This window comes from Neolamprologus brichardi, chromosome 12 (assembly GCF_056152115.1).
Source record: "Neolamprologus brichardi isolate AB-2024 chromosome 12, ASM5615211v1, whole genome shotgun sequence".
Taxonomy (NCBI): domain Eukaryota; kingdom Metazoa; phylum Chordata; class Actinopteri; order Cichliformes; family Cichlidae; genus Neolamprologus; species Neolamprologus brichardi.
The window spans coordinates 24365472-24426419 of record NC_142115.1 but is presented as its reverse complement, the minus strand read 5'-3'; the positions used below and the strand labels follow the sequence as shown (position 1 = coordinate 24426419).

General features: G+C 40.8%; 4 protein-coding genes across 5 annotated transcripts; 3 read left to right on the top strand and 1 right to left on the bottom strand.

Moving 5' to 3' along the window:
* Positions 1 to 254: 254 nt before the first annotated feature.
* On the top strand, positions 255 to 3658 carry smim15 (small integral membrane protein 15). Its single transcript, XM_006789796.2, has 2 exons — positions 255 to 354; positions 2978 to 3658. The coding sequence occupies exon 2, from the start codon at positions 3005 to 3007 to the stop codon at positions 3227 to 3229; it is 225 nt and encodes a 74-aa protein (XP_006789859.1). The 5' UTR covers positions 255 to 354; positions 2978 to 3004; the 3' UTR covers positions 3230 to 3658.
* A 1853-nt stretch (positions 3659 to 5511) lies between these two features.
* On the bottom strand, positions 5512 to 18533 carry ndufaf2 (NADH:ubiquinone oxidoreductase complex assembly factor 2). The gene is made up of 4 exons (XM_006789794.3): positions 18307 to 18533; positions 9568 to 9657; positions 8501 to 8541; positions 5512 to 6361 (listed from the first exon to the last, which is right to left on the bottom strand). Exons 1-4 carry the CDS (start codon positions 18419 to 18421, stop codon positions 6116 to 6118), a joined length of 492 nt encoding a protein of 163 aa, XP_006789857.1. The 5' UTR covers positions 18422 to 18533; the 3' UTR covers positions 5512 to 6115.
* Positions 18534 to 18561: 28 nt separating this feature from the next.
* On the top strand, positions 18562 to 32208 carry ercc8 (excision repair cross-complementation group 8). Of its 2 annotated transcripts, none has more exons than XM_006789795.3 (12): positions 18562 to 18972; positions 19280 to 19375; positions 21121 to 21222; positions 22478 to 22601; positions 23819 to 23900; positions 24586 to 24654; positions 24725 to 24791; positions 25385 to 25488; positions 26165 to 26289; positions 29030 to 29227; positions 30953 to 31048; positions 31876 to 32208. In XM_006789795.3, the coding sequence occupies exons 1-12, from the start codon at positions 18896 to 18898 to the stop codon at positions 31939 to 31941; spliced, it is 1206 nt and encodes a 401-aa protein (XP_006789858.1). In that variant the 5' UTR covers positions 18562 to 18895; the 3' UTR covers positions 31942 to 32208. The 2 variants fall into 2 exon arrangements, with proteins under 2 accessions (XP_006789858.1, XP_035763239.1); XM_035907346.2 differs by lacking the exon at positions 18562 to 18972 and adding an exon at positions 19458 to 19523 and having other exon boundaries at positions 19287 to 19375.
* Positions 32209 to 32812: 604 nt separating this feature from the next.
* elovl7a (ELOVL fatty acid elongase 7a) lies at positions 32813 to 37129 on the top strand. Its single transcript, XM_087849211.1, has 8 exons — positions 32813 to 32950; positions 34752 to 34841; positions 34934 to 35124; positions 36011 to 36091; positions 36208 to 36264; positions 36356 to 36461; positions 36572 to 36708; positions 36812 to 37129. The coding sequence occupies exons 2-8, from the start codon at positions 34778 to 34780 to the stop codon at positions 37058 to 37060; spliced, it is 885 nt and encodes a 294-aa protein (XP_087705337.1). The 5' UTR covers positions 32813 to 32950; positions 34752 to 34777; the 3' UTR covers positions 37061 to 37129.
* The last annotated feature ends 23819 nt before the right edge of the window (positions 37130 to 60948 follow it).

The following is a 60948-nucleotide window of genomic DNA, read 5'->3' as shown; positions in this document are numbered from 1 at the left end:
ATTAAGCTGGAATTACAATTACGTTCCGAATTATATTTGAACGATTTGGCTTGTTCTACATAAGTTATACCGGTGCATTTTTGGTATTGACGGTCTGCGAATGCAACACAGAAGGGTATTTATCTTATCTATATTTAGATATTTATTTATATTTGGCATCTAATATTAGTGAAATGTTACACATTTAGAATAATTCATGAAGACAAAAAAATAAAAATAAAAATGTTTTTTTCTTGTTTTTACATTTTGCCGATATCACCTGAATGCCTCATTGCCACACCAGTTCCACTTCCCGGAACAAGGAGGAGCTGGGTAGTTTATCGCGGATACAAACACAAATCTCCGTTCATTTTGGTAAGTTGGTGTATTTTATGCCACTCTGAGTTTCATCAGGACTGACTGTTTTGAAAACAAAAATTAGGCGGTTTGTTGCGTTCACTTAGACGGTCGTTCTACTGTTTAACCGAGAGTAAGTGCTCTTGTATCGAAAAGTCAGGCCTTAATGCACGGGTGGGCTAGCTAGCGGCAGTAGAAGTGAAACTAAATGTTTCATCCGCGTCTAAGAAGTGCATATCTGTTCCTATATGCATACACATTAAAATCGCTCGCATAACTTGATGTCTTAAGGTTGTAGCTAGAGACTGTGGTTAGTTGGTTAGCTAGTTAGTTAGTCGTTGGTCATTAGCTGCTTGTGTGCCGCTGGTCGGAGCGCTTCACAAATGACTCCTGTTGAATGGCGCCCTAAATCCTTTTCACTGTCGTAGGGACTATACACGGAAACTGTGGGAACTGAAGTCTTTGGGGATAACTTCAGTTATCTAACAGATCATCTAAGTCCATTTGACGTTTGTAACTGTAATCAAACATTAAAAAAAAGACTTCGCTATACTTCCTTGCTCTGAATGATCATTTGGGGCTAACTACAGCCCAGCTGTTCCGTGTGCAGTGAAAGAAGTGCGCCTCTGTTGTCTTGTTTGACAAAGTCCGTCTGTTGTCCTCTTATTCATGCCATCTTGACAAAGTTAGTGACTGTGTTTGGGTAAAAGGACCGCAGTTTACCTAATAATAATGTTGTCATTGCACATGTACAACGAAATCGGGTGCAGTGCAAAGGTCTGAAAACAAAAGAGGCTTGAAAGTATTCCCATTGTGATTATTTATAAAAAGTCTATAAATACACACAGAAATTTCTAAAAGTAATCATAAAAAAGAAGGTAAAACACACATATCACACATGCAAAACAATTATCTTGCAAGGTTCGACTTCAGCAGTGTTTAGTACTGTTGTAGCTTTTGGGTAAAAGCTTTTTTCTATGTTTGTTCTTGTTTTAAATGTACTTAAACATCTGCACGAGGACAGCAATTCAACAGTGTCCAGATGGATCTTTCAGATGTTTTGGCAATATTATGTTAAACAAATGTGTAAGTGAGGTGTTCTTCCACCAAGATTGGACATGCTTGTGAGGATCAGCACTACATGAGACTGTATGGTTCCAGTTTGCTCTGATATCAAGCTTAGGATCGCTAAAGTAACAGAATTAGACTTTCCTCCTTATCAGTGTGTTAGAAATATTTAATTCTAGAACTTGCATTTGTCTCACCAGCATTGGATCTCTTTATTTCTGTTTAAATGTCTTTACTTAACTCATTAATGTCTTGCTGTCGTATCCGATAAGACTTATCACTCCCTGCAAATATGTGTGGTGTGTACACATCCTCTGGGAGCCTGCAGGTGGATGCTGGGAAGTTGTGTTTGGTATATGACAGGAGAGTGAGACATGTTTTTGTGTTATAATGCAGTTGCTGCTTGAACACCTTCCAGGTTTCTCTCCATTTATTCACTTCTAGATTTTTTTCTTGCTACAATTTTAAAAAGTACCTCACATTGTTAGGTGATATACACTGATCAGACATAACATTATGACCACCTAATATTGTGTTGAGCACCCTTTTGTTGCCAAAACAGTCCTGACCTGTTGAGACCCCTGTGCTGTGGTATCTGGCATTAAGATGTTAACAACAGATCTTTTAGGTCCCATAAATTGCGAGGTGGGGCATGGATTGGACTTGTTTGTCCAGCCCATCCAACAGATGGTCGATTGGACTGAGATCTGGAGAATCCACAGGCCAAGTCAACACCTCAAACTCGTTGGTGTGCTCCTCATTACATTTTTCAAGCAGCATTTTTGCTTTGTGGCACTGCACATTATCCTGCTGAAAGAGGCCACAGCTGTCAGAGAATAACATTACCATGAAATAGTGTGCATGGTCTGCAACAATGCTTAGGTAGGTGCCAAAGTAACATCCACCCAATGTTTCCCAGCAGAACATTCCCAAACACTGGTTCACCACTGTTCCTTCCTTGGACCACTTTTGATAGATACTGACCAATGCAGACCAGGAACACCCCACAAGAGCTGCAGTTTTGGAGATGACCCGGTCGTCTAGCTGTCACAGTTCTGCCCTTGGAAAAAGAACTCGCTCAAATCCTAACACTCGCCCATTTTTCCTGCTACTAACACATCGACCATGAGGAGACAATGTTCATTTATTCCCTAATATATCCCGACCAACAACAGGTGCCATAATGAAGATGTAATCAGTTTTATTCACTTTACCTGCTAGTGGTCATAATGGTATCCCTGATCAGTGTATTTAGTAGTTAATACAACAATTGGTTAATCTTACCTTTCAGAAAAATGAAATGATATCTGTGTTGATTTGAGAGTTGATTGTAATGCTGCCAAGTTGCTTTTTGGGGAACCAACAGTTTACAAACCAAAGATATTTGATGATATAAAAGAGCAACTAAGACTATAACCTATAAACAATTTTATATTTAACTTTCCTTTAAGTGCATTCTGAAAGTTGTCCATAAAGCATACTCCCCCTTTTGTAATATTTGAATATACACATATGTTTTGAGTATGACATATCGCAGATATTCACAGCTTTCTCTCGTGGCCATCTTTCTCAGGTCTGAGCCTCATCGTTCCTGAACAGGATGATCGACGTGCAAGCATGGGCAGAGTATGTGGTGGAGTGGGCTGCCAAAGACCCCTATGGTTTTCTCACAACTATCATACTGGCTCTCACCCCTCTCTTCATTGCCAGCGCTCTGCTGTCCTGGAAGCTGGCCAAGATGATCGAGGCACGTGACCGCGAACAGAAGAAGAAGCAGAAACGTCAGGAAAACATAGCCAAGGCCAAGAGGACCAAGAAAGACTGAGCCGGCAAGGGCTAGGATAGGGGCATTGCAAAGGACGAGCAAACCATCACGCTCGCAGGCCTCCTTTTCTAAACAATGACACGGTGCCCTTCCTTCTCCCAGCCCTACTATCAGCACAGGGCCACTATGCCTCATGTCCAGGGTAGGAGGAGGGACGCTGGCCCCACAGACTTAACAGTGCTGATGGACAGTACTGCCCTGAGGAAGCTTGTCCCAGTGGGACTTTGGTAAGCAACAGCACAGTAGTCATCTGTATAACGTTTTTATACAGTGACCTGCTGTTGCAACACCTTGCATTCCATTGTTGACATCCCCGTTTTGCTGAAATGATGACATAATGAGAATAATGGAACTTTTTAAGCTTGATAACTTGCGAGCTATCCAAATGATTACTTTATGATCAATAAAATTTTCATGGTTGGTAAGAAAGCTTCCTTTTTTTTGGATTTAATATTGTGCTGTGTACTTATTTACCCATAAACACTGAATCAGAGGGTTGTAATAAAATACACTACCACAAATTCAAAAAAGTAGGCTCGCAGTGTTCAGTAAGGTGACAGCAAGTGCATTTAAGGGTAATACTCCTGTATGTGCAAGGTCTTATTGTTGATTATGGAGTTCTAAAATATAAAAGCATCAAACAAATCAGCATGATCTGCGGTACAGGAAGGTGAAAAGTAATATTTAACAAGTGTGCCTTTATTAAATATCAATTTAAAAATAGTAAACCAGGATTACATATTAAACAACTCGTGTTTCATGTACTGTATGCTTTTAATTTGGATGCAGACCTTTGCTCATTTTATTAGACATTTTTTATTTTTGTTTATAAGTAGAAAGTGAACCTTTGCTTTGATTCAGTGTTGTAAAATAAAACATTCAGAAGTCCACAGGGGTTGGTATTTTTATGGGTGGCGACTGGCTTTGAGTACTCGTGAGCCTATAAAGAGGCAGTCAAAGCAGTTTAGTGTAACTCTTTTCTGTTTCTTAGTTTTACTTCCCTGCGTTCAGAGAACTGATGTCTCATGACTGCGTTTAGAATGACAGACATGAGAAGGAAGACTGTTTTAAGCTAACATTAGACCTTACTGCTCTTTTAACTAGTACAGTACAGTGCAAAAATCTCGTCTTCCCCTCTCTTTCTCCCCAATTTCCTGTCCATCTCTACTTCGTATCCAATAAAAAGAGCAAAAATATATCTCTGACCATTTCAGAGGATTTTTAAAAATTTGGTAAGCCACTAACTTTACAATGAATCATCCAAGCATTAAAAGACTCTTATAACTTTAGGGATGAACCACTGTTGTGTCTACACATAACAAAGAAAAAAAAAAAAACAATTTCAAAGTGTACCTCTAGGCACTTTATTACTAGCAGCCTGTCACAAAAATACATCATTACCATTTCTGTAGTAGAATCTTTGAAAACTGCCAAAGACAACACAGTCTGGAGAGGTGTAAAATAGTATTTTTGCAACAACAGGGTGACAAATAGGAATATTTTGGCATGCTGAGCAGTTTGCCCTTAAAGAATCTGAAGAATCTGGACAAAAGAAGAAGTGACAGCCTTAAACAAAACTATCTATCGAAGATGAACGGTATCTGAAAGTTATGTCCTTAAGAAATGGGGGGAAAATGCAGCAAAGATCTGACACAGATGCAAAAGTCTCATCATAAATGGTCTCAGTGGAAGGGTGGCTGTGAGGAATCTATGCTTAAAGAGAAACAGGAAGAAAAGGCTGAGTTATTCTACAAGAACTAGACTGAAAATTCAGTGATGAATGCAAATTTGACATTTTTGGGTTAAATCGTCATGAGCATTGTACAGAGGAGGTCAGGAGAGAGATACAACAGTGAACATCTACAGCCATCTGCAAAACACAGCACAGGCTCTGACATGGTTTGGAGCTGCGTTTCAACCAGTGATGTTGGAGATCTTGATAAAACCGATGGAATTACGAACATCAGATTATGATCCTCCATGCACTACCGTTGTTCAGCATGAAAATCATCCCAAATGCATTTCAAATGCAGTAAAAATATACGTGGATAGAAAACACACAATGGAACACTATCAGTCATGGATTGGTCTCCCCAGAGCCCGAACCTCAATATTACTGAAGCAGGGTGGGATCATCGGGACAGAAAACAGAGCAAAAAGCAGCCAACATCCAAAGAAGAGCTTTAAATGTCCTTCAAGAAGTATTCCTGTAGAAATTACAAGGAAAACCTCCCTAAAAGAGTTCAGGCTGTTCTAAAGAATAAAGGCAGGGATACCAAATATCGACTTTTTTGCCTAGTTTACTGTATTTTTATAGCTTTGCACATTTCAGATAAATTGCTGCATCTATTTCCCAGTTTCCTAGCAAAATAAAGAAATCAAGAGTAGCTCAAGACTGTGTCTGCCCAACATATACTGTCAACATAAGTGAGAGAAGAATGTCTTTAAATCCATAAACTGCAACATTATTATTATTATTATTGAAGATCGCAAATATTGATTTGCGATCTTCAAATCAATATTCTGTAACAAAGAGACAACAGTTCATTTAATGTAACCACATTTAATAATTATACTTATTTCACTTTCCCTGAAAGATGTTTGTAGTTGTACTCAGTGCAATTTATTCATTTTGTTTAGTTTTTTATCATTCAGTCTTTCACCAGCATGAACTTAGTTTAATTCAACTTCAAGATAAGTGATGGATACTTTCATGTGTATATATATAATACAGACACGAGCGGCAAGAAAAGAAGAACCCCTGTTATGCAGTCTGGTAACGCAAACACCCAAAATTTATGGGGACGTTGACGACATAATACTGGAAGGAATTTCCAGTATTAAATCTCAAGTAATTTTATTGTAGGGCCCCTTTTGTTGATTGGATTAGTCTTTCTTGGAAGTGGGCATCCAGGAGCCAGGCTGGAACGTGTTTGCAGTGCTGGTTGGTTCCTCGTTGAATTCTTGCTTGTCGAAGCTGGTGGCAGCTGCGTGGCCCTTGGCCACAGTCCTCGCTGGAGTCGCCACCAGACCCTCCTTGTACTCTTTAGCCAGCAGAGCCCGATCTTTCTCCTCCACCTCCTTAGCTTTTGTTTTTATCTGCTCCCTGCTGGACTCGTTCTTCAGCAGCTCCTATAAAATGCACAAACATACGTGGATACTCAGGGTTTCTGCAGCCATCGTCAAATTCTAAGACATTTTCAATACTGCACACAGTGCAGCTGAACACCATTTTAAATGTCACAGAATAATGGAAATCCCATGAGGATATTTTTGACTAATAATAATAATAATAATTCAAATAATACTTGTATCAGTGGTTTCTAGATATAGACTATAACAATAATAATTAGAAGCAATAATTCCCCTGACCAGGACTCAGATAAATGTCATAAGCTTATTCATTTATTATATAATAATTTACCCTATTATGCTTTTAGAGAGGCTGAGGCTCCAGGTTTTGTATATGGATAAGCAGTCTGAAGTCTGGGGGTCAAGCTCAGAATTCAGACTGCACTTATGTCTCTGTTTCTTACAGTTTTTTTAAATTCTCGGCTCTCTATGATGTCAGCGAGTATGGATGCAGTGAGTTTAGGCAAACAACTCTGTCTTTAAGCCCAGAAGCCCCAAACACTTTTAACGTTTACTTGTTTGCAAGCAGCAACCAATCAGAAGAAAGCTGGCTTTAACAAAGGAAATAGATTAACTTCAGTCAACATTTTCAGGACTAGCTGACTAGCAGTGTTTTCTGCAGGTTTCAGCTCGGTGAAACTCAACAGAGAAAGAGAAGATTAAAAATAGACCACTTCTGCTTTGTGAATGTATAACACTGCACTCTTTGGAACCTCTTAACAATAAGTTACAATGAGCTCCTGAGATCACAAGGGCACGCAACATCTCTGACACTATCCATGTGCATCACCCACCCAGCTGGACATTATCTGATTGTGGTGTTGGAAATCTTGAGCTGGCAGTTTCGTGAAGATAGGAAAATCTGAGTATGTCCTACTTGCTGGAAACTCCAAACTCTCCTGCAAAACTCAAGCGGTGATAATTTCCACTCCTTAATCGACTATCTCTGTTTCGTCTTAGAGCATCAGCTGCTCACCAGTCAAAGTTAAAGGAGAAATTAAGCTGCACTGGGAAGCTTCCAGGAACAAATGTGTGCACGTGTCCAGTATGAAGTAGGGCATTCACCAGAAGAATAACAAACGTGTTCAGTTAACCTGGATTGGTCCAATAAAACCTGGTTAAAAATGTAGTACTTGGAACACATCGGTAAGCTAACATGACAGGAGACATTCGCAATATAAACCACTCCATGGAAACAGTTACAAACTGGTCACAGTCCACTGGTGGAATAGTTACCCACTTGAGCCACTGTTAGTGTCCAGTGATGTTAGCCTCGCCCTAGCTCAAGGAGCCAGAAAGGAAGGGAGGAATGGGCATAATGCTGTTGTGTGCTGGCTGAAATGAAGGACTGGAAAAGAGAGGGGAGAGCTGTGGCCAAAAAGCCCTGCTTTGGGGAGGGAGACAAACATACTGAGCTGCTTTTCCAGCCTGTTAATGACAGGATTTAATCCAATCAATTTATGTCGGCTTGGACCGGGAAAAGAGGGAGCGTGACAAGGGGTAGGGTAATGTGCTGGGAGTGAAGCCTTGGCCACATCAACACTGTCCAGCTGTCGATGGCAGCTATTGGGCAGACGCGAGGCAGAAAATTGGAAGAGAATGTTCTGGCAGTAGAGGCAGGGGATGGCATTGGCTACTGGCAGGCAGAGTGGACAGAGAGATAGAAAGAGTGCCTGGGTATTGGCCTTCCAAGGGATTTCCTATAGACCTACATTTCACAGGCCAAATAATTTCCAGCATTCTCACATTTAAAGAGCAATAAACCCAGTGAGAGGTACACAAGGGGGAAAAACTGCACTCCTTCACCATTCCCATCTCATAGGCTGCCAGAAATAAAACACAAAAAAGGCGAGATGCAGGCTTCTGCTGGAAAAAAAAGGAGAAAGAAAGTAAACTAGGACATGGTGTCAGTGAGCCCCTTGTTCAGAGGCTGATTTTGCTCTCAGCCTCACCATCAATGCACTTCAGCTGCTGTTTATTTTAACACCTGTCCCCCAAAGTTCCCGGATTCAGTTCGAGACTGTAAGATAAAACAAATCAAAGCCTTTCTCCCTCCCATCTTTGCTTCTTTCCCTCCCTTGTAACCAGTCCCCCAGAGTCCAACCATCAGCACAGTGGGGAGGCTGGGTGGAGACGTACCTCGATGGAGGGGGGCTCCTTCCGTCTGCCTCGGATCCAAGCTGGAGGAGAAGCAGGAGGAGGAGAGAGCAGAAATAAGACGAGTGAGAACACCCACACAAACATATGCTGCACAAACACAACCTGCAGTCATATTTAAAAGCTGCAACTATAGCATCACAGAGTTTCAGGGGCACTTCAGTAGCTCAGCGTAACTACTGGGTAACCAAACTAGCTCGGGGACTGTATGCAGGGTTTTTTTTTTGGTTTGTTTTGTTTCATTTTACTTAGCACACTATAGGGAAAACATCCAGAGTTATACACATGGCAAACTCAAAACGCTAATACTGCTTTAGTGTAGGCAGAACAGGGCCATCGGGCTCTGCATCTCAGAGGGGAAAGAGGGGATCTGCTCTGATCTTTGAATTTGAAAGTACACACTCTGTCATTCTTCATCAATACCTCTGTCCTTCTTCTTCCTCCCGAGCAGAACTGTGTCTGTCTGTCCCCCCCACACACTTCTTCTTTTTAAGAAGCTCTATTTTGGCTGAGCTGGCTGCACAGCACAGAAGGGTAAAGGGAGCCAGCAAGAAAGAGCGAGAGAGATTTTGTAACTCTTCCTCCAGCTAGCACAGGGATTCTGGGCCTCTTTTATCCTTTTCTTATTTGCATCCTGATGAAAATGCATGAGGGATGGGGCGAAGCAGGATGAGGGGTTTAAGGTGGATAAAGCCAGTCTGAGACAGAGGGAACAGTTTGTATCCAGTTGTAAGAAATTTGAAACACTATTTTATGGTACGGTTGTATAACACCAGCAGAAGGCATCTTTGATAAACTCATAAATACCCTTTTCACAACCCCGCCCCCAAACTCCATCTTGCAGTTTGGGGGAAAAGAAAAAAACAAATCAGTGGATTAGCTGAGGCCCCAAAAGATGCAACCATGAATATGTCATTCCAGTTTATTTGTGCAGCACTTTTTTTTTCTTTTAAATAAACTCTGCCGGATAACTCTTTTGTAAACACTGCCATTTATCCGTGTTAGTGATAGTTAAAATATGTAACAGTGATGCTACTGCCCAGACTTACCGTCCCACTCCATCGGAATGCTGCCTTCCATATATTCATATTCTTTAGCATTGGCTGCTTCTACTATCCGCCTGGCACGGACAATCCTTCCTGGAAAAAAAAAACAAAAGCAAAGGAAAAAAAAAAGACAGCATGAGGAAACAAGAGTGAGATAGAGACGCCCAACAACGATGCATACAAAACGCGAAACAGGACAAACACAAAGCGCAGACACAATGCTCTCAGTCTCCTGCTCACGCAGACGCACAGATACAGACAGACACACAAATACGCAGAGGGATGACAGCGCCGTGACAGGCCATGGATGATTACCTCGCGGCCCTCGGGCCCTTCTCCTCAGATCTTGCTGAGTGGCTCTAAATCTGGGCTAAGCCTTTATGCAAATCAGCCTTCCTTTAAACCAACCAACCACAGCCCCCCTCACTGACAACCTCTTCCAATCACAGCTCTCCGGCTAACAATGCCCTCCAAAATCAACATCAAGCCGAGCGGGAGACAAAAGAGGTCAGATATGACAGAGAACAGGAGAGGCACGAGCTGCGTGGAATATTAAGTGCTCCTTTCCCTATCTGTATACAGCACAACGCTCGCTAGCAGCAAGGCCACCGCCAATTATTTTGGACAAATCTGCTGATTAGACAAGTTGGGCTGGCACACAATGACACGGAGATGGTGGCAGGAGCAACGGAGAGTGATATAGGCAGAATAAGAGAGAGAGAGACAGAGCAAGAGAATTAAAAAAAAAAAAAAAGACCCAGTTGTGTATGTCTTTGGGTGGTGCTACAGAGCGTCACACAGTGTTCACTAATAACAAGCGCTGTGTTTCCATAGTTTCTCCTCACAGGTAGCCGGGTGTCTATCCTATCGCTTCCATCCCTCTGAGAAATGATGAGGCAAAAGAAAGAGGAGGTGGAGAGAGGGAGAGTGATGATGCATGGCAAACATGGCTAGAAGGAGAGAAATGGATGGGCAAGGAAAAACAACACGCTCCAAAACACAGACAATCTGTCAGGAATCCATCACAGTTTCTCCGCAGCTGACTGGACATGGACAAATGGAGGCAACCACCTCCATGCACACTGCAGACTGATGGCCTTAATGTTTACTTCAGCCATAACAGATAGCTATGGCACTGGGATGGATAAATGATGACATCCTGGAAAAAAAAAAAAGAAGAAGAAGAAGAAGAAGAAGAAGAAGAAGAAGAAGAAAGTGTCGACTGTGTGTTTGCTTCACTTGTGTCACTGAAATGTATTTGTCCCGCTCAAGTTCGTTTTGGGGAAGACAAAAGCATTTTTCATCCATGTTCCCTTCTGTAATTACTTCTTATGAGGATGATTCCTTTCCATACTTTATCCAGCCTATATAGTAATCAGGTCATCTAATTAGGCTACTATTGCGTTGGTTCTGCCTTGGTTCCCACTAGATTGTCACTATAGGGCCCCACAGGCTCCAGTTTTGCAGCTTGATTTTAGTGGCGTCCAGGTCTGACAAAACACTGCATACTTTCAACCCCCCAAAACTGCAAAATAGGCCGGGCAATGTGCAAAAAAACATTGTCACTTATTTACATTCATGCCTTAAAATGTCTTCTGAGAAATACTTTCCTGGAAACCCACCCCCCACACACACACACACGATAGCACAACAAAAACAACTGCCAGCAAGCAAAAATGCTGTGCTCTCCAGGCAATACTAACAAATGCATTTAACAGGTATGCTAATTATGAACAGATCATATCCATATTTGCATGGGGTGTGGGTGGCAGCAGACAAAAATGGTACAATTATATTACAGTCCCCACAAGCAATGTGCTTAGCTGCAGCTAATGCCTGGCTAATAAGCATAAAGAGAGGCACCCACTTTGTCTCTCTCTGTCTCCATCGCTCTTCACTGGGTTGCATCCGCCCCCTTTACTCTCCGTCACACTCCAACATGGCTGTCCTCTTGTCTTGTTGCTTTTTGCAGCATGACTAAACCCCTTCCACCACAGCCTTTATCCCCGCATTTAAATAACAAATACAGTATGTACATATATTTATGAAACACGACCGATCCTCCCATCACATACGCGTTGGGTGGAGGTGTGTCAGTCTGATATGGTGAATCTCCCTCTGTAGGTAATCGCTGTTCTTGTACAGCTATGAAATGAAACGTGCACAAACACAGAGACACGGGCCATAGCCATACTGTCGTACTGCTTCTACAACAGCTGATATAAGAATACGCAGTATTAGAACTACAATTAGTGCATACAGCCTTACTTTTTAATTAATGTATCATAACCAAACTGCCAACAACAATAAAAATGACCATATTTACAAATCATCTCTTCTCATATCATTCATATACGTCTGTGTTTGTACCTAAAATATCTCAGTTATATATCGTTAGTGTGTGCTTTACTGGAGTCTACAGACTTTAGGATTCCTGACACATACAGTCATCAGACCAGGTGTAAGCCATCTTTCTGCTTCGCACTTCAGCCTTGCACACACCTACTCCCCCACCTTTAGAGAGAGCAAGAGAGCGGTGGGAGAGAGAAAGTGAGGTATGAAGGGTGTTGGGAGCTCTCCATCTCGGCGGGCCCCCTTGTGACAGGTCTGCCTTCTCATCACTCACTAGGGGAAACCTACTTACCAGTCAAATGCGCACACCCACGGACGCGCACGCGTACACACAACTGGCTGGAGAGCAGGCAGATTAACCTGAGGGACAGGAGCGAGGACGCTGCCTCTTACCGTGAAGGACAAACGCAGTGCTGCGTTGGAGAAGGGGAGGGGCCACCGGCAACAGGAATGAAATCCCACTGCATAAATATTCATGAGCCATCTCACCTGTCTGAACGCGACTCATCTGTGAGCCTAGCTGTGGAACCTGTGGGGGAGGGATGGGAGAGGAAAAGGAAGGAAGGAAAGAAGGAAGGGAGGTGACAGAGGGGGGTTGCTGTGGCAGCCACACTTCAATCCTTCCCACTCGTTAAAATAAGACATGATGCGCTCCGAGGGCTGCTCTTTGAACCCCGAACACACCCCACTAAACTCCATCACCTGCTTCAACACACACACACACACACACACGCGCGCACACACCCAACTTCACACATCAGCTCCCAGGTGAGTACCGCTGAGGGCGACCTGAGAGGTTTTTCACCTCCACAATGTCATTCCAGGCATCTTGCGCTGTCGCCTCCACTGCACACTTTTCTCCCGCACTCCGTTTTTCATTACAGACGCGGATGTCAAGGGAACGCACTTCGATTAGCAACATCCGGGTAATGAGAGTCCTTTAACGTAGACAGGATGCAGCTGAATGAGCTCTCTGCATCTGACCCCAGCTTTGTGGGTCTGAATTGTAATGCAGACTTTAAAAAAAACTGCAACAACATCTCAGCAGAAAGAGGCTTGTTTTTTTTTTTGTTTTTTTTTTCTCCTTCCAGTCCTTGTGCTTGTGGGAGGCGAACCAGAGATTTTTAGGCCTGGTTCAGTGCAGAAAAAAAAAAGCCACCCTGAAGCAGCGAGCAGTATTTGAGCTTCGTTTATTCCTCTCCGTGCTGCTGGAGAGGAATGGGGGACCAGTACGTGCATCGTAATGGACAGCTTTATGAAGATGGAGTGATCCGATAAGCTTCAGGGATACAAGGGCAAGCAGGTAACAATATGGACAGCCCCCACAACTCCCTCACTCCAATTTCTTTCCCTGGGAAAAAAAAATGGAGGGGATGTGTGAGGCCTGTAACCATGGTTACCCATTAGCCCAGAGCCAAGTGATGCAGGATGCGGTTTAGAGGGAAAAGGCCAGTCGCTGTTTTGCATCAGTTCTGCTGGGAGGAGGAGCTTAGGTCTAAAGTAGGCTTCCTGCCGCTGCTTTCAGTTCCATTCAGCCCTCGTTCTGTTTGTCCCTGTTGCCGTCGATCCCGCTGAGGCTTGGAGCGCCTCACTGCAGGAACAGGGGAGAACAACTCATATCGAAGTAGTAGCGCTTTAAGAGGAATACTTGGATTTCCCCTGTGTTTTTACTTTTAACTAAGAGCTTAAGGCTAGTGGAGATACCGTGGCCCAATCTGCCCAAGACCACCCAAATTCAAGTTTCCTTCCTGCCCAGTGGTTATAAAAAAAGGAATGTAGTGAGCCAGGAAGTCAGCGTCCTTTGTGAGGCTGTGGAGCGGCATGGACCCCCTTGCTACCTCAGCGGCTCCTAAGAGGCCCATCTGTGTGATGTCCATACACTAAGCTGTCCACCCCTTTCCATTCACCCGCATCACTCCCACCCAGCCCTCTTCCTTTTCCCTCCATTGCACCTTGAGTCCCCCCACTGTTTCTCCGCGTTAACCTATCCCCACCTTCCCTCTCTCCCCCTCTATCTGCCCGCCTGTTCCACCCACTCATTTCACCCTCTTTCTGTCAGGATACCCTTCTTTCACTTTTACTCTCTCCATTCTCCCCACACTCTATAATTTCACCCCATATGTCAGCTTTCCCTTTGTTCTTTGTCACTCACTTTCCCGTTACCCACCTTCTTCTCCACCCTCCGCGAGTCTCCCTCGCCCTTATCTTTTCTCCCATACTCCTCGCCTTATTTCTCTCTGCCTGTCTGCTTTATTAAAATATTCTGAATTGAATGAGCAGTGGCAGGCTGCTCGTGCGCTGGCCTGTCTGTCAGCCTTCCTGGTTGAGTTTCTGACCGACAAAGACCCCCGAGGTGTCAAAACACCTCGCTGGCTATCTTACCGCGCAGAGCTGTGACCGTGCTGGATGTGAATCACATCTGGGTCATCTGGCAACATTTCTTTAAATCCGTTTTGCTGTCTTTCTTCTTCTGTTGGCAAGATGTCCGTTTGGAAGATGTGAAAACAATGCAACTGACATTCAGACTTAATGTATTACAGATACAGGCCTACTGCAGATAGGCAGTGGTTAATGGACCTGCGAAATGCCACTTAAACCCCTAATATTGGATCGAGGCCCACTTGAAATGTTCCGCCATAGAAAATAAATGTTCCCATCTCTCATTTTCAGCCTCTATCCTTTCAAATGCCTTTTTAATGAAGTAGTTAAGCCACTCCATGATGTACAACCAGATACACATACAAATACACACTTGGCAGCCATTTTTAGAGACATTAAAATGCCTAGAAGGACTCTGCCAGTATACACCAAGATGAGCTAAAGCCTATAATGATTAAACAACCTTCATTTAAACCGCGAGCATTTCAAAGCTGCTGATCAATTAGCGTGATTTACTGTGGCGTCTCTGGACGTAGCTGCACCGTGGCAAACGCCGACTTGGTGTCCTACTCTAGGGTAGACCTTCCTTCATCACACCCTGGGGATGAGTCGTGGCAGAATAAACAGCCATTTGGACCCTCGTCGCTCTCCGCTGTGACTCCTTTCCGTGGAAATATGCGGCTTGAATCAACGCTCTGATGACACACAGCCATCTGTTGTTGTCTTAAGTGTGTTAGGGCATGAAGTGGAGAGAAAACACACAATGGCAGATCTTCTTCATCTTCCTTTTTTTTTTTTCAAATACAAAGCTGATAGTACACAAAGTGTGTAGCTGTCATTTCACTTAAAGACATCCACACACAATCAAATACCCGTACGCCAGTGCAAAAAGCGCACACCTCCTCCCTCGGTCCCCAGAGTCGCCCATCCTGAAATAGCAGAACTGAGGCCTTTTCAGTTTTTCACTTCATAGAACAGAGCTGGGGAATCAAATAAATAATAGACAAAGAAAGAGGGATAGTGATAGGACGACAAGTCAATGCATCTTTTCTCTGCAACAGCGTGGCGCACCTCTGAATCTCTTCCATTCTCCGTGCAGCGTAGAGGACCAATAGATTAAAACTGCATGGCACACACTGCGAAAATGAATAGCGCTAAAAATACATCCTTTTCACTGAGACATGAAAGGAAACTGCCTTTCCCCTGTCCAGTATTGAGCAGCCATTGATTCCAAGACAAAGGCTACACCTCCTCAAAGAGGTAAGAAAAATAGCAATCATACAGGCAATTATTTTCAAATGTGCCTGCAGCGGCCGATAATGTCAGCGCGCCTCTCTTACTAAATAAAGGGAGGGAAGGCAGGCGTCAAAGCTGCAGGCCCACTGCCGAAGACAAATGAGCCCATCCACAGAATGCTTTGCTTTCATCTGGGCAGCATGACACGGAGCCCCATGCAGCGTGAGGAAGAGCCGGGCCCGGGGGAGAGATGCACACAGAAAGAAAGAATATAGATTCTCTATTTAGCTCTGTGGAGACAACACCGAAGCAAAGACCTTCTAAGACCAATGGCCAGATTGCCAGTAGCTCTCTAGTAGCGCTGCCACAGACAACAATCGCTGGGCCTCCACAGCCTATAGCGCATTTCTTTCTATGAAGCAGCAGCACACGGTAGGCCTTTATAGCCCGACCTTTTTTATAAAGACAGAGACTCTCGCTCTTTCTCTCTCAAGGCAAGTGCTTCAGACCCAGGCTCTTTCATTTTGATGAAGAGCAGCATCTGAGGAGAAGGGGTTAGAAAGCTCTCTGCTGGGTCTAGCCCTCCTGACTGCTGAAATACTCCACTGTTTTGAATAGAAATCTTCACTGGAAATACTTCAAAGGAGGAAAAATCCAGTGGCAGCGATGAAAGGGAGGGGCGAGGGAAGGAAGGGCCACGTGAACGCAAATAAGAAAGGCAACCTAAGAAGAAGTTGTTGAAATCAGATAGGACAGATGCGCACAAAAAAGACGTTGTTTCCTTTTTCTTCTCCGTCTTAGAAACCATTACCGTGCTACTATGTAAACCACCCCTGGCTGTCAGGATTGCTTATGCCCCAGATTTCTAAAGATAACAGACTGAGAGAGAGGTAGAAAATGGAACCAGGAAAGCATGGATAAAGGTAGAGGTGGATGGAAGGAGCACTAGGGGTGAACAAAAATGAAGTGAAGAAAATGCCGGAGGATGACCGCCTCACCTGCATCGACTGCTACTCATGTGCTGCAGTGGAAAGCCCTGCGGTCCATGCCTAAAGAACCTAAAGCCCCTTCTTGGCCTATCAGTTTAAGATCAAAAAGAGCTTGCTTTAGCGAAACATATGGACTGAATAATGCATCTGCTTTAGTTCCACAAGGCTGGACAGGCTGAGTGCCAGAAATAAAAGGAAGCAAATGTGTCTGCCATATATTCCTTTATGTTTATTATGAATTTATATATGAGACTGTATACGTGCCTGTCTGGCAGTCATGATGGTGTCTGCTAGGTACCAGTTTTCCTATAAACCAACTAGCCTCTCTACTCTGTCAGTCATTGTGATGGGACAGTGAACACTTTTTCCTGTAGCGTGCCAAAAAATGGGCTGCTGTGATGTCTCATTTGAATAGTCTGACAGCCAGGGGTAGAGAAGCGGCCTTGTAATGAATTATAAATACAAGGTGGGTGCAGGTTTCCCCGCAAACTGCTGAGAAAAGGTGAAGCACAAAGTCAAGTTCAGTCGAAAAAGAAAGCAGGCTTGCAACCTGCCAGGTATTCGCTCCTCTTCAGCAAACCCCCTCTCTCTCCCCCCCCCCCCCCCCCCCCCAAAAAAAAAAAAAAAAACGCAGACAAACAAGCAGTTTGGGTTTTTTTAATGACTATTCACCCGCTGCAAGTGAAAGAAAAACTTTATCTAGCCTGTAAAATGTGGGACCAAGAGAGGGAGACAAACACAAGCTTGTGTAGGAGAGCAAATCCTGCTCACATGCAGTGATTCTGGAAAAATCCTTTGGAATCAATAAGCCAGATGTCTCTGATGTTTTCTAAGCAATATCAGTCCAAGGGAGACAAAGGTCCTGCTCTGTGACCTGCAAGGCATGTTGTTGCCCTTTTAAGTCAGTCAGAGAGGGTGTGAAGGACACCACTGGCATCCCACAGGCCTGACACAGTTCTACTGCTTGGCTTGAGCATTACATACCGTAGAACTGCCACGTCTCAGAAGGGATATATGACCTTATAAATCCTCACCACAGAGTAACAATTTCATCTGCAACAGTGGAACAGCCAAAAACCTCACTGCACTGTCTGCCTCGTCTTCTTTTATGTCTTCTTTCGGCCGCTCCCTTCAGGGGTCACCTCCGTTTCACTCTTTACCTAGTAATCTCCTCTGTCACACCACCCCTCACACGAGATCTCACTACACCATCTTGTAAACCTTCCCTTTCACGCTTGCTGCTATCCTTCTATCACAAATCAACCCTTGTCAGGTGCCTGCACCCACTCCACCCTGCCTGCATTCCCTTCTTCACCTGTCTTTTCCACTGTCCATTGCTTTGCATGGTTGACCGCAGGTATTTAAACTAATCCAGGTATTTAAACCTCATCACAGAAAACTTCACTGCCAAAAAAACCTTAAATGCAGTTACTGCAGCATAGACGCCTTCTTTTTCTTCTGCTTCTTTGGGCTGCTCTCTTCAGGGGTCATCACAGCGAGTCATCTGCCTGCATCTCACCCAATCCGTAACTATCCTCCACTATATGCATTAAATCTTCCATCCAATACGACAATGTTGTTATTAAGACTAATACGCCATCTAGTGGCAATCTTATGACACTACAAGGCTAACGTGCATATGAAAAACTTGTCAATACAGAGAAAGAAGACATGTCACATGCAGGGGCACTGAACTAGCATTAATAACTATTTAAAAGTGAAAAAAGCAGTAATTAAACAGTAGTTAAAGCTGTAGATGCTAATGTTAGCACACATGTTAGTTTACCTGTCCATGTCTTCTGCTCTGGGATTAAGTAATATTTGTTCCCCAAATGATCGGTCCCGACGTGCTCGCGTACTACTCCGAAGCCACGCCGTAGGATTGCAGCAATCCTGCTCATCTTATAGGGCCAACCAAAGCCCTTGTGTGTGAATATGTATATATAAATATAGTTTAATGCAGCTCTATCCGCTGTTTGTCCTCTCACGGTGATCGTTTATGCAAGGGTTCATGGGATGGGAACAGAATGAACAAACTATTTTGTGATTGGGTGACGGTATCAGACCCACCAATCATCGCATTTGTAGTTGAATGCTTTAGAATCCAACATGGCGGCGACTTGTTTTGAATTCTTGAGAGGACACTTAAATTTCTTTGAATTATAAGCAATGAATTGTAAAAATATCACAACGGAAGTATTTAAGTTGGGTATTTTTCTATTTCATATCGTGTAATGTTTTACAGGACGTCCCGAGACTTACTTTGGATTAAAACGTCACTACATTGTGGGTAACATGTTAGCTTTTGAACTGTAACGCGGTTTAAATACTGGCTAACTGTTAAAACAAAAAGAAGTTGTCTTCATGTTGAAGCTATGTTGGGCTTTCTGACAGCCAGGCAGGCTGGTCTGGATGACCCTCTGAGACTGAGACGAGCGGAATCAACGAGAAGGTGAGAGAGAAGCTCTTATAAACATAACTAGCAAGAAGAAGTCCACAACAAGCTTTGGACTAATAAAACTATGAAATCGAAATTATACCGGTACTATATAGATATATATATGATATACTATATTTATTTTAACAAAAGAAAGAAACACTAACTCTAGATTTAAGCGCCTTAGTCTGGGCCAGTGTTTGTTAATTCATCTCTAACGTTTTAGAGTTAACTACTTAGGTTTCAGTTTGCCTACATACATTTTTACATTATAATATGTGTGACTCACTTAAGAAACCCAGCGATCTCTCTCTTTCCAAAGGGTCCTCGGCCTGCAGTTGAATCCCGACAGAGATGTGGACCGAATCCATGGAAATGGCATTAATACCATTGACATTGAAGCAGTTGAGGGAAGATAGTAAGTCTGAGTAACATAGTAAACAAAGCTTAATCTATCCATTTTCTTAATCACTTATTCAGTTCTTTCATACAAACTCCAGACAGAAAGACCCCCATTCGGCCAGTGGATTCGAACCCAGACTGTGCCATTCCCATGTGCCATACAGGTTCATAAAAATAATTCATTAATATCCCCCCTTGGAATGTTAATTCTTGCAATATTGCAGTGATTGGGATGTTGCATAAAAACAACAAAAAATAAGCTCTATTGGAAAAATCATGCAGCAAAGTAAAATTTATCTGACTAAATAACTTGCTGTCCTGACACAAAGATAAATATCTTAACCATAGGCTGTGAAAGTTGTAATATTTAATTTCGGAGGACAACCTTCACTGCTGCTGATCCCGCTCCCCTCTGAGATTCACCATAACCTGTCTCTGGACATTTTTATAAAATAGTTGAAATGCCAACTATTCACTGAGGCTTTGACCTTAAACCTTTATGTGTAAAGCAACCTTGGGTTCTCTGTAAAGGTCTGAGAGTTTATTATTATTATTATTCATATTATTATTATTGTAGGTAAATATTGAGGTTTGTTACTAAGTCCTTGCATATGTACACTACTGTATAGTAGAGATGGCAAGATACCACTTTTTTATGTCCGATACCAATATCATAAATTTGGATATCTGCCTATATGCCGATATGAATCCGATATAGTGTTTTTTTAATCAATAAAACTGTTTTTTTTTTATATCTTGCTGCATTTTGTACAAGTTCATACTCAAGTTAAAAACAACAACAACAATAAAGCTATTCTGTTATACCTGTATGCAAAAAAAAATAGTTCATAGTTTTGCAATACTGATCAATCTAATAAACTTAAACCTACACCATCCTCCCTATTCTGGTATTTTAAAGAGTACTTAGCGTAAATATTAAGCAACCTAACTAATAGGGTTCCAACTCCCAGCAACAAAAAAAAATAGGGAACCACCCCTCACGCTCGACCTCATTATGCTTAATCGACATAATCAACCTTTTTTTATTTCTCTCCGATATCCGATCCAGTAATTTAGGTCAGTATCGGACCGATACGTAATATCGGATCGGTCCATCTCTACTGTATAGTAGCAGAATCACTGTCAGTGGTTCAATGATAAGTATGTAAGTAAGTAAAATTAATTTATTTTGGCGCTTTTTAAGACAAGAACCAATCCGAGAACTATAGTACTTTACAGAGGCATTACAAAAGATGGTCAAAATACAGACCAGAATCAAGTAAAACAATACAAAAACATTACCCAAGTGCTCGATGTTTTTTTAATCTGTTTAAGACCTTTGCAGCTGTAAAAATATAGGAAATAAGTCTTAAGATCCCAAAGGGGCAATTTATTTCAGCAAGACAGATTAACATATAAAAGCAGTGACAACAAAGCAAAACCCAATAAAATTCCTGAGTAGAAGTAAAAATGACAAGGTAAGTATATTTACGTTACATTAAACACTCATTTAACCCTTAGATGAAAGAACAATTATTCATAGTATTGAAACGTTCCCGCACTGTGACTTGACTGCTCTGGAAATTCATATTTTTAACAAGTAACCCCAATCTTTGTTAGTTAGTATAGTGAGTTTGAAGGTAGAAGTCTGGATTCAGAGGGTGAGCCTGATGATTGAATCTATGTGTGTATATTTTACAAGGTTTGTAAGACAAAGTAAAAAAAAAAAGTATTTCAGGTGACATTTTTTCTGCTGTTCAGCATGCTGTCTGGAGGTGCAGACGGAGTAATCGTCATCTATGACCTGGAGAACTTCAGTGGGAAACTACAGTACACCTGCAAGGCAGTCTGCACAGTAGGAAGGTAAATGTTTGCCCATTTACTAATTCCATCCACTAGAGAGTAGCATTCTATTGCGGGCTGTACACAGTGCTGTCCCCAGCTACCTACAGCTTTTTGTTTTGGTTATAAAATATACACAAAAACTAGAAGAGATCTACCACAGTAAATCTGAAATTAAATAATCAAGATGCAATCAAAACGCAGACCTTCACCCATTAACTACTGAGAAATTACAGCTGTTGTTTAATACATTCACATAATTTTACGAGCTCAAATGGATTTGGATAAATTAGCGTAATCTTAACTAAAACGAATGAGTGTTGAAGGGGTTTGAGAATGGTTTCCTTTTGTGAAGTTTTGCCAGGCTTTTACAACAGCTGTCTACAGTTGTTTTGTCTTTATCAAATAAAACGCATCTTTAATTGTGTTGAGATTAGGGGACTCCCTTTGCTACTACAGAATACCACTCTTATAAATAAACTTCCAGCTTGTTTTAATAGTTTTTTGGGAACTGCGCATCTGTAACGTGAAGTGTCATTGACTTAGCGTTGCTGCATTTGATTTAATCTGAAAAGAAATCATATCTGTGCAATACCATTCAAGATTTTATCAATCTGCTTCTGTCTACAATAAACACCAATACCCAGTGCTATTGGAAACCACCTATTCCCATGGATCACACTGCAGAAGTTGTTCTACGCTTCAAATTCTGGACCTACAGAACGTTCTTCTTGCATTTTGGAACAGGTTAATCTGAGTTTCATGCTCTGGTCATGAGCATGAAACTCAGGGCCATGCTCATTTGCATAATGAGCATGGCTGGCTTCACTTTCACTGAAAACTATTGAGGCTTCACAGAAAGCCTTGGAGTCAACTTCCCATCTTTTGCCTGCATAACTGATTAGGAAATAAAGACATAGCCTACAGCCATCCATAATACAGGTTTTAAGCAACTTGTTTAGTTGTATGTATATAAATGTCTGTAATTCTTCAGTTCAGGATTTGTATTCATCCGCTTCAGTTTAAGGTTTAAAGTCTGCATTTCAGGTTCATCTTGATTATTTTATTTCAGTTTCAGCTGTCAGAGTTAAGAGCCAAAAATGTGAAAATTGTATCAGTGTCCAAACATTTATAGAACTAACTGTACATGAGAGTTTTTTCTCACTTATTACAGAAAACATCCTGCGCTATCTGGTTTTGTCAATCCCAAATCAAAAACATGACACATGGCTTTCACCCCATGTTTTATTTTTATTTTTTTTGTTCTTGTTTTTAGGTCTAGCCGCTATGTCCATAAATTTAGCGTAGAGACAGTCCAGTGGTATCCTTATGACACAGGAATGTTTGTGTCTAGTTCCTTTGACAAGACCATGAAAGTCTGGGACACAGAGACATTAAAGGTAAGGCATATCAACTACTGTATCGTCTGGTAATCAAGCCACTAGGTGAAATGGAGACTGACAGCAGAGGTTAGAAAAATGATTGTTTAAGGTCAGCCAGATGAACAAGAGGAGGTCTTGCAAGGAGTTGTGGCCTTCCCTAAGCTAAATCAGTCATGCGTTTATACATAAGGTAACAGCTGTGGACATCGAACACTTAAACACATCTGCCAGCTAAAGGCTCTTGTACTGGCACTGCAAAGCCAGTAGGGGTTGCAGAGAGGCTTAATGCCTAACAAGTTTATTACCTAACTTAGTTTTTTCAGGCACACCTGTAAAATGTGTGTGAAGTGGCATGAACCAAGATAGAGATACTGGAAGCGTTACAGTGCCACCCAACATAAACTCAGTAATACCAGAGCTAAATCAACACCTCTCTGTGCAGCCTCAATAAATACTGAGTGTTGTATTAAAACTTCACAAAGGTGGGATTTATTGTAGAGCTCACAGAGAGTGTGTTGCATTTCATTATCAAATTCTAATTTATGGCTCCTCCACCCCCACCCCCGCCTTTTGTTCTTTTCATTTTCTCTTCCCCTCGCTTTCTTATTTTCTGCTTCATGCTTTCTACCTTTCTATGCCACATTGTCCCATATGGCAGGCTCTGAACTGTGCTAGAGTTACACTGGCACCACAGTTGCTTTAAAAGGTCAGGGAAGGGACAGAAAAGAACCTGTCAACCTTTCACTCGGTTTAACCTGTGTGTTTCTGTCTCTCACACAAACACACACACAGTTGCATCTATTAAATTCCTAATTGCTCATGGCTGTTTGTCCATTAGTGTGTGTTTTGCATTATTGTGGATGCATTTTTATGCAAACAGAGCTTCCTCTGTGTGTGCAGCCAGTGGTTAAGTCCACGTGGGTGCTGGCGCACACTTACAGATGGAGCACAGAGAGGCTTTTTATGTTTGCTGAAGAATTTGCATTGTAACCGCCACTGGTGCTCAGGCGATCTGCCTTCTGAGCTCTGATCTGCATTGCCCTTTTATTTTTACTTAAAGCTGGGAGCTCTTTCCCTTCACAGAGTGACTTTCTAACACTGTTAAATGTTAAAACTGTGCTTGTATATTTCTATAGATTGTCACTGAGGCAAACATAAGCAAATACACACAGGTCTAAATATGGAGACTGCTGTAAGTGACATTTTTCTCTCCGTCTCCTTCTTTGATTATGCAGCCTGCTGAAGTGTTTCAGTTTGAAGGCAACGTCTACTGTCACCACCTGTCCCCAATCGCCAGGAAGCACAGTCTCATTGCAGGTGCGTGCATGATCCCAGTGAGTTTTTGCTGATCTCAGTGACACAGAGTAAACAAGCTGCACTAGCTGCTTGCATTTCTGTCATTGTGTTTTCAAACTCATTGAACAAAAATCTCAATAGTTATCCTGTCACTGCTTTGTCATACTAAGCAAGGTGCTAAGTGCTTTACATGTATGAAGGGGTGGGGGGTCAGCGGAAGTGTTCTTGTTTCACTGAGCTGGACCAACAGGTTGTTAATACCTACTGGAGAATGTGTTCTATGTCCTTTACACAACCAGTCCCTTGACACACCTGTTTCTAGTTCAGAGACAATCACAGTGTCAATCTCTTTTATTTTCTTTGGTTCCTAAACAATTCCTTCCTCCTTAGAAGTTTTACAGATTCTCGTCAAACTAGTTTTGAGTGAATTCCCCCCCCCCCCCCACAAACCTTCTGTTTTTTCTAGAAAGATACTAACACGAGGGAATCTGTTTTAAGGGAATCTGTTCCTAAACAGCAATATTTACAGTATCATACATGTTCTCTTAGAACCTCAAATTCCTGTTTTTACCCTGATAACACACCTTTTACACATTGATAACGATAATTGGGGATTTTACATTTTAGGAGGAGTGCCCCTATTCACTATTTACATCATCCTTGTAAGTCTAATCTTTGAACTATGTCTGTGTCTCTGTGTTTCCAGTGGGCACCACAAATCCTAAAATCCAACTGTGTGACCTCAAGTCCGGTTCACGGATTCATATTCTTCAGGGTTAGTTGATCACAGTGCTTTTACTCTGTACCCACGCAGAAGAAAGAAAGTAACGTATTTGCCATTGCAGGTCACAGAGCAGAGGTCCTGTCTGTGCGGTGGTCACCCAGATACGAGCATATCTTAGCCACTGCCAGGTAAGCTCTCTTTGCCGCCATTCTTGGCTACCCTAGTTTGCCCTCAGAGCCACATCAAAGTGAAACGCCAGCTACAGGACAATCCCCTCTATGTAATTTCCCAGCAGTTCTTGTCATCTCACTTCCCAGCCATCTGGCTACATCGCAACCCTGCATCAAGGATAATGGCACCAGAACACTACTAGATAGCACCGTGGCGCTCTAGCAGGCCTGCCAGTTTAGCATATGGTAGATACTGTCCCCACCTGTTTTATGCCACATTAGACCTGCTAATTAACCCACTGGGATCACTGTGCTTCTGTCCCCAAAGAGTGTAAGTGATTTTGAAAACAACTGGCACAGAGACACACACACACACACACACACACACGTGTATGATATTCTAATATGGAGCAGCGTTTTAATTCCCTACAGAAAACTGACCTTTAAAAACAAACACTAGGGTACACAAACCGGCTCGTCTGTAGTACATCAGCCTCAGCTTGTATCCTGTTAATGGAATATTTAAACACAAATCATGTTTTTGTTAAGTATCTATATTTTTTGGGAGCATAGAAAGTAAACAAGTCATTTGCCTGGTTTTCCTTCTTAAGTGCAGACAGCAAGGTGAAAGTATGGGATGTGCGCCGTGCTTCAGGTAGTCTCTTCACTCTGGACCAACACAATGGAGACAAGTCGAAAGCCTCCTCTGAGGCAGGTATTGTTGGCATTTTTCTTTTCATTAAATTTTTTTTCTCATTTTTCCTGAGTGGAGCTGACTTCAAGGAGATCTTGTTGTGTTATTATGTCATTGACAGAGAAACAGTTCCAGTTCAGTGCCTCAATACCCCATTTATCCATCTTTCGCCCCATAATGTAGTATTTATTGTACAGTGGTGCTGTATATACAGTTTACATGCAGTAGATAAATGGGAGCTGAGGTGTGTCCTGTCACCAAAATAGTTCAGCGGAAGACTTTTGGATGGGAGACCTCAGAGCCTCAACATGAACCAATCCGATTGCTGATGCTTTAAATTAAAAATACATTTCTAATTTATATGAACCACGACAGCTTTGTTTTCCTCTGAACTGTCATGTCTAATGACTTCCAAGATATTCAGGGTAGTGCTGAGTTTGGCTCACTTGGGAAAAGGTCAACATTCTGCATAAATAGTATCTGTTTTTCCTGTTTGAAGTGCCTTTGCATTCAAACCAGGGGGTCAGAAGTTCAGAGAACAGCCGATTACAATTAAACCAGTTTTTCTGGGAGACATATGGTTTTGATGGACACTAAAAACTTATCATTGATGGATTGTCACTGTATAAGACAAATATTTCTTAAAGTCTTTAGGTGACAAATACACTGCTACCATATCTAATCTGTCTTTAACCAGTAAACACCGCCCATAACGGCAGAGTGAATGGCCTGTGCTTCACTGGTGATGGCCTCTACCTGCTCACTACTGGAACCGATGACCGTATGAGGCTATGGAATAGTGCCACTGGGGAGAATACACTGGTAAGGTGTATGAAGGCTTTGTCCTCACAGCCTGTGTAAAAAAGCACTTCATGTAATGTTGTTACAACAAACCAGTTTGTCTTTTGCTGAACAGAGGCTCAGTCATAATCTAGTCAGGACTATCCTACTACTATATCCTTCCAACCAGTTCCTTAAGGGCTTATCCAGTTTATGGCCATGAAGGGGCCTGAGGCCTGTCCCAGCTTAGCAACATAGTGAGGCAGACATTCATGTACTTGCACATCCAGACCAATTTAGCATGTTTCTGAACTGTGGGAAGAATCTTAAGTACCTATAGAGAACACACACAGCAAACACAGAGGCTCAAACTGGTCAGTAGATTTGAACCCAGATCCTTCCTGCAGACAGTGACTGCACCACCGTGCTGCCCTGCAGTTCTTTGATGACGCTGATATCAACTGAGCTGCTGAAATTGCGGCTGAGCTTGATAGAAGTAATACTATGCTCAGTTTTAGCTACAAAAGGCTGCATACATGAAGCCGGAAATCCTATCAGTGAGCTAAATAACACAACAAATAGTATATCTGCAGGTTGGGTGCTGATTATCTGATTATATATTATATCAGTATAATACTGATAAGAATAGGTGTGAGAATTGATGAAATCAATATTGATGACTATTACAAGTGTTCTTGGTTCTTGGCCAGTTGTAGTTACACCATTTAAACAGTTAGAAACATGAAAGGAGTTAACAGATTTTTAGAATTTAGATCCTAGAAGGGTGTGAGTTAGGTTACTATGGTGCCTTCTCTTCAGGGCTTGAACTACCTGAGCAAGAATGCTGCTACACAGGCTTTAGAACAGACACACTTCACAGGCTTTCTTAGTGTTTGTACGTCATCCCGGTGAGACTCAGACTCAGTTTTACTCAAATTCAGATTCGTAGATGCTTCAATGGGATGTCAGATTCTAAAAAGAATATTGCCAAAGCATCAAAATACAATATAGTGAAACCCAGGTAAACAAACAGATTAAACATTTTCTTATTATAAGTATTATAAATGTTCGTTGTTTATAAGCTACTAAAATTTACATAATGTACTTCTGAAAAAAATCAGTTTTTGAATAATTTGCCTTTTTTGTTCTGTTTTACCCAAAATAATTGGGAACCAGGAACAATGAACTTGTGCCATCAGATTTTTAAACAGGTAAAACAAGTTGACAATCCCTAACTGGTTACCAACGATCAGAAAATGTTAGTGGTTGTAAAAACCAGGTTTACGTGTTAGATCTCACAGCCTCAAAGATTGAATATTCAACTTTTGCTTTTAGTTTTGCCCAGAAATTAGAGAAATCAGAGCAAAAAAATAGCATAAAATAAAAAATGGGGATTGTTTTTTGTTTTGTTTTTTTCTTTTCTTTTCTCTTCTTTTTGTCCAGACTCCAGACTGAGATAAAATGGATACCAGAAAATTGGGTACTTAAAAAAAGTGTGCTTACATGCAAAACTTGTGTTGCACATGAGTGACATGTGAAAGGAATGCAGGGCTTGCAAAATCGCTAGCCTGACGTCCCGGGGCTAGCGATTTTTCCAGTCGGGCTACCAAAATCTATCTCGGCCCTGCCCGTCGGGCTATCATAGGAAAATATATGTCAGTGCTTTTGCATTCTTTCGAAGCTGAGTAATTATGTCGTTGGCATCGATGAGCCACTGTCAATATGTGACATGTTGAAATCACATTTGAATTTGCTCTTGTTTTTTGCTTCCACTTTGCGATCGCGCGAACGGTGTGTAGAGAGTGGCAGCACTGATTGGTGAGTGACGATTAATTGCGCACCAATTCCTCTGGCATCGTCTTATCACTCATTAGCTTACTATTCAAACGTGACAAGTGAAATCTCCCACAGCAAGCTTAAACATGTGAGAGGTTGATTGCGCAGAGAATCGCTGACCGTTATGCAAGTGTGTGTGTAAAAGCAGCAGGATTTAAGCCGGTATTTTAGTTCTGCTCAGCCAAATAAGACAGGTCAGGGTGAAGAAGGGACAGCCAAAGAAAAGCTTACCACAAAACGAAAAAGTTATGACAAATTCAGCGATTTCAATATGTCACATATTGACAGTGGCTCATCGCTGCCAATTTTTTTTTGCATATGAAAAATACAAGTTATTCTCTGCCTTCAAGGTCACATAGCTGCCCTATTTAAAGTTCTGTTTGTCTTCATTTCGGAAACTCTGCCAAGTCCTGGAAAATAGTGAGACACTTAAAAAAAAAAAGAGAAGAAAATCTAGCATCTTTTGCAAGAACAAGGATATCAAACAAAAACAGTGGCAAATAATTGAAATAAAATGCGATCAGTTATAAAAGCCTCACAATATGAGTGAGTTTTATACTAATAAATGAAATAGTTAAATAATCTGGACCAAAAAGCAATACAGAAGAGTCAGCTACACTGCTGGAAATGCCATGATATATAAAGCCTTCAGAGAAATTGTGTCCAAGTTTTATGTCCACAGTTAAGCTTTAGAAGCCTTTAAATATTAGTGTCTTTTTAATGGGCTCTTTGGATAATCTTATTTTCATTTTCATGAATTAATTGAAGTATTTTTTTTGTCAAATGCAAGTGCAGAAAATTTCTAATCTTCCAGAATGTTTTGCAACATCTTGGCATTCGATTAAAAATGGCTTAATCCTTATGGAGAAAACGCCTGAGGTTTATGTTTGGACTTTTTATTCGGATGTCATCTGAACCGTGTGCCCCTTCACTCGTTATCCCTCAGGTAAATTATGGGAAGGTCTGCAACGAGAGTCGGAAAAGGCTACAGTTCACAGTGTCACGTGGCTGCAGCCCAGAGTTTGTGTTTGTGCCATGCGGCAGCTCTGTTGCAGTGTACACCCTTCACACGGGAGAGCTGGTCACCATGCTCAGGGGTCACTATAACAATGTGGACTGTTGTGAGTTCCACCCAGACTACCAGGTGAGTCCATCTGATTTATCACCTCACAGTCAAGAGTGGTTTGTCCCCCACATGCTTACAGTAACCCTGCTGGATTCTCTCTGTTCCTCATCTTTTTGTTTTATTTCATCAGCTCTGCAGTAGTACCTGTAAGTAATCTGCAGTCACCATGGTACTTTCAAATGAGTTACTTCCTCCGGATAGATAACAGGGTAGAGTCAATACTCACTTCCATAAATGCAAATGCAGGTGTTTCTTATGTGAAACTCAGGTTTGTGCTCTTAGCCTGCATGTTTACCATGTGTGAAAATTAATGCCATTGCCTTTATCTCTGCATTATTAGATCTAGGAGCACAAACAGTGCAGTCTGTCTTACTGTTGTTTTGCTGTTGCCTTGTAAAACGCTCTGCTTGGAAGCAGTTAGTTCCATGTGACATTTGTGCTTTATCACAGCCATCTCGACTAAATAACTTCTTGACTCTTTAGTTGTCAGTGCTATCAGATATGTTGCAAAAGCTTTTTCTTTCATTTGTGCCTCAATGAATTACCTAATTGAGGCAATGAGTGAATGAGTCATGTTAAAATCTGTGTATATGGACATATGTGCTAACCGACAGGGAACAGGTGGTTCAGGATTACTTCACAGGTGTCACAGGTCCAAAATGTGATAGAATCATCGACTGTATATACAAAAAAAATTATGCATCTAAAAAGTGAACCCATTACTTTTTTCTTAAGGCAAGTGACACCTCTGGTTGCCAGAAGAAAACAACCATACTCCTATCTTGCAGTGGTGGTGCAGTGGTTCTCTCCTCTCTTTACAGTGCTATTAAAGCAGTGTACACTCTAGTGTAGCCCTATGTTGTGACTGATGAGTCACTTCCTTGTTAGCATGCAACGTTGTCGGTTTCTCAGATAAATTCACTCTCTTGCTCAAGTCAAAATGTGACTTCATAATCAATGGGTGATGTCATGGTGGCTATTGTCATCTCTTCTGTACACTGTGCCTGAGAAGAAACATGTAAATGGGAGAATAAATGTACAGTTATTGATTATATGATATGTTTCAATATAATATTGATAAGAATAGGTGTAATATGTGTCAAAGTTCACGCAGGCTCATCAAACTTGGACAATGGAAGACTTGATTGTAGGATCAGAATTTGGTTTAACAACATGAAAGCATGGATGCAATAATCTACAGGTACTGGTTTCCCTGCCTATTGTTTCCATTCAAGATGGTGGTTTTTTGTTTAGTACTTCAGTTATGTATTTCTACTCCAGTGTTCTTTAATTAATTTAAATTATAGTTATGTTTATTTAGCCAGTCCTTTGTGCTGAGAAACAGCCTATTATGTATCGGCACAAATTGAGAAGGCCGTCTAACCCGTACACTCCTTATTAGGAGTTGCTGCATCCGGTGACATCGATTTTCTGTGTTTGACAGACATAAGAATGCAGTTTGGCAGCTTGTCACTCTGAAGAGTCACAGGAAGGGGCACCTTGTTCACCGTTGTGTTTTATGCTTCCTGTATGATATAATGACCCGCAGTTATTAAACTGTCCCCTGTGACATCACCTGTCGTACATGGACAGTTTTAAGTGTGTTCATTACTTTGCTTTTGGTACCAGTTATGCTTGTTGACACTGGTTTTCTCCCCGCACTGATGTCATTGGAAGTACTGTGAGGTTTGCTGAAAAGGTCGATGTGTACATTATTGTCCCTGTTGTTTGTGCTGTATGTAGGAGGTGTACAGTGGAGGTAAAGACTGTAACATTCTAGCATGGGTCCCTGTCCTCCGTCCCTCAGATGTGGAGGAAGACTCAGACCATGAAGTAAAGGTAAAAGGTCATAACAACAGGAAACAATAGTAGATGGAAGAATCTGAAAAATTGTGGAATCCAAATGCTGTTGAACTTTGCTTCCGCCACTGAAAAAAATAAAACAATATAATTATAATAACAACAACAACAATAATAACTGCTATGCATGAGTCAATTTTTTTTAGTGTTTCAAAATTGCAGCTTAGATATTCCAGAGTTATAACTTTGACACAAAAGTTGAAATTTTGACATAACAACCCAAAATATTTGGAGATAATTCAAAATTTTGTCGTGGCTCTACCTGCCTTGTTTTTCAGTGGTGGAGAAGAGCTTCCATAAAGTGCCCTTGATGATATAACAGATTTTATCTTTCTTCTTTTTGCTTTTGTAGGGTTGTTTTTTTGTACAGAAAGGCCATGAATGTTACATCATCATACCCAGTGCAAACAATAATGATTATAGTCTGCAAACCTCTTTTAATCTTCATATATATAAATGTATATGTTTTTAAGCTAATCTTCAATAATTGTGGTCATTTACTATAAATTAACGTCCTCTGATTTGGTCCTTTCTGGATTTTTTGTTTTTCCTTCCAGAAACGAGATCATAGATAAGCACGTGTCATCTGAAGAATTTAACTTATGAAACTCAGTGTTATCTTCATGTTAATAAATAATGTTTACATAGTTGTCTATCACACTTGATGGGAACTGTGGATACTTGTATTTTTCCTTAGTTATATAATCATACATGTGACACGTGCATATATATTATGTACTTACAGAAATACAGAAGTGAGCTTTCTTTATTGTGTAAACTGAGTTAAATGTTTTGGTCTCTCACAGGGTGCTGCTGGCCAGTCATCGGTGAACCCTGCCTTTCAGGATGCGTGGAGCAGTGATGAAGACTAACGCTGTATTTGTTTTGAACATGTGGACAAAATTTGATGTCTGATTATTCACAATTACTGTAAAACAAATGCTCCAAAAGCCTTAAAACTTAAACGTGTTAACAATGGTATGATGTTTTTGTACGTTTGATAAATCATTGTTACTTTTTTTTTATTTAAAGATGTAAAACCAAAATGGTCCTTATTTAGTATTTTCAGTAAGTCTCTTTTAGTCTTAGGCAGTATCTGCTATTGTTAAAGGAAGCTGAATAAATCCTTACTGTCACAATGCTGATACTACATTTACATTATTGAAATGAAACCTTTACCTAGACATCTGCAGGCCATTTAAAAAGGTGTGGTTTCAGTCTACACCTGATTTTTAAAATACCTTACCAATATTGCTTACATGGGAGTAACCAGGTGGCATTCAAAAACACAGATTTTCCTGTTGTCATTACTAAAAAAATTTGCATTTGCTGTACTGTCAGGGCTTAGTAAAGAAGCGATGGCGAAACCTTTGTTGGACACACCCCCTACAAGTTTTACACATTGGTTTTTGTTGTCATATAAACATTTAAGACATCACTGTCATAAACATTAGGGATAATTGTCCGTCTGCTTTATTAAAATCAGAGGAAATGCCACTGTTATTGTGATTATAGTGGAAATTTACAATTTAGCATTTTTCCAACTGAAACTAATGATTAATTACGTGTAAGGATAGACATGTATCATTGTTAAAAAATGTCACGTCGCTTCGGATGAGCCATTGCTCAAGAATTAAACTGGGTCCAGTTGAACCACAACTGCTCCAATCAGCGAGCGCGGGGGGCGTGGCGTGAGGCAGAACCCCGCCTCCGGCTCGCCGGCTTAAGGGACCGAGCAGCGCGTGCACTTTTAGCAAGTGACAAGAGCGAAGCGTTCACCTGTAGGAGGGCTGCAGGTGGAAACGGGAATTTGGATACCAACGGTTCAGCGGTTGAAGGGGGATTGTCGTAGAGTTTCAGCTGCCGTGGCGCTGAGGGCTGGTGAGTTTTCTTTCTAATGAGGGTAAAAATACAAAGATGGGAAGGATGTAAAAACACCGGCGCAACGACCATAAACCTGCCCGTGATTACTGAAACATTTCCGGTCACTGTGACACGCCTGATGGCTGCTTTTTTTTCTGAAAAAAGACGAAAAAACGTAAACTTTCCACCGGGATACTTTAAATCTTGAGCTTATAGATATAGAAAGTTAAGTATAGGCTATACATTGATGAACGTTTTTATACAGCACATTTTAAACTTGCTGTGATGCTTGAAACGAAGTGGCTGTCTACTAAGTTCATCTTAAGTTCTTGTTTGTTTTTCTTAATTGACAAGTAAATCCCAGTCTGGGTTTAGTACTGTCGCTCACTCTGTGGCACATAATATAAATATTATTAAATATTTTATTTAGTGGTCTATAAAAAGCTAATAATTGAGGGTGGTAGCCACCTCTCACCTGAAAGTACATTTCTGTCTTAGTAACCTGCGGAAGTTGACGTTGCACAAATGAGGAGCCACGCCATGGGAGTAGCAGCTTTCACATCATCATCTCTGACTATAACGTTAATTGGCGTGTCAAGGCTTGCCGTGTCTTGATTAGTGAGGAGAATCCAGACGGCCATGCCTTTTATCACTTTAGCCAGTTAGGCTCCTGTGTCACACAGGTAGACACACCTCGAAAACCTGTCATGTAGGGTTAGGTTCCACAGCAGATGAGGGATGATGTGTTTTATGTGTTGCTTTTGCAAATGTATTGCTCTTTCTTTACAAACTACAACAATACTGTAGGCTAACCTGTTGGTTTGTGCTCTACAGTTGCTTCACTTCTGCTTTTGTCTGCGTGACAGATTGAGCATTTCCCTTTGGCAAACTTTATATAGTATCACATAGGTTAAAACCTGTCTGATCACTCACTGCTTACCTTCACTTGGTTCAGCACTAGTCCTGAATCCATTGTACAGATGGGATGTTTTCACTCATCAGGAACAGTTTTTAAATAAAGTTCAGTGTCATAAAAGCAACAGTGCCCAGTATCTGCATGTAGATTACTGTCAACAAAGCCTACTAAGAGTCTGTGTGACGTGGACTATGTTGAAGTTGGGTTTTGATTCATTACTGAATGAATTCTGGTCCCACAGAGGCTTGTTTTTTGTTTTTGTTTTTTGACGAGAGAGAGGCTGCTACTCATTGTACTCCCATCACACTCTTGCTTTGTCTGCCTCAGAAGGGCAGCCAAGAATAGCTGAGTGGTCTTTTTTTTTTTTTTTTTTTTTTTTTTTTTTTTTTTTTTTTGTTCTTTCCTCCCTCAAACAGTCCAGTCTTTGAGACTTTGTAGTTGACTGTAGTTCAATGTGCCCTAACCCAAACTGTAACGGCAACATGGTTCATGATTTTTGATTTTGAACATGCGTTAAAGTTTCATCCTGCGATAATGCATCTTGAGGAATTTGTCTCAGTGAGCAGTCCTGTTGCACTTGTTTTTCCTTCTCCCTTCCCCCTAGACAAACCGTTCCAGTTCCTCCTTTGTGCATTTTGTTTAAAACATTCAAGAGGTAGTAACAATTGCCACCATTAATGGCTCTTTAAAAAAATAAAAAATAAAAAAAATAATCTGTTTTAAAATTAAAATTTTTTTGGTTAACTGAAGTCTTCATACATATTCAAAAGCCCCTACATACGTGGGTTGAAGTTGCTAGATACAAATATCACCGAGCCTGCTTCCGTGCTCTGCTTTTCATCCAAATACCACTGAACTTGTAGTCTAAACTGACACTGTGACCTTTGCCTCTGCTCCTTCTAGGTGAATTACAAGCAGCTTGTCTGAAAATGGAGTTTGGAAGCATAAAGTCCACTGTTGGGCTGATTTATGATGAGTTCATGCAAAATGCAGGTGAGTTCTTTGACCAAAACTAACTGTGCTATCACTTTTGGTTTTCTGTCTGCATATTTTATTTCAAACCACTCTACATCTTTCTTTTGCAGATACACGGACGGAGAATTGGCTGCTCATGTCGTCTCCTCTCCCCCAAACCATCATCATCACAGCATACATTTACTTTGTGACATCACTGGGGCCTCGAATCATGGAGAATCGCAAAGCCTTTGACCTCAAAGGAGTTCTTGTAGTCTACAATTTCAGCGTGGTGGCCCTGTCACTCTACATGTGCTATGAGGTGAGTCCACATACTATTTTTTTATTTATTTTTTTTAACTTCAGTTGGTGCTGACAGGAATTTTAAAACCGAAATCCTCTCCTGGAAGGTTTTGCACTGCATACCGTACAGGGAGTGAACGTCTTGCATTGTTTCAAATTTCTGTGACACATGCCCTCTTGTGAAATACACTTTTTTTTTTTTCTCTCCCCTTCATGGACTGGTTATTTGAGGTTAAACCAGATCAGCAGGTGTCATTTCCTTATTAAAATGCTTTGTATTCAGCAAATGCTTCTCTGGTCCCACATAACTTTGGTTTCACTGCTTTCCAATGAGCCATGAATGAACCTGAGTGACAGAATTTATTTTTACACCAGAGATTAGACATATTCAGGTAAACTTGAAGGAAAACATTACAGCATTGGGTTGATGGAGGCCAACCTCTAAGTTGTAAATTACTTGCACTGAATGTTCAGCCACAGACGCGCTGCTGTTTGTTGTGTTCATGTCTGTTTGGAAAGCTGTGATTTGCAGCTAGATTTAATTGTAGACATGTGGTGTGCCGTTTGGGTGGAGCAGGTGATGCAAGTCAAGAAATTAACCTGCAGACATGCGATTCAGCAGCATGATTTGAGTTACAGTGAAGGTGAAAAGGAAGTAAGAAGAGATGAGAAATAAGTGAATGAAATAGTTTGGCAGAATTAGAAATTCCAACTGCATGTCCTAGAATAGGGTTTGGTTTGGGTGGTGTACACTAGAAAAACTGCTTTTGTTTCTATTTGTATGAAAAATCTGTTTTTAAATGAAGAGGTGGTGGAAAATGAATGCCGTGAGAAGCTGATACATGGAACTTTCCTGCTTGTCTTGTTTGTTCATGTAACCGAAACTTCCACCATTTGTGTCATAGTTTGTGATGTCAGGATGGGGAACTGGATATTCCTTTCGCTGCGACTTGGTGGACTACTCTGACTCGCCACAAGGCATAAGGGTAAGTCGCTATTTTTAAGTTCAGATGAGCTGATTACATTTTGTAACAAACGAGTAGTTCAAGGTTTTGACGTATGTGGGACTGGCGCTAAAGTTTTCTCACTTATTCTCCTCCAGATGGCAGCAACGTGCTGGCTTTACTACTTCTCAAAGTTCATTGAGATGTTAGACACAGTAAGTGGGGGAAAGTTGCATACCTATGTCTTTGTAATATCCACCCAGGCCTCACCCAGTGTATTTTAAAGCACTGTGTGTCTCTTTTCAGATTTTCTTTGTGCTGAGGAAAAAGAACAGCCAGGTGACTTTCCTTCATGTCTACCATCACTCCATCATGCCATTCACCTGGTGGTTCGGTGTCCGCTTTTCTGCAGGTAAAAACCACCACCTCCTCTTCTTCGATGTACAAGCAACCTTCATTCATGACAGTATATGAACTCCTTGACATTTTCTTTCGCAATTCCTCATCCACTCCCTGTTACAGGTGGACTGGGAACATTCCACGCCCTGCTTAATAGTGTCGTTCACGTGATCATGTACACATACTATGGGCTGACTGCCATGGGACCCAAATACCAGAAGTACCTGTGGTGGAAGAAGTACCTCACAACCATCCAGCTGGTATGTCAAATGGCTTTTTATATGTATTTTTGCTCTTCTTTACAAAGACCTGGGTTAAACTTCGGCACTAAGTCAACCACTCTATTCTTTATTTGCTTTGTAGATTCAGTTTGTTATGGTGACCAGCCACATCTCCCAGTATTTCTTCATAAAGGACTGCCCATACCAGTTCCCAATCTTCGTCTACATCATCGGCCTGTACGGCCTGATTTTCTTGTTTCTCTTCCTCAACTTCTGGTACCATGCCTACACCAAGGGCAAGAGACTGCCAAAGGTCCTTCAGGCTCAGACATGGTCGCACCACACCAACGGTGTCATGAATGGAAATGCCAATCATGACAAGGATGAGTGACACAGCAGCTTCTCAGGGGTTTGGGGTTGAGTAAAATAAGGAAACTACTGTAGTAGTCTGAGATGCAAACCCAGTTTGTCTGGACTTTATACATTTTCTTTTTGATAACTCCTCTACTTACAAACTGCAAAAGACAATCTTTAAATTATAAGCGAAACTATATTTAAGGTTACTGAACCAAACCAAAAGGTTTAGCTTTTCTGATTTCTACTGAAGGTAAGGCCAAAGTTCTCCCACAGAGATGTCGACACTTAAGAGATGAATAAAATAGTCTTAGAAACTGACCACCTGCTCTACAGGGCTCTTCCAATGAGAGCCTGTGCTGTGCAGGAATTCTGGCTTCCTCACAAAGCTTCTAAAGCAGATTTTTTTTTTTTTTTCTTCTTTTTTTTTTTTCTTTTTTTTTTTTTACCCTTTTTATTCAGATTTGATCTTACTTCTCAATATACTTTTCTTTTTTTTCTTTTTTTAAAGACTGTGCACTGAAATCAAGGGTTGTTTATTTCACTCTACCTAAAAGAACGACCGTTCAGAAGCCACGCTTCCTGTTTTTCAGGTCTTTGTTCAAAGGGCTACAAGCAAGCACAACCGGGTTTAGGTGTTTGAGAGCGCACGTCCACTCCTTTGCTGCTTGATTCACAGCTGCTGCTCGTGGTGTAGACATTCATTGAAAATGCAGTCTTTAAACGGCATCAGTTTTCGCTTCTGACTTGAGTCTCCTATGAACCGTTGCTGTGACACATGCCGGGGAGGGCAGACGAAGTTCTTGTAGGATCCAGAGCAGAGCTTTAGTGAGTTTTTGCTGCTTCCTTGCAGAGACATAATGCAAAAATTAAGACTATTACAAGACTTGCACAATATGCACAACTAAGCCATTCAGTTGGAAGATATGAGCAGCTTTGCTTGACTGCTACGCTTCATGTGTTGAAATTCTGTGGCTAACGGGGTCTTCACATAGCTGGAGTTAGCTTTTTTGGATGTAACTCTTGAATAGTTTTTGTATGTTATGATGACCTTTTAACCTGAAGTGAATATAACACTCTGCGTCTCTGGTGACTGAGGACACAGGATTGAGCTTTGTGTGGAAAGATTTACACTTGTGTTTTTTTGTTTTTATTTTTTTCTTTTCCCCTTGTGCAAATGCACAACACAAAATATTTACAGATATGTAATATAGCTTTTTTCCCCAGACCCCGCCTTGTATTAATGGAGAAAAATGCAACAAAAAATGAAATGTTTATATTGTATTTTATATGTATTTATATAAATAAATGATGGACTTCAGAAAATGTAATCTTGCTTTTGGCCTGTTATTTCAACTATTATATTAGATATTATATTAGATATTTGATACTTTTGACAACTTCATAGATGCAACGCCATTAAAAGACTAATGTCCCGTTTCAGATGAGTGAGTTGGCCTTAATTAGGTAGATTGATGCCATCAAGACAAGACTGTATTTACAGTTATTAAACATTGTTTTAAGGACAAACCCCAGTGTAGATTCTCTCCACACTGACTTTGAAATTGCTTTGACCAGATTGTAATGAGCAGTTGTCACCAGCAGGGAGTGCTGTTTAACTGACGTTGCTCATGGCCTGTTCGTTTTAATCATATTACAAAACTGACCACCACAGATTTATAATTCCGAAAGATTGACAGGCACTCCTAAAAGTCTCTGAACAATACAGTGGAAAAGCTGAGACACTCATAATTTCTGGTTGCCTCAAACATTTACTACATGCATGGAAAATGGTAAATAAATGGCCTGTATTTGTATAGCACTCTACTAGTCCCTAAGGACCCCAAAGCGCTTTACACAACCAGTCATCCACCCATTCACACACTGGTGATGGCAAGCTACGTTGTAGCCACAGCCACCCTGGGGCGCACTGACAGAGGTACAAACAAAAGGCCCAAATAAGGCAAAAACTGTTGTACAAAACTAATAAGCTTGAAAGTCAGTAATTGGTTTGGCCGCCTTTACTCTTTTACTCAGCCTGAGCACTCTCAAAGCTTTCTTGTGATTTCTATGAGTTGTTTTCAGAGACAGTTTTCCAGGTTTTAAAGCTCTTCTTTGGATGTTGGTTGCTTTTTGTCACTACTTCAAAAATGTTGCAGTGCAGGGCTTGATGACAATCTGATCGATTTTATTATATCTTGGTATTCTTTTACTGCACCGATGGTGTGTTTGAGATCATTGTCATACTGAAAAATGAAATTATTACTAATGAGATGCTTTCCAGATGGTATTGGTAGATAATGGGTCAAAATCTGACAGTATTTTTATGGTACTTTTGATCAGTTTTGACAATATTTATCACATCTGACTGAAATGCACTCTTAATGCTGTACTTCTCTCCTGACCTCCATGCATACTGATGGCGATTTGAACCTGTGGACATTTTCAGTTCATGTTTGTTTAATTTGTCATACTTCAGCCTTTTCTCACTGCTTCCCTTCCTTAAAAATGACTTTTGACAGCCATCCTGCCACCGATCATTTCTGATGAAGTGTCAGTGAACGGTAGAATCAACTGCAGGGCCAGATGCATCTGTCAGCCTGGACCTGTGTCTGGTCTTTGCTGGGGTTTCTTTTCTCTCTTTTTTTCTCTTTACCTAAGGGCATGACATTTAGATACTTCTCATCTGAACTTATCTAGCACTTTGAATCACCTTGTTGTTGAATTGTGCTATACAAATAAATTTGCCTTGCCTTGCCTAGTTTCCTCTTAGTTTTAAAGACATACTGCGCACCGTGCCAAGATATGCCAAGTTTTCAGCTAATAGTTCTCCAAAAATCATCTTGGTGCCTTTCAAACTGTAGATGAAACTCAAAGGTTATGTGTAGACACTGGTTCCTCCTGTGATTTGGGTGCCTTTTTAATGATTTAATAGTTCATAGGTCAGTGTTAACAAAAAAACATTCCTCTGAAAATGGTCAGGTACAAAGCCTGGACTGAAAATAAGTGAAAAAGCAACTGATGTCCAAAGAAAAACTTCGAAATACCATTAAAAAGCCCGAGGAACTATTGCTCAAGACCGCTTTAAAAATCCAACAGAGTCCAACTCCTTGGACGCTAAAAATAAAACAGTAAAGGGTGACTTAAGATTGTATTTTTAACATTTTACTCAGATCCTTGCTTGTGCCTCTGTGTGAGTCCATGCAGGATAACAAACTGTGCTGGGTGAAGGACTCAGTTCTATAAACTGTGTTTCTAAAACAGGAAGAGATTTTTTTTTCTTCCGCTAACTGACCAAAAAAAAAAAGATATTAATGTGCTGCAGCTCAAATTATGGCTGCACTTCAAAAATAATTCATTCAGTATCTCAATCCAGCCTGTCAGATTTTTAAGAAGCAAGCTATGGATGGAAAAAAATAATAAAGTCCGCTGTGCTTCCCACAAATATGTTTAAAACTGTGGCATACGAGTGCTGAAACGACCCGGTTGAATGGAGAAAATGAGGAAAAAGCAGCAGGACAGACCGACGCTGGAAGGCCATGCATGATTGCTCTGCTCTGTGACAATTTCCAACAACCCCTGTCTGTCTTCAAGCCACCCTCACAGGTCCTTCCCTGGTTTCAGTGTAGGAGACGCTGTGATAGAGGATGACTATGTGAAATGGCTTATCACTGGAAATATGTGAAAAAGAAATAAAAGAAATCAAGCGTGAGTTATTCCCGTCTTTCACTGCAAGATACATGCACGAACAATTCAAATTGTTAATTGGTTTAATTAGTGCTGTCATGTTTACTGTTGCATTGAAACACTCATACTCATATTTTCTTAATGAGGAACAACAGAAGTGGAAAAAATAGAATCAGATGTATAGATAGTGTCGGCTACGGCCGTCTCTGCATTTTAAACATTAGGAATAAAACAAACAAAATCCTGATATGCCCAATTAAACGGACATAACTGTCAGTTAAGTCTGATAATGGAAATAAGCACTCTTCCCAACAACAGTTTGTGCCACAGTGGTTTAATATATGAGTTCCAGAAGCTCTAATTGCATCTGTGCAGTGCCACTTATTTTAATAGTATTACATTTTAAATGGATCGTTGAATATGCTATTACAGTCCATCGGTTTGTAGCATTTCTGTCCCTGTTAATCACATTGATGTACAGTAGGCCTAAGCAATACATATTAACTAAGTAGTTCCAATGTTATAAAATATTTGTGAAGACTGATTTTAGAAATTAGATTAGTGCATTACTTGTGTCTTGAAGGCATAGTGTGTTTTTCCTTTACTGGGCTCTTACAGTCCTGATGAGGACACACAAACTCTGAATAGTTTAGCCATTTTTTTTTTTTTTAAAGATGCACCCATGCAACATTTTCCACCACTTTTCCTGGTCATCTTTTCTGGGTGCAGCAGTCTAAGCAGAGGCACCGATGCCTCCCTCTCCCCGGCCACCACCTCCAGCTATTCTGGGTGGATACCAAGGTGCTCCCATGGCAGCAGAGAGGCATAATCTCTCCAGCACATTACAGGTTAGTGCCAGGGTCTCATCCCAATTGAACATGCCTGAAACACCTCACCTAAGAGGTGTCCAAGAAGCATCCTAATCAGGATTTCTGCACATCGTTGGAGTACGTGAAAACATGAAGTCAAATAAATATATAAGAACTGAGTGGGTCTGAACAAGTTTGAGAAGAAAGATTAAGAGATATCTAAAACGACTGAGAAATGCTTAAAGATAAAGACAAAGATAAGTCTTTTTTTTTTTTTTATTTAAATGATCAAAAGAGATAAATAATAGTGAAAAGGTGAATGACTACTATGGATGCTACTTATACAGAGAAATTCACATTAACTACTTAAATTCAGAGTCCAGCCAGAACCTCATAGATCTGAAACTGAAATTCAGATATTCTTGCCTAAATAGTGTCATAGATGTTGCAGGATAGCGATTTAACTGCAAAACCTCACAGGCGGTGAGCAAGCTGGCTTTTATATATAAATATACAACCAGAACACCAGCTGGCAACCAGTTGAGTCAAGTCTCCTACTGCAAAGTAGGTGTGTCCACTCGCTGTGCAGACTGATTGCAACTGATTGCAACTGATTGCAATTTCTTGGCAATCTGTCTGAGAGTGACTCCTGTCAGTCTGAACTGGACCCACATCTGTTTGGAGACAGGTTGCGGAAAAATTGAATGCAGCCGGCAACCACGATTTTTTTCTTGTTCCAAGAAGGTCGGTATCCTTTTTTTGCTCTGTTGTGAGTTCAGCCATCAAATAAGGTCACGTAGAAGTAGCCAAAAACCTTATAAACGGCTACAATTCAGAAATGTTAAGCTGTAAGTTCTCCAGTTTCAAATAAATTCAGCTGACCTCATGTGAACATAAGATGATTTGAGAGGAAGGATTTTTGAAACCACCAGGCGTGGCTGTGGGGGATATATCCATGTACATAAAAGATGGAGACAGCCACCTTGGATGACACAATGTGGTCCTGCCCACTGCGGTGGTGACTGTCAGGAGAATAACTAGACTTTTATAAAGGCAGAGACAGTAATGGTAACTGTTTTCTTTGTGGGCTCTATAATTCACCAGATCAGGATGCTTCCAGGCATCATGTGCAACAGCAACAAGATCTGAGCATGTCTGTTTTTTTTAATACTAGTCCTGACTACTGTTTGGAAAGCATATAACCTGTCTTCTTCAGGAGTGACAGCACCTTGGAAACTTTCCAGAGGACAACAATGAACAAATAAAAAAGAATCGTGGCTGTATCGGGGAGAACAGAGGCTGCTGGAGGGGAGGGGTGACCAGAGAAAGAACAAGAGGATGAACAGAAGAGATGAGGCGAAAAAAAAAGTCACTCTTTGACATAAACTTCTGTGACACGAGAAGTTTATGCGCAGTGCAGTTTAATGAAGGTGAATCAAAGGAGGAGGAGGTTTGTAACTGACGGAGCTGACAGAGGTGATGCTCTACAGGAAGACGTGGTTTTCGACACCTTGTAATCACGTTATGTTTTTAACGTCACTCACCGCAAAGATAATCTGCCGCAATGAGCTGTCTCTTCAAAGCCAAACACTACGTTTATTTATGTCCAGATCCTTTGTTACTCATCTTTGTCCAAGAATTGGAGAAAAATGACAGCTGAAATCATGGAATGATCTCATGCTTGCTTTTAGAAAAACACTGGAACACAGTGTTTACTTTCTTTACTTTCCTCCGTGTGTTTGTCCCTTTGGGAACATTTTTTTAAATTTTTACACAGGACTGAGTCTCCATAACTCACACCATGAAGAGCACCTTTCCCCCACTGAGATGGTTCCTGTCAACAGCTTTTGCGATACTTCTCCATTCACTGCAGTGGAACAAATGTGGTGCGTTTTGGCGAGGGGGATGTTATGCAGTTATGTATCTACCCAGCAGCGGTGTATTACCTGTCCCAAAGCAGACTTATCGATTGCCGTTTTGTCTTTCAATAAGGCTTCTGCAGACGGAGTCTGGCACACTGTGTGTGTGTGTTTGTCAGCTGCTGCCTCTGTGCTTGTAAACCTGTCATGTCTGCTCAGGGAGAGGCAGCAGAGAATGGGTGCTTTTTTCCCAGTTTCTCATGTCTTCAAGGAATTCCTGCTCTTTGGCTTTTACAGGTTAAACTCAAAACAATTTCCCTTTCCTCCAACAAATTGCATTTGTAAATTTGTGTTCATTTCCTGCTGTTTACTCTGTGTATGATGTTTTGATGCCACAATGCAAAAGAAGAACAAAATGTTCACCCTTTGCACAGTATTAGCATAACCCTTCCACTCCTGTGAGTTTGACAAACCTTGGGGCCAGACAGCTTTGTGTAGTAGGACTCTGCTTTCTTTGCTGAAGCCCAACCTGAATGCCTGGCTGTTCTCTCAGGGCTTGCCAGCTCTGCTGCATGTATCCCTGCCTGCCTTTTTGCATGCTTGTCATAAAACTGAACCACCATTGTGATATTTACCACAAAGTTACTCCCGAAAGACAATTTTACTTTTAAGGTAATACATAAATTTTATGTATTACCTAAAAATGCAATGCAAACACCAGAATAAGCTGCAGCTAAGAAAAAAAGAAAAAGAAAAAACAGTTCACATAACTGGTATAACAAAAGAGAAATCCACTGAGAAGGCTAAACAGAGGAAAGGGGTGAAAATACATAAACTGACACTGGGAGTGACACTGTTATACACACACGGCCGATTGGACACAGGTGTTAACAGTTGAACACAATGAACCTGCTAAGGGTGGGGTAGTTGGCCACAAAGGAAGGAAATCAAAGGATGCAACATAACAAGAGACAAACCAGGAAAATTACGACTAAAATACTGGGCGGGAAAAACCACAGGGACACAGAATACAAATTTTAAACAAAGGAAGGCAAAGGTGAGCAACACAGGAAACAAGGAAATAGGAGGAAATATGAACATGGAGAAACACGAGAAGGAATACGAGTTCATATCTACTCAACAGTATGGATAAATAAAAGTATCATCTGCAATTTTTTTGCTTACAGCTTGCTAGTGACGTGTTGATCTCCCCTTTTGCCTACAGAACTGCTTTAATTCTCCATGCCACAGATTTAACAAGGTACTGGAAACAAGTTAGCGTATCACAGTTGCAGATTTTGAGATCTGGTCACCTTGGAGGCCATTTGGGTACAGTGAACACTCAGTTTGAGTTTGAGATGATTTGAGCTCTGTGCTGTGTTATCCTGCTGGAAGCAGCCATTAGAAGATGGGTACACTGTGGTCATAAAAGGATGGACATGTTTCATGTTGTTTACACCAAATGCTGATCCCACATTCCAAATGTCGCAATAGAAACTGAGACTCATCAGACTGGGCAACAGTTTTCTTTCCAAATGTTCTGTACTTCTGTCTTATAGACTATAGCCTCAGTGTCCAAAGGTGGATTATCATTTGTTCCTATCAGCTCAAAGTTGTCTGGCCATTCTCCTCTGACTTCTGGCATCAACTTCTGGCACTCACTGGATATTTTTTCTTTTTTCCTGATCATTCTCTAAACTCTAGAGACGGTTGAATGAGAAAATCTTTCAGTTTCTGAAATATTCAATCCAGCCCGTCTGTTACCAACAACCACGACACCTTCAAAGTCACTTAAATCCCTTTCTTCTTCATTCTGGTGCTTGCTTTGATCTCTAGCAGGTTGTACTGATCATGTCTACATGCCTAAATGCATGTTATTGGTTGATTAGATGTTTGCATTGATGAGCAGGTGTACCCAGTGAAGTGTATGCACTCTATGGCCAGAGTTACACTAAAGGAAAATCTGTCTATAGACATAAAGATCATATGTCAATAGAGAGTCTTAATAGGCATCAAACAAACTGTAGCTTTTAGTCATTAATAAAGTCATATCCTCATTTATGAACACAGGCTCGAAGGTGAAACCTGTTTAACCTTAAATAAAGGACTGTGTTTGAAAATGTGTTTTAATATGCATGACTTTCATATGTAATACCATTTTGTTTATGATTTTACTTTTTCTTCCTCTTTTCCATTATTTTCCTGGAATTGCATTTTTTTGGAAATTGAAAAATAAATAAATAAATAAAGCCTGAGATGGATGAGACGGTCTGAAAACGCAGTTTGATTCAAATATCATCGTTATTATCTACCCTGTGAAAAAGGACTCTCTGCTACTGCTGCTCGTGCTTTTGCCCGAAGACTTGCTGGAGTAAAAGTAACCTGACTAATTCCACCTCTTGACTGAGGTGAGAATCCCTCTTGACCAAACTCCATGGCTCCAGCCCCTCGGGGGCAAAAAGAAAGCGGTCTGAGTGTGCATGTTATCAAGTGAGTTGTTATCAGTACCACTGATAGCTAGAGAGGCTTCCGTGGTATACAAGCAGAGCAGATGCTCACTGGCCCTGGAACACAAGCCATATCTGTCCGTGTGTTGTTGGGAGCATTTGCAATTCATGTCTTTCGGAGCATGCTATATTCCCTCTGGCCACTGAAGCAATAGGGTGTCACATCATCTGTAGAATTGCAGCTATGTAGTAAAACATGTCAAACACGATTCAGTCTTTGTCGCTGTTTGCGTCACAGTCCTTATTTTCATGTGAACAGATGCTAAAAAAGATAAGCAGATAATCTAGCGTGAGGATGGAGTGACCCGTCAACCCCCATCATAATTCTTTTATTACAATCCATGTAATAATTAAACATGTCAGCGCCTGAGCTAAGTTTAAAAAGACGGAGCAGGATTGTACTATTTTAAACTAATAATCCATGCTGATAAATCACCCTTTAAAAAAAGGGAAAAGCATCCTGACAGATTAAAACCAACCACTATAATTAATCTCTGGCTTCTTTATCTGTCCACTTGTTCGCCGCTCTTTCGTAATGGAAATCTTCCCCACCGCTGCTCACACTGTAAATACTACAGTAATTCCTCTTACTCTGTCATACTCCACAACTATGAGTTTGTCCACAATCATGAGAAGCTTCAGCAGCAGGAGGAAGAGGAGGGGGGCGGGGAGGGCCGGAGAATGAGACGCACGCCATTGGCCAAGAGTCAGAAAGAACTTTAACAGGATTGGCTGTAAGCCCGGGAGCTGGCAACAGAGTTCCCTCCTTATTCCAGAGAACATCAGTGAGCAGTGGAGTGGGACTTGCGGTGTGTGAGATGCACACAAGACACTTTTGTTTGTTTTTGATCTTTCAGTTGGACTCAGAGAGGAAACAGAAGATTAGAGGACAAATAATCTCTTTCTGGAACTTTCTGAGAAGGATTTAAAGTAAGTTCTGACATTGCCCTCCCTTTTCTGTCTGTCACTCCTCTGTATTGATAACAGTAGCTGTAGGACAGTGGCTTATCTTCCTATGGACTTGGCAGTGGAGCTAAAGTCACACACGTGCGATTGTAATATGACATCAGAGCAAATACTGATACAGTGTGACAGCGGTTATAGTAAACACTCACACTATCATCACCAGCTCATCACCACAGCTAATCAAATACTAGAAGCCATCTGCATGTGTGTGCAAGTAAGTGCGTGCGGTTGGTTTATGTGTAAAAACAAGCACATCCGCTGGAGCGTATGTACTTAGATTCAGTGTGTTGGAAGGATGCATAGAAAGCAGGCTTGTGCTTTAGGGGAGGGACCGGTGCAGTGCGACTTCACAGTCACCAACCTCATCAGCAAACTTGTCACTGCAATGCTTCGCATTGACAGAGGAGCTCAAGGACTCCCCTCCCAAAATCTCCTGGTGTGACTTTCAGGCTGCGGGGTGGTTGTGGCGGTAGTCGGCTATAAATAGGCCTGCTCCAAATTGTGCTGCAGTCACACATAAATTCAGGGTGGGGGAAGAAAGAACACAGTCATTGCTTCTTCTTCTTCTTTTTTTGTTAGATTTTCTGTTTAGGAAAACTTTGTTCCTTCCAGAATATGATTGATACTACACACTGCAGGATAACCTGTTACCCATCTTTCATCTCTTTATAACAGCAACAGCCTTATGAATGGGAAAAGAAGGAGAGGAAGGCAAACAAACAGTGTTTCCTGGGAGTCTGTCTCCCAGTGTGGACTGACTCAGTTAATGCACAGGGTGTGAAAAGTGTCAGTTAGTAATGTTGAACTGTCACATGCTTTGTTCTCTTGATTTCCATAGACGTGATTATTAAATTTCCAGTCAAACCAGCTCGCCAGATTGTTAAACAGGCGTGTAGAGCCCATACAAGAAGCTGGGCTTTGTCTTGGGATAATGTGTGCTCGCTTTTGTGAACACAGGAAAAGTTTCAAAAGTTAGATCATATTCACACAGCGTTACACTTTCGTTGGATCCAGGAGGCTTTAATGCGGCTCCAGGTGACCAGCTAACAAACATGTGGACCTGTTTATGTGTTGTACCTCACAGATGGAGACTGTGATTCATGACATGACCGTGACCACTGTTGTGATGTCTTCAGCACACCTTATTTGTGAAGCCAGTTAAAAGTTGCGGAAATGATGACACTTCTTGTCTCCTTTGTAGTTTCTAAGTGGTGCGATTTTTAATACCTTCCCGTCTGTCTGCTTAAGCTCCTTGTTTTTATCGTGCTGAACACAGTGAGCCCTGTGTTGTACCTGACCTCTACTATGCAAATATAGTAGAGTGCCGCACTCCACCTCCACATGGATTAATCAGCGAGATGCAAGCGACACACTAAGCCCATTGTTTCACCTGTGCAGCACCTGAGTGCGTCGATAGTGGCTGAAAACGGAACCTTAGACTCTGACCTACATGAAGGAGTGTTTGTGCTCTTTTCCACTTTGCAGAGATCAGAACAAGTCAGATTAGGATGAATACTGAATAACTGTGCTCACTAGACAATGACTGCGTTAAAACCACCAACATGAAAATGTTTAATCTTACGAGCCTCTTTCTTTATCCCTGGTGTTATGTTGAGCTGGGTCTCTTTTCTGAATGAGTGCTGCTGCTGCCCAGTGTCAATGCAGAGTAATGAGCTTGGCTCAGTGCACTGTGTGTGTAGTGTGCAGGGACAAGAGGCATCTGCACTGCTGCTGATGTCTTTTGTATCAGTCTTGTAATGAAGGTCTCTGCAGGTGTTGGCGAACTGTCCGCACACACTGCATGTGGACAGCCGTGATGATGCTTAAGACCTTAACTTAGAGTGACAATGTCAACTCCAGTGTTTATCAGACTTTGTTGTTCTCGGATGGCTCAATTAGCATGAGAGGCTTTGAGTTAAATAGCGATGTAAGTCTTTCAGAAGAAGTTTTCAGAAGTGAGGGGTCAGGGGTCAAGCAATAGCGGAGTACCGCAGTGTTTGTGCCAGTAAAGTCAAATGTCACAGGCTTCCCTGAGCCATTCTTGGCTGTTTATGAGTGGGAGTTAATGGAAAATTATATCATTTGCTTCCCAAAGCATATTCATTATTGTAATAATGGCAGTGTTTATTTTCTTCTGTTCTACTGGCAAGGAAGAGCATGCTAAAGTCCTCCAAAGCTCTCAAGCGAAAGCACTGCAATATGCATACGTACTTGCTGACATGCACGCACAAGAACATATAAGCAGGCAAAGCCAACAGCATTTAAGTGCCTTTTTATTGGAAACTCTTTTCTCATAACCATAAGCAGGAAAATCTCTGTGTACTCTGGATGTTAGGAGTCATTTTGGGACTATCCAGTTTTTTTTGCGGAGCTTGCAGATAGTTAAAGTCAGGTCACGATCTCTCGCCTTAGTTGTGAGATCACCAGCAAAGAAATAAACTCTCAGCAATTAATGTTACATCTGTTTTCCATTTCAAGGTGACATGACACACGCTTTTTGAGTCATGAATTGTTTGCTGCTTATTCAGAGGGTGTTTCTCTGACTCCAGATGTTTGGCAACATTGTAGCGATTCCAGTACAAAGCGCTCTGTCTGATATTAAGTCCAAGGACAAATGTGACATGTATTAACGATATCCCTTGGCGTGTAAAGACTTAGACGGACACGTGTTTAACAGTGTAGACAGAAACTTACAAGAAGATCGATTCTCCACCATTCGACCTCAGTGAAGCTAATAAAAGACCCCACGAGCATTCAGCACAGCTGGAAAGCACCAAAAGAACCGCAACATAAAGTCTTACTAACAAACCACACTGTAATGACCAGCAGTAGGGCAGATTTAGTCTTTAATTGGAGTCATGTACACAGACATAAGCAGATGACATTTCTTGAGGATCTCTGCCTCTGCAGCTTTTGTGTGTGATGACTTTGCTGCGTTAAACAGGAAGAATGACCTTTGAGGGACACGAGAGAGGAGAAGAAGAGAGAAGCATCTGGGGCCTGCAGCTTACTTGTACTTCCCTTTCCCTTTGTCACTCTGGAAGTCCTGCCATTGTGCTTGTTGGCTTTTTTTTTAAAAAATTTTAAAAATAAAGTTCAAGAGCTTAAACTACTTTTATAGAAACACAACTAGGGATTTGGGAACTGCCCCGGGACTTAATTGTGGAGAGAATGGGGGTGGTGGGGGTTGGATGGGCTTGATAATGTCTCTAGAGGGTGGTGGTATGTGCTCGTTATGTTTTGGTCATCTCCTTCACAGCACATCCCCGTGCTTTATTTAACAAATACAAAATACTTTGTTTTCCTGAACCTCGGAAAACTTTCCGTAAACAAATGTTGACATTTTCCAGTGTTTGGACTGGGTCACAGCGATGCTGCTCCTGGTCCAGGAGACCAGAAAGGCTTTGTGCTACTGGAGACTTGAATAGTGTTTTCTTTGAAACTCGACTCGTTTTTTGTTGTTATTCCACATCGGGTTGCTGTGTCACACACAGACACACACATACACAGAGAGTCTACGTCCAAGATTAACAGCGAAATGAGAGCGTTCAGCATTTAATGATCGTTTCAGTCCCACCACAACGTCTCCAGCACAGTCAAACAACTGGATTGAGTTCCACTGTAACATGTCAAATCGTTTCTCACTGAGAACTGATTGCACTGCTTGGAGTGAGCACAGCCCACAGAGTAATTGGAGTTAAGTGCCTTTGACAGCTAGTGTTTGTACAAGGAAGGGATGAATAAACATCAAGGGTGGCAAATGGATTACTTGACTTTTTTTTTTGTCTGGCAAGAAAACACAAAATGACTAGCCTCCACCCACAGCTAAATTATATCTAGTATATGAGCAGCTTATCAGTAGAGATGGCCTGCCAGTTGGCTAGCGAGTTTATAATTGGTCATTTGGTCAGGTGTTGTGTAGTATTTGTGAGGTCATGAGCCTGATAGAAATCCTGCTTGGTCCATGACGTTATGAACAGAGTGATATCTGCTTGCCACGATTTGCTTATCCTGCTGCAGCAGTTAGCACTGTCTTCACTAAGCACAGCTGTCTATTTAAACTGGCTAAGCTCCGCCAAACTGTGTTGGGAACAGTCCAATCATGTTGCAGGACAGAGTAATCCTGTTTTCACTGGGTTCATACGGTTGGTGCGTTGAATTCTGCCTCTCCTGCATTAACAGCATGGTATGCTACAATAACACCTGTTATCCAACATTTTCCCACCCATGGAACTTTGGGAATAATGCCCCATGCATTCATGAACTCTCAAGTAGTCTGCCTCTTCAGAAGAAAAGTGACAGGAAATAACACGAGTGTTAGATTTTCAGGTTTTACAAAGTTATAAAAAATTCAGAGATAAATTGCGTGTGTGTTGTTTGCTGGTTTCTACTTTTAAACTGTCCATATAAACATCCATCCAATATTTACATTTGTACTTATTATATATGTTAATCGTTTTAATGGTTGAGTTAAAATGTTTGCTCTGCAGATGGCTTTAGGATGCTTTAGGCTTATGTAAGATCATCTATAACTGTTCAATATTGACATTCATAAAAACTCTTACCATCCATGAGAATATAATTTGTCTTTGGGCGTGGCTTATGGGTAACTAAACAAAACAGAGAGAAAATGAGGCTTTCTCCCCCAAGGCTCTTTCCTTATTCTGGGGAGTGCTTCCTGTTGATACAGCAGGCTGGGGTTAGCAGTGAAGGTAATCTTGTAATTTCTCTGAGGCCATTCGCATCGCTAGGATCTTCCTGTTATATTAGCTTCTTGGGAACTATAACTTGCGTCACAATGATGCATTTTCCTCACTAATCACGTGGAGAATTATTCCACGTAGAAGTGAAAGGTTAATGTGACAGCTTTCTTCTTCTGTTTCGCATCATCGTGACATCCAGTGGGCTGAGCTTTTTGATTTATGTTGCTGTTGACGTGCTCATTGCAAATATGTGTATTAATATCCATCTATCTGATGTGATGTCACAAGTGGTGGCTGACTTGTCCAACAGGGGTTTTTGTTAGTTTAAACGTAGAAAAAACATTTATCTGTTTTGTTAGTGACATGTGTTAGCCAGCTGAAGCACAGAAGAAGGATTTATGCACTCAGATCAATCGATCTCACTTTGTAGAGCACTGGGAAATATTTACTGGAGATGAAAAAGTACACTTCTCTGCTCTGTACTGAGGTCAGTGTCAACTATACGGACAAAAGCATTGGGCCCGACCTCTTAATCTCTGAAATCAGGTGTTTTCATTTCCATTGCTGCAGGTGTATAAAATCAAGCACCTAACAATGCAGTATGTAGTATAGTTATTTTAGAGAGCTCACTTAATTTGAGCGTGGTACTGTAATAGGAAGCCACAGCTGCAACAAGTCAGATTATGAAAGTCTTTGCACAATCTATATATGACCTCGGCAAGTGGGTGATGTTGTTGGCAGCATTAATACTTGTGCATTATAATACATTGTATGTTAATTAGCTTGTGGTTGTGTCCTGCTGTTTTTTTATATGGATACAAACTTATTAAAAGCTGGGACTTTATTTTCTGCCTGTGTCCCCAACCTTTGTTGTCATCAGCTTTTTTCAGAGCCATCTTCATATATCGTCTCGTGCCCATTCTGATTTTGAACTCTTGCTGATATCTGTTAGTTCTTTTATCTAGGCTGTTATTAAAATCCTTTATATTGAGGCAATGATTTTACTTACAGCGTGTAAATGCCGCGTAGGTGTACTTAACTTAGTAGGGGTGGGGGGAAAAATCGATACTGTGTAGTATCGTGATATTTTGTTTGCTAATAATGTATCGATACAGGGACAACAGAAATAGATATTTTGTTACAAAAAAAGTTTTTGTGGACTGGAACATGCTCGGACTTCAGAGCATGTTGATCCTTTTTCTGAGGATCAACATGCTGACATCCTGACATTCCTTCACTGTCCAAATGTGTTTAACTTTTTTTTTTGGCAGAAATAAACATGACAGTTTACTTATTTTAATTTAAGACATGTTTTATTTTAATCAAGTTTAAAACTTTTTTATTTAATGTAAAATTATATTTTGTTTTAATTTACTTTCAAATTCTTCAGTTGCTGAATGGGCTGCATAGTTTTCATAAATTGCATAGTTCAGAATAGCTATAATTGTACCAGATGGTTGCGTTCAGTTAAGTTGGACTAGACTGTAATACAAACCGTTCAGTTTGTCAACAATAAAACTGACTGAAATGAGAGAAAGACTGAGTGTGAGACTTTGATATTAGATAAAATGAATATTGATAAAGTTTACCTTTATGTACAGAATCTGAATATCGCAAAAATATTTTTAAAAATTGCAATAATATCGTATCGTACGTTAAGTATTGTGATAATATCGTATCGTGGGATGTATGGTGATTCCCACCTCTATAACTTAGTGTGTTTTGAGTTACATATTTTTATTGCAAGGGTACTGAGGAACTCAATGTGGTACTCATGTATGCAACATACAGCAAGCTACTCACTTAACCCTCATTTACTCTGGTGAGTGAGTAATTGGATCAGAAAATGCCAGCTATCAGCTCTGTTACAGATAATCAACTCATGTGAAACTTCCCATGCGGCTGGCTAAAACAGGAGGGTATTCACTAATCTGTTCTCTCTTTCTCCCTCTATGGTGGAGGGAGGCTGGGGACAGAGTAGACCTTGGACAGATTCATGCTCAGATCCTCACCTACAGGACGCTTAGAAACGCTAACATAATATAGAGGTCTCCGAATGCAGTTGAAACCCACGAACAGGCCAACACCACAGTCCTTCCTTACTTAATCAAGTTGGGAATCACTCAGTAAGTCACAGTCTTGCTAACACAGTGCAATAGTAAAGCCCCAATAAAACTCTCCATCATTTACAGATATCTGTATGCATCATTGCACTCGTATCTATCCTCACCCTATCCTTATTCTAATAGTCCCTCACACAGATATGAGATTGCACTAAAATGAAATGTTCTTATTCCAACAACACAGACTCTCATGCAAAGTAAAAAACGACATTGTTTATCGGCAGTTTTTCTCTTGGTTCAAATGCTTTCTGTCCTAAAATGTCACTCATGCTTTGCTTTCTCACTCCCACTTTCCTTTCTTTCCCCACCATATTTGGTGGAACAGGATTACATGAAGTGGGTCACTTATGTAGTCGCAGAGTTTTGAACAGTGAGTTGTGCCAAAAAGTATTCAAACAGTGCTTTGATGCCTGCAGAGGTCAGGCCAGGTGTTTATGACATGTCTATGAAAATGAGCTTTTCTAACTCTTCTGGTCTTGTGTATCTGTACGATTAGCTTGCTATGCCCCTCTTAAATGGTTAAAAAGAGAATTCAGGGGATTGTGATCAGTCTCTTGTCCTGTTTCACTTTGAAACACCGAAAATGACTTACAGTGTTAATTAATGGCAAATGTTTTCTCTTGATGAACCAGTTGTGTAAGCATATCTGCTGGAAAGTATTTGGATTTATAGCTGACCGTTATTACGTAGACAATATGGCAGCATTTCTCTGTGGTTTTTGGTGCTGCTTCAAATTGGCAAATCTGATTATCACGGGAGGTTTGTTGGAAAAAAAAAGAGCCCTGCTCTGTATTTCTGCCACTGGAAATGTTTTTATAAAAATAAGATTACAGATATGTAATCAGCTTTCTGGCTCTCCTGATATAATCCGAGGCTAGACTAAGCCTCAGAGGGTGGGTCTTCTTTACATAACATGACAAGAAATCGGAAACACGAAATCATAGCGGAGCAGCAGAATTTAGCTGCTCTCATTGGTTTGCCAGCTATGATTAACCCATGGTGACCTTAACACAGCGTTCCCATGGGAGGAAACTCCTCCAGTATACAGAAGCCATAATTTCTCTGAACCATGTAGTTCAGGACAGCTCAGCTGATTAGAATCACTTATTTGTACAATGGTACCACAGAATGCAATTACTTGGAGTAAAGTTTGTAAGAGATTATATTCATCCTTATATGAAAGGTTTTGTTGCATATAATTTTCGATATAGAATGCTAGATAATGGTAGATTAAATCAACAAGGGGTGCCATGAATAAGATGCAGAAGAGGACTTGTAGATTAAAGGAAGACTCAAAAAACACATAGGATCGAAATGGGAAAAATATCATATCTATACTGATATGGACTGGGTAATGTGTGAGGACCAATGAAAATGATAAACCTACAGACGGCTGACTTTAAAGACACCCTGAAATCATGCAGCTGGCTAATCCATTTGGCCAAAACTTAATTATAGCAAACACTGAAATACATTTTTGCACGCAGCAATGAATTTTGTTCACTCAAATTTAGCTTTTCTTCACTCAAAATAAATTTCTCCTCAAAATGCAACACTTGCACCTGCAATTTTATTTTATTTTTTTACGTACGCTCAATTTTTTTTACGTGCGCTCAGAATAGTGGCACAAAAATAACGCCATACACTTTAGGTGCCAGATAATCTCTCATGCTACCAGTAGAGACACTGAGCCTAGGCAAATGGAAAAAACAGTCGGAAAAAAATGAGGAGGGAAAAAATGTCTGTGGCCTTAACCTGTAAACCCATTCCTGTTTTGGGGTTTGCCTCATTGTTGCCCCTCTAGTGAACCTGTTGTTAATATAATTAACACAAAAGCACCTGTAACTGATTAAGAACCTCTTCTGATACATAATTCTCCAGATAAGTTTAACTGACTTCCTGCTATACTCTGATTTTAAAGTTTTCCAGGAGACCTGGTTAAACTGAAAAGTCCACAGGGTAAGATAAATGTAGCTGCAGTAGTGTGGTGGTAGACTGCTCCCCCTAGTTCTCAATCTAATTTTGAGCATGAACAAGAATAAGTTAGTGAGCTAGTCCATTTAGTCTTATGTATTTAAGCATGAAAAGTTTAAAATGCATTTTAAAATCGACTGGGAACCAATGTAAAGACTAAGATGCAAGCTTGCTTGCTAGAATCTATTAGGGTTGTGGCTGCATAATCTCATATTGCTTATAAAGAAAGAAAAATGATCATATTAGATTTACAGGTGTTGTATATTTTAACTTTCTTTTAGTGTTACATCTGGCTCTAGACAAAAGTCATTGCTCGATATGAGCGTTAAGCTGTAAAAGCATTTTATTTCATCAGAGTTTAATTTATGACTGGACCAAATAACAAACAAATTAATTAAATATTGAGAAATGCTGCTGTCATAAGCAGTGTTGGCCAACAAAGGTTTTCCAGTTTAATGTAAACTGAGGGTATATGATTGCAATAAAGCATGACAACATAACCAAATGTATTTCTGCTGGGGCGATCATGGCTCAAGAGTTGGGAGTTCGCCTTGTAATCGGAAGGTTGCCAGTTCGAGACCCGGCTTGGACAGTCCCGGTCGTTGTGTCCTTGGGCAAGACACTTCACCCGTTGCCTACTGGTGGTGGTCAGAGGGCCCGGTGGCGCCAGTGTCCGGCAGCCTCGCCTCTGTCAGTGCGCCCCAGGGTGGCTGTGGCTACAATGTAGCTTGCCATCACCAGTGTGCGAATGTGTGGATGACTGGATGTGTAAAGCGCTTTGGGGTCCTTAGGGTCTAGTAAAGCACTATACCCTATAACATATGCTAACTCAGTATATAACTGCAGTATATAAGGCAAAAATAGAGTTTTTACAACTCTAACAAGCTTGAATGTGCTTTTTGTTGTGTGCTCTGTCAGGATGATCCACACTGTGTCAATAATGTTGAGGTCTAGACTCTGGGGAAACCAAACCATCACTAACACTGTTCCATTGTGTGTTTTTCTATCCAGGTATTAAAATGCACCCTCCCCACCCCACATTAGAAAACCCATAACAGAAAAAAAAATCTTAAATGACATATTCTGTCTAAATAAGCTCAAGTATACATCTGAAAATCAATGATTATCTCCAAACCATTACATGGAACTACAATAGTCAGTCTCTATACAGGTGGTAGGATCTTTAATAAGAACTACAGATGTGGACAATAACAGTTCATCATTGAATCCTTCAGAATACACTGTTTGCAGATGATATATGAAATAGGCTTCTCTATTGTAGAAGTTTCCGTTCCCTATCACCACCCCTTTTCATCAGTGCAGCCACACACGCTGATTTCATTCCCAGCTGAGTGAAAATGTCTGCCTGTAGGGGCCCAATCACCATTATTTCTGAAATTACTCTAATGCTCCTTCTCAGTCTTAGACCTCAATATAACAAAATCCACAAGGGCACTTAAAGTCTGACACTTTTGTTTACTTGTATCTTGTTTGCTTGCTTTATGGCAATTTTGACCTGAAGCGTTGGAGTGTGCAGAAGACCAGCACTAACACTGCTTAAATTAAGGATCAAATCAAGAAATTACCAACTAAATGTAATATTGTATATTTTAAAAAGTTTTTCATTTGTACTACAGATAGAAAAAAAAAAACACAAGCCTAGGCACTCGGCAGAGCTGTGTTCATTCAGTTGGAATAAAAATTGCCTGTTAAAATATTGTGGGGCAGAAAAGGTGCAACACTAACACTGCAGAAATTTGCACGAGATAAAGCTACTGAGCCAAGAGAAATACCATGAAAAGCCTCAGGTGGAAATGCTTTAATGTGCTTTGACACATTTGTTTTCCCCCTGAAGTGTGTATTCGTGCGTATGTGTGCGTGGAACAGTTTGTGTATCGCACGTCTGATAAGACTGTCGACTGTGATGTTTACAATAACCGACAATCCATTTAAAGGTTCTTTGTATGACTTAATAAAATAATTACATTAAAGTACAACAACTTGCAGTTCAAGTTTAAAATCAACTGTATGTGATTATGAAAGGCTACTTACAAAATCTTTCTCATGTTTAGCTTGCAGAATTTTACCCACGAGCTCTTGTGAAAGCATGGAGTTGTCAGGCTAGCCGGGTCATTACATGGAAAGAAACCAGCAGACGCGGGTTTGTGACCTTGCTTCATTTCTTTGTCCAGCTGGTCATCAGCGTGCATATCGAATCACATCTGATGAAAGAGATGCAAGTTGCAATAGAGCTCACCACTGTGTGTCTGCTGCTTTTTACTGGCCTGGACCGACAGGAATGACTCATCACCAGCTCTGCAGGGCCTTCTAATGCCTGGGGTCGATGATGTCATTAGGGCTAGTGCCATGTGTTTAGGGGGGACATTGGATAGCAGACTTTGTCTTTAGTGTGCAAGGGTATCACAGCTCAGGGAAAAACCACAAATATTTACAACTCTGCAATTTGATATTAGCGGAAACAGAAGAAGAACCTGTTCTAGAAGCAGCATATAGTGAATATATATCGCTGCTTCGTATGCAAAAAGCATATTGTTTTGCAGCATGTCTTATAATATCATTAAGTTTTGTCATTTTAAAATTTATACAGAGTAGAAGGCAAAAAATAAACCTTGGTTCTCTGGGAGCCTCTGCTGGAAGTTTAAAGCAAAACACTAATTCCATGCATCTGCAGTATAGGACGTATCAGACAATAAAATAGATAGAAATATATACACATTTATATGCAGAATCTGCAATGATTTTTTTTGCATAAATGTAATATTATACTATGCTGTTAATGACATTAAATCATTATCAGCCCAGCATAATTTCATATGTATATATTTTGGCCACCAGGGGTCAGCAAAGCAAGCCACAAACACAACATCAGCACTTAAAGTATACATCATGAAGTTTCTGGTAAACTGCAACTAACAAATGAATACAAGGGGGCAGCAATGGAACAGCAAAGCTGCTTATTAGCAGAAAGTGTTTTATAGATGCACCAATGAAAACCAAAACAACACAAAACAAAACACAAAGACTGCTCAAATGCCTGTCTGACCAAATGAGCCACGGGTGCAAAGTGGGAGTGGTCAGTTGTTCCAAAGGGTTTTTTTTTTTTTTTTTTTTAGCTAAGGAGCTTTTAAGTTGGGTACAGAGAATCAGAAGAAGGCCCTGATCTGAGACCCTGAGAACCTGGCTTGGAGAATAGGGGTGGAGGAGTTTGATTTTGTAGGTGGAGGCCTCAAAACTAAGAACCAAGGAGATGAAAGCATAGGAAAGCATCTCCAATTCACTTTTTAATACAGCAGTCCTGAGATAATCAATACCTTGTAAAGAGAGAAAAAAACGAGTTCTACTGTATTATACTGTAATCTCCAGCTACATTTGTCTCAAATAGGATGAGATACATTTTATTTGATCCAAGTTTACAGCGTGCAAACACAATACAACATTTTGTAAATACAGTACAGGAAGATAATACTGTCATGTGGCAGTAGCACACAAGGGCTTTCTCTGTGCATTATTCCTGACAACAGCTGCCCTCTGAGGCTGATGAAAACTGAACCAAGCAGTGAAAGTGCACAAAAGTGCACCGTTCAGTGACTGGTGCATTTATCAGAACATTCACTCACAAATTTTGATAAAGGACCATTAAACCATTTTCTGTAATTGCTGAGAGCAATGTGAAATTTTCTTTAAACATTTATTAAGTCATATACATAATATACTAATGGGGTACACCACTGGCTTTGTATTGTGCTTACATTAAGCTAATGGACCTGAGATAGGGAACATGTAATTAATAAGTCAAGCCAATAGACTCTAAGCTATCCCATTAGTTCCCAACAGTCTCCAAAATTGCTTGACTGTAGCTCTGCAGTTTTACTCAGCATTATCTTCCAATAGACACCACTTACCTGGTAATGGTCTCAAGCTTTAGAAAGCTCTCCTCTGAGACCCAGAACATTTTCTGCTCTTTTCACAAGAATTGCAGTGCAGTGGATAAACTGAACCTAATGAGCAAAATCCTGTATGAGGGGAGGAGGGGGATCAGTCCTCTGATTAGAGTGGTTTAATGAGACGATTAGTGCTGTATTAACTATGATAAATTGGAGAAGTTGCCAGAAGCGACAGGTTAGATATGAAAGGTCAAAGGGTTTGAAAACTGTCATGAATTCAAGGACTCCTTAAACTGAAGAGGTGGTCTTTGGTGAAAATGGAAGATTGACAGCAGCTGCAGCAGTTAAAACTGTAAAGTTATATATATTTACAGCACATAACCTTCCACACTGTATATTCCAACTCACGGCTTATAACAGTCTTTAAGGCAGTTTGTGAGGTAAATGGACTACTAATGCTTATAATGCTTTTCTACTGTTTTAATAGAAAGAGCTTTCTTACTACAAACCAAGCACTTTCTTATGCACTTCTAGAGACTTTTAACCAAGCATTCCCGCACTCACATGGGTGTATAAGGGGCAACTCAGGGTTCAGTATCTAGCCCAAATAGTTACTTTTTTTATTAAGTAACTATTTGGTGTAGTATGAATAGCAGTGGGGGAGGTCTGTATCAATAGAAAGAACCTGTAAAAATCATGAACATATAGTTCTAAGTTCAAAATCTATGCACTTCTTCACACTTTTTAAATCCTTTCACTGCTTTTTTCACACTTTTTTTATCGGTTTCCTGGACACAAATCTTCCACCTTTAATTTTCAAGGTTTTCCATCCACAAAACAAAATGATTGGTTAGGGTGAGAAAAAAATGATCGTTTGAGATAAAATACAACAGTTGCCACTAGAGCAGAGCGATATGACCAAAAATATTTATCACGATATACATTTTAAAATTTGCAATAACGATATAACTGGCGATATAATTGACACTAGACAAAACACTTTACAACTCCACAACTTTATTAGTGCAAAACCCTCCCCAAAAACATCAATGCATTTTCACTTAAACAAGCAGCTGTTTTTATGTGCATTAAAGCTATATAAAAATTTAACAGTGCAAATGTAAATTCCTTGCTGACAGTTTAACCAAAAGGCATTTCCAGTGGAAATTGGCCAACATATCCTCAGCATAGCCATGTATAATATCCACAAAACTTAAAGAGTTATACACACACAATACGGTAATATTATGTTGAAGCACGGTACGTATCACTCCGCGAGGCTCCTGACTACGGTAGCCATAATGCTCCGACAATCCATCGAGTGGTGCCGGTTCGTAGCTTAGCAAAGTTGTACTAAAACATTTGACAGATTTTCGAGCGCCGTGTACCACA

Bases quoted from the DNA above. Each gene is read 5' to 3' on its own strand.
- elovl7a (XM_087849211.1), top strand. From the start codon at position 34,778: ATGGAGTTTGGAAGCATAAAGTCCACTGTTGGGCTGATTTATGATGAG. The intron at 34,842-34,933 runs GTGAGTTCTTTG...TTTCTTTTGCAG, and splicing joins TGAGTTCATGCAAAATGCAG to ATACACGGACGGAGAATTGG. The intron at 36,462-36,571 runs GTAAAAACCACC...TCCCTGTTACAG, and splicing joins CGGTGTCCGCTTTTCTGCAG to GTGGACTGGGAACATTCCAC.
- ercc8 (XM_006789795.3), top strand. From the start codon at position 18,896: ATGTTGGGCTTTCTGACAGCCAGGCAGGCTGGTCTGGATGACCCTCTG. The intron at 24,792-25,384 runs GTAAGCTCTCTT...TTCCTTCTTAAG, and splicing joins CATATCTTAGCCACTGCCAG to TGCAGACAGCAAGGTGAAAG. The intron at 31,049-31,875 runs GTAAAAGGTCAT...GGTCTCTCACAG, and splicing joins ACTCAGACCATGAAGTAAAG to GGTGCTGCTGGCCAGTCATC.
- ndufaf2 (XM_006789794.3), bottom strand. From the start codon at position 18,421: ATGAGCAGGATTGCTGCAATCCTACGGCGTGGCTTCGGAGTAGTACGC. The intron at 8,542-9,567 runs GTAAGTCTGGGC...CTTCTCCTCCAG, and splicing joins CATTCCGATGGAGTGGGACG to CTTGGATCCGAGGCAGACGG. The intron at 6,362-8,500 runs GTACGTCTCCAC...TGCATTTTATAG, and splicing joins AGGAGCCCCCCTCCATCGAG to GAGCTGCTGAAGAACGAGTC.
- smim15 (XM_006789796.2), top strand. From the start codon at position 3,005: ATGATCGACGTGCAAGCATGGGCAGAGTATGTGGTGGAGTGGGCTGCC.